Genomic DNA, 72,089 nt, shown 5'->3' with positions numbered 1-72,089 from the left:
TAACTAGCCGCCATCCTGTGCAATAGAGCCTCCCACTGGTAGATATCTTCTGTTCAAACGTAGACTCTGCAAGACGTATCTTAGCCAACAAATTCTTTACTAATAACCCTACATTGTCTTAATTGTTGCTATGTTAACCTTAACTACAATGATCATTTAAATTGTAATTTTCGAATTATATAGGCTTGACGGACAGATGGCCGGTGAGGCAGAAAAGTCCTCGAATGGCAACCACGTACCGGAAGACGCAGTGTTGGTAGGCCCCAATAAGATGGACCAACGATCTGTTCAAGATTGCTGGAGTACGTTGGATGATGGCAGCGCAGCACCCATCGTCGGGGAGGTCTTTGGGGGAGGCTTTTCTCCAGCAGTGGATGTCTTCCGTCTGATGATGATATGCTTACGTTTTCAGTTTCATTTTTCTACTCTAGCACTAATTGTGGAAACTAAATTATAAACTAAGGTAATTATCTTAAGTATCATTCAAGTTTTTAAGGCTGTTGGTTTGTCTAATAAATAAAATAAAATATCATAATCTATTTTGGCATAAATTTGCCGTTTCGATAACATATTTTTATGGAAGTTGGTTTTATTATTCTGGTGAAACACCAATAAAAATGGAGTTTTTATATAGATCAAGATTTTTTTTTGCCCATAACATAATAACTTAGCTAACCTAACGTAGTTTTTTCTTGTAATCGAGTACCTATATTGAAACATGATTAATTCATCACCATCAGACGGAAGACGTCCACTGCTTCACAAAGGCCTCCCCCAAAGATTTCCAAGACGATTTTTATGATTTAAATATTCTTTTTATGTTGTATTATGCTTTGAGCTGAACTGGTCTTGTTACCATAGATCTAAACAAATAAAACTAAACTTAATTGACTTATTTAAAATTTGATTTAATTCAAATGTTCAGTTTATTTATTTTATTACTTACAAATTAGTTTATTATTGATGTTTCTAAATAGACTAATTAGTTATAAATACGATGCGGTATTCGAACGCGTGCCTTTCGGTTAACGTCCCAGCGCTTTTTCCAACTAAGCCAACCGTCCGCATTTTGCATGATTCGTTAATCTTGGTATGTTTATGTTAGAGTAAGTTATCTAAAGTAAGATTGTGTAATAATTTATTTATTATTTAAAATAAATTGATTAGTTAAATACATTTATAATGGACATTTTCTTAATGTACCTACTCATATAAAAAAGAAGCATTTGTACTGTAGTTTTTTTTTAAAGAAAATGTGACGTCACTAGCAAGACATTCAATTAAAAGTAAGTTATACGCCCAAACTATTACAATGTCTCGCCTCTTCTAATTCTTGATTGAACCCAATCTTCTAAGCGGTATCTCAATTGCGCTTGTTACTTTTAGTTAAAAGAAGTCTGATTAACACAGAAATTTCACTATATACAGCGCCCTAACCAAAACACAATTACGCTTGCACATTTCGGCTTCACGGCAGAAGAACGCGCCGCTGTTGTGCCAACGATGTTGACATGCTGTGCTAAGAAGCCTCCCAGTGACAACTAATGAAAAAAAAAATAAAAAAAGAACCGACTTCAAAAAAACTACTCCCGAACAAATATGCATTAAAAAGTAAAGAAAAAAATTGCGTATTCTTCTACAACTTAATAATCAATTTAGTATTTCTACTAATCAATATGTAGGTACGGTCTTCCGACTTCAAATCATCTCAATGTATAACTATGAATAACAGATAGTGATCAAAATATTTTTAGAGTTCTCCTAAGTAAAATGAATAAATATTAGACTATGTAAAAGACAGTCAAATTATAACGATAATATAATGTATTTTCTCCAAATAAAATAAGAAAACAAATACTCTAAGCTTAGATCTTTTATAAGTCTAGATAGACTATGACAGATGTGAAAACGTCGATAAAAACAGACTTTACAATTACCCTCTATTTTGAGCTATTCACGTATGCTAACACAGTGTCATACAAATAGCGCGAGTGTAAGACGTAGTTTATCACGCACACTAAACTAATATTCCTGGCCTGTTATTATCGGTTGTCTAACAGCAAAAGACTCTATCCAGACGTATAAATTATCTAAGACTCTATGTTTGGTGGCGTACTTTAACGTTGAACTCTAACTTTAACGGAGGAAGAAAAGAATATGAAAAAAGATATAAAGAAATTTCTCTTTTTTGAACTCGGCCAAAAATTTGAAAATGCAAACGAAAATACTTTAAAATGCACTTGGGCTTCAAAAATCATACAATTCCAAATCTATCCCTATTTCATAAAATATCCATAACTCATGCGTCCCTAAATTCCAGAAATACTTCCCAACACCTGCGCCCTATTAACACTAATGTCAAAATAGAATACCAAAACGAAAATATTTGAACCAAATTAGCCAAAAGATATATCCAAGAACAAAAATATTATATTTATTGACGTTAGCAAATGAACCTTAATGGCTTAAAATATGGTTTAATATAACTTAACGAGCTGTAAATGTTATTTTCGACAAACGGTTTTATCTAATTGGTAGGTTACTTGAGTATAACTTTGTGTAGGCCCCGTTGTGGATCATAAGCGGTGTGATGCAGAGATTAACCCCCTTATTCATAATAGTCTGCTATCTTAAAGCATTGCTAATTCTCACTCTTCTTCTATTGACCTAAGTCAGAATGAGAACTCACAAACACTCCTTTGCGGCTGTTGTAAGTTAGCGGACCATTATGAATATGGGGGTAAATATATATAGTTTCACTGGTAAGTGGTAATTGAAAACATAATTGAATGTGCTGATTGAGCCCAGCGTAGATATGATTATCGTGCATTGATGCGCACAGAAATATCACTCAGAGCTCCACAATATAAAGTATAGAATAGAATATAACATACCAAATTGCTTAGATTTGCAAGAGTGACATCTCAAGTCAATTTCCTAATATGTTTTAATGTTGGGGTTGAGCAGGTTATCAACTGTAAAGTAGATCCTGTAGGTGAAGCTAGAACCTGAGAGTTGAACAAAGCATACTAGATTTTACGACGATACCTACGTCACTCAAATTAATTGCTCAGTTGGAAGAGCACTCGCACGGAACGCGAGAGGTCGTGGGTTCGAGTCCCGGATTGATCATAAAATTGTTTTTTCAAATTTATTTGTGCATCAATCCCAGAAGTGAGAGTTATCACTTTAAAAATATAACAAATTGTTTAGAATAATATTTATTTATCATTGAAATCGTACTTTATACCACACAAATAACGCATATCACAGCACTCCAACACCCTTGCCTGGACAATAATGAAAAACCAGCGCGTCGGCTGAAGAAAAACATTCCTCAAGATTTGATCACCGATTGAAGAGGATATGACACAGGTTACATACCGTGCATGTCAATAGAATCAATTGATTATCAAACATACTGATGAATGTCCCAAACTAGGAGACAGATTGCAGTAGAAATATATATTAAAATATACCGTAGGGAGTGTTATTCAAATTCAAATTCAAAAACACTTTATTCATGTAGGTCACAGAAATGACACTTATGAATGTCAAAAAAAAAAATTGTTTCTTATTGAATTTACCGCTACTTCGGAAAGGGTTGAGCTAATGAGAAGAAGTAGCAAGTAACTCATTGCCACTCTTTTAAGTCAAGACTTACATTTAAGTTGTTTTACAAATCATTTCAATTACAATATATGCAAAGTGACGCAACAAAAATACTCAAATGTCAAAAAACTGAAAGGCTTACATGAGTAAGTCAAAAAATGAAAAAAAAGTAAATTAATACTTATAAACACAACAGTTATTGAGTATAGTAGATACATCAATCGACACATACCGTAAATAAATAGAGGCATTATGTGAGCATTTCATACAATAAAATATACAATAACTTTAACTTTAAAGGAAATAATAATAATAAAAAAACACATCAAGCAGACCTCCCGGTAACAAGATCATCCAGCCCCCACGAGTAGCACCCGTTCACGAGAATGACGCATGGACCAGCCATCGCCTCCCTCGACCATATTTTAGGGAAGGGAACGACCCGCCCCACGTCGCCGTTAGTAATATAACATATTGCAACAACAATAGGTGAACATCATGAAGCGATATCAGTTCCTAAACGGGCTTTGATATGGGGAGAAGAACTGATAAGAAACATCATCAGCCAACCCATCTTTTAAATCTTATTCCTCCCGCCGCGGCCCCGCTCGCGCCTCCAACTTCCATTGAAGTATATCCTTTTTCCATAAAAAAATTATCGATCGGTTTGCGCGATATTGAGTTACTAAAGACTCTTATGGTTTTCTCATGGTTGCCATTGTCAGATCTGGACCACACGGGAAGCACCAGCTTTCAAATAAAAAAATAATTATAAAAATCAGTTCACCCAGTCCAAAGTTTTGAAGTAACAAACATAAAAAAACATACCGACGTATTGAGAACCTCCTCCTTTTTTGAAGTCGGTTAAAAATATTAAGAAAAGGTGTGTTGCTACTATAAGTGACAGATTGATTATTTTGTTTTACAATTTGAACGTCAAAATAAATAAATGTGTGTACTTAAGTAATTACTTAACTAGTTGTACTTTCTTGACACGGCAACTTAAGGAGCAATTTACGGAGTACCTACTGGATCAAATCAACTCCAGATCAAGCCAAAAAGTTCTATTCGCTTCAGCAATCCAAAAATATGGCAATTGTAATTTGATAAGCAAAAACTAAACGATGTGCCATAGACAATTTGTATCCTACGATGACTCGTGTTACAAGAAACGTCATAAATCATATTTGTTTTTTTTTCTCTAGAGAAAAAATGGCCCCGACAAAAATGAATGCTAATTGACATCTTCCTCAAGTGGCTTCTGTTAATTATAACTTTATGGTAAGTAAGTGATTCATGACTTATGTTTGGAATTGTTTTTGGAATTCTTTGTGATAATTGTTTAGTGCGGCCGTATTTCCGGAAGTCATGGTTCAGTTCAAATACTTTTTAACATGTTGTTTTATACAATTACCACCGTTATTTCAAAATTACCAAAAAAATTTATATATCAGATACTATTTTATTAACTTCCCGCTAAGAAAATTGAAAGTTTTCGAAAATTCGGGAAGTTGCGGCCGCTACTAACTCCTTGTGCTCGAAGAGCTCAAAATCGTCATAAGTACAATTTGAAGCGTTTAGGTATGAAATTAGTGGGAAGTTGCAAGGGTTGCGTTTTGGGTCAACCGATTTCCTTATTTTTTTAGATATTTGCACATAAAGCTCCGACAATGGTTACTTCTTTATTATGTCTGGACTGCACTAAACGTGGACTTTAAAGACGCCTGCAGGCCTTCGATATGCGTCGCTTCCAACAAATATTGTGCGGTTGTTGGCCATAAAAGGTCAGGACACAACTGTGCTTCCATGCGTTCATATGCTCCGAAAAAAAAAACCGTATATTTATATTTAAAGAAGTGCATGATAGAATATCAAGGCCATTTGTTAAGAGACGATAGATAAAACTGCTGCCATTCTGGCTACAGATTGTCCGGGAGTAGATGGAGTCTCCGGTGATAGGAATGATTCCAAAAACTGACTTTCAACCTCCATTACTGAAGAGACTCTAGAAGAAGAGGAGAGACTAATAGTTAAATTTTGTTTTTTAGTATTTCTATTCTTTAGTATGTTCAAAATACTTTTTATTTCTTCTATATCGTAGCTTACGTTAATAATACGTTTATTTAATTTCTAACGGCCGTTCCCAATATTCAGTCTATCTCTTACTTGAAATAAAATCGTAAAAATCGTTGACTTTTCTGTCCCAATAAACTTATCGACGGTAACTCACCTTATCCGTACACGCTGTCTTTCAATGGACAACGTACAGCTTACGAGCGATAGAAGTTTGTATGGAAATTGCAATTCACGCGTCCCAATATAAGGCGCTAAGAATGACTTATCGGGTATATTGGGACAGTTTCAGATTATTTACAGCTAATTATTGAGAGAAGAAGGTAGTAATTTATCTCTATCTGTAGATAGTATGTTGGGAACGGCCGTAAGTCAAATAAACTTTATTCAATTAGGCTGAAAGTAAGCCCTTTTGAATTTTCAATATAAATATTGTTTTTAAATTAATGAATCTACCATATGTTCGGAAAAAGTAGAGCTCTTGAGAAGAGCATACAAGAAACTCAACGGCAATTCTCTAAAATCAAATATTATTTTACAATGGCTGTAATAAACACTAAAAAACTATTTTTTTTAAGTAGCTGCATCCATTATATGACTCGTGTTTAAGTACTTAATATTAATTATTTCATAAAAAGTAGAAGTAATTTATCATCGTTTATTGGATGCAACGAACTTTATAACTTTTAATTCATTGCTTGTGTAAGGATGCTTCGTGAACATTATGGTCGTGATAACTGTCATATTAGTAACCACATGCAACAAATACAATAAAAACAATAAATTTATCACATATTCTTGACTTTAAAAATTCATACTAAAATCATGTAATAAATAACCATGCTTTAGTTACTGTCAACAAAATGGGCGAGCTGATAGCTTTATGTAACCGCTTATTTTAAAAGTCGTTTAAATTTAGCTTCATGTCACATTAGTATTAAAGAATTTTTGTAGTCTTTAATCGCTTCCAAGTTAAGCCTAAGTTTTTTATTCAACATATTATCATCATCAGCCGGAAGACGTCTACTGCTGGTAACAGGCCTACTCCAAAGATTTCCACGACGATCGGTCCTGCGCTGTCCTCATCCAACGTATTCCAGCGATCTTGACCAGATCATCGGTCCATCTTGTGGGGGGCCTACCAACACTGGGTCTTCCGGTACAACAACATAATATTATAATCTATATATATAAAAATGAATTGCTGTTCGTTAGTCTCGCTAAAACTCGAGAATGGCTGGACCGATTTGACTAATTTTGATCTTAAATTAATTGTGGATGTTCAGAGAAGGTTTAAAAGGTTTAATAAATATGAAAATGCTCGGAATTAAATAAAAACAACGATTTTGATTTTCCTTTGATGTGCCCCCGTCGTTCAGATATCAAATTGAAAGTATAGTTAAAAATGAATAACTAATCTTTGTTTCTCAGGAGGTAAAAAACGAACTTTATTCTAGCTACCTATACTTAGTGGATTAACTACAGCTGTTAACTATGATGGCAATACAACGTTTGCTGGGTCAGCTAGTAGGATATAAGACAGAAAACTCCTAGATTGATCATATTGATGACAAAATAATAAAAGAAGTACTGTAAGATTACAGAAAACACTATGGATTTGTGTAGCATTTTGTTTTCTACTAGAAATAATTCATTAGGTAGGTAAGGGAAGTTTACTAGCTGTTTGGCATTTAGTGGACAAGAAAATATCTCCCAGTTATTCTTGAATTATTAATCTAAACTATTTTGGCAAGGGAAATATGATTACAATTCACTGTCTATCTTTTAGCATAAAATCCTATTTTTAATTTAAATCAATCCTAAATATTTTTAAGAAATGACCAGTATGTCTCTTACTTCTTATGTCGTTACTGTCAACAATTAATTTGGCTTAAACCTTAACTATAACAGTTACTATGATGGAACCCAGCCTATATAATACAGAATCAAGTTCATAGTTAATAATTAGGTTAAGCAGGAGTTACCAACACTATTAGCAAATATGTATTTTTTGTGACCCCAACACACGTGTACAAAATATTTTTCACTAATGTCATGGTGCAGCTTCTTGGTCTAAATATCTTTGCAGAACGGTCACAGAAATATGAGAGGAATTTGTACAAATGATTTACAAACCGGGACAAGAATTTTGTGATTTAAGTTTTTTTTTTGTCAAGATTTATGCAATGACGGGACTAATTGCAGCGAATACAATATTGAAAACCTTTTTTCTTTTCAATACCTTTTTTATAATAATAGTTATAAAACAAGTAAATATCTGATTTGATAGATTAATGACCATTCCAAAAATTCAGTCTATCTCCGGTTGTGGCCTACTTGAGATAAAAATCGTAACTATCGTTGACTTTTCTGTCCCAATTAACTTATCAACGGTAACTCACCTTATCCGTACACGCTGTCTGTCAATGGGAAGACGTATAGCTTACCAGCGATAGAAGTTTGTATGGATATTGCAATTCACGCGTGCCAATATAAGGTGATAAGAATGACTGGTATATTGGAATAGCTACGGATTATTGACAGTTAATTACTCGTAGAAGGTAGTAATTAATCTGTATCTGTAGATAGTATATTGGGAACAGCCGTAAGATAACAATATTTGGCAAACAATAATGACGCAATTTTTAATAGCACGATCTTCGGATAGTATGACTAACGAGGGATTTTTCCAGCCCTCATGAAAGACTTGAGTTTTAAGTGGATTAAAAGTTCTTGAAAACAGTATTCGTCGTGGACGATTTATAAATTTCTATGATCAAATTAAATTGTATTTTTAATGAGATGAGTCTGAATAAACAGTTTTTGAAGTACTAAGTAACAGGATGGTAGAAGAAATTAGTTTGCATAGAAACTTATAAAGTAATCCATACGAATATAGGTACTATTGTTTAAAAATAATTCTTTTAGTTAATATCCAAGTGTATGACAATTTTGGCTATCCTCGTTAACGTGATACGAAATACTAACTCATTCGGGGTAGATAAAGGAGATGTCCCTAACGGAGAGATCGACCATGGAAGTACTCGTAATTCATGGGACCATGGCATACGGACGGACGCAAAGGCTAGTACTAGTAAAAAGAAGTCAAGTAAATAATATAAATTTTATAGAGATTTTATGTTCAAACTAGCTGACCCGGCAACGTTGATTTGCCATATAAAGTATAATTCACGCGATAGTTTTATTAGTAATAAAATATTGCCTGTACATCATTTTGTTCTATTGTGAATAGTTTTTGCAGCGCACGCAAAAATTGGTCTTCGATTTTACACCTTGTGTTACAAAATAGCAATTTTATTACGGATCCCTAATTTTGAAAAAAAAAAACATAGCTTATAGCCTTCCTCGATAAATGGACTACCCAACACTAAAATAATCATTCAAATCGGACCAGTAGTACCAGAGATTAGCGCGTTCAAACAAACAAACAAACAAACACTGCAGCTTTACAATATTAGTATAGATTTTAGTAATATTAGCTACTTAAAAATGATGTTTCTTTTTTGTTTTAACCTAAAAACTTAATGGACTTCTATTTTTACTTATATTCCTTGGTCTTGACACTACAATAACAGTCTTCTCCGCTTTTCTGCCGGGAGAGATCCCTCCCGGCAGCGGAGATGGCAGTTTTGGATTGGCTATCTGAAGACTGTTATTGTAGTGACGAAGACCCATAATAATATTACGGACTCAGCGTAAGAAAAATAATTTAATAAAAAGCACAACTGTTCATTGAAAGAAGGCTGTAAAATATGGATAATATGACCAAAAATATATAAGTACTAGCTGACCCGACAGACGTTGTTCTGTGTATAATAAATAAAATAATGTTTTTTTATGAATTTGTCAATAATATATCATAACATCAAGAATTACTTCGTGAAATGTGCACCGTCTGCAGAACTGTCACACCGTGCGTCAATAAATTCTCTCATAGAAATAATGTATGCCCACATCAAAGGAAAAACAAATTTGTTGTTTTTATTTAATTCCAAGCATTTTTGTATTTATTCTCCTTTTAAACCTTCTCTGGACTTCCACAAATAATTCGAGACCAAAATTTACCAAATTGGTCCAGCCGTTAGCATCCGGTAGCAGACTAACGAACAGCAATTCATTTTTATATATTATAGATTATGCATAAATTGTAATTAATTTGCAGATAGCCAGGCTTTCCTAGTTTCCTGGATATCCCCCCAGCATATTGTAATTAGATGTCTGCAAGATAAAGTTACTAATAAATGAATGTAGAGATTTTGGCCTGTGCTATCTTGGGGCATTAAAAGAATAGGGAAATCCCAGGCCCAAGGGTGTCGTAAGAGGCAACTAAGGGCATTTACCAGTGGGAGGCTTCTTTGCACAGGATGCCGGCTAGATTATGGATATCACAACGAAACCTTTTGCTGCCATGAAGCGGTAATGTGTAAGCATTATCGTGTTTCGGTCTGAAGGGCGCCGTACCTAGTGAAATTACTGGGCAAATGAGACTTAATATCTTGTCTCAAGATGAGGAGCGCAATTGCACTGCCGCTCATTCATGAATAGCTGCTTTTCTATACAAGACAAATTTCATAAATCGCGAGTAAATCCACGGGGCATAAGTAGTTTTTGAAAAAATGTATAGTTGTAAGAATCATTCTATACAGAGTTAATATTTATTTGACAGACAGAGCCATATCAAACAAACTAACAGCAATATGGAATCATAAGCCCTCATCATTTATCTCAAAGTCAGTCAATCTCAATAACACAAACTCTTTTATAAAACACAACAAACAATTCTAACACTTAACACAATATAAATAAGGCATAATATTTTGTCCCAATAAATTTGTCGACGTACTCAATTTTTCTTCGCACCCCACGTAATTAACTGTTTTCCCTTCCGAATACAAAATACCTATTTAGTTCAATCTACTTGTGAAAGAGATGGCAAGGGTGTTTAATGAATGTCAGAGGGAGACAGGAATATGCCCTAAGTTACACGGTTAGAATGATAGGGAGGGTAGTTTCAATCGTTTAAAGAAGCCCCTCGGAAAGATATTTATGGAATAAACCAAGCGTTAAGTGATATATACACCCTGGTGTTATTAATAATACATTTATGATATATTACTTACTATTAATACAGATTTTAATTTGTAACAAAGTCAAGAATTCAAACCCGTACCACATTACAGTAATAGAACTGAACTTTAACATCATACTAGAACGCCTGAATCAATGCACGCACACATACGTACGACTTACACGGTCGCTAAGCAATCTTGGGAAGACAAAACTATTGGTGCCACGCCGTACGCCGCCGAGACTGGTCGCTGTCCGAGTTAAATTAGCTGCGGTGCGCCGTCCGCGTCGTCAATATTTTTGTATGTGCCAACCCTAGCACTCAACCCAGACGTAGGTATAAATTTCAAGGAGACCGCTGGGTTACACTACTACAGCTTGTCGATAGCAAATAGCCAGGTATTCCCAGTTTCCTCAATTTTCTCCCACAAACCTTATGTATTATTTTTTTTAAGCATAATAAAGTTTTATCCCTCAACACGTAGATAGGGTTGTAGAAATAAGTTTTCTGATACCTACATATATAAGGCTTAATTGTAAATTGCTTTAATAAGTAGATTATAAGTAATTTTGTATATATCTTATTTACAAATATAGAAATTTGAAATTTGATTTTTTTTTGAGTTACACTACTGTTCTATTATCTGTATTGTGCCCGCACGTACAAAAGTATCGCATACAAATATCATTTAAAAGAGTGGCAATGAAATGGTAAAAAATAACATGTGTTTTACCATTTACCAGAGTACACAGGATTACAGGATAGAAGTGAAACTTCTTTATAATATATAATTTTTTTCTGTTATACCTATACAACTTCACAGAAATTGGGTACATAAGGCTTAAGAAAAAAAAATCTGTATTAAAATGTACTTATTATTATGACTGGATATTACGTTTTCCACGTTGCCCTAGAGTCGCGCGCCTCTTTCCAAGCGGGGGAAAATCAAACGACTTGATAGATAGATAATCAAAACTTTTGATGGTAGTAGTACCATACTAGTGTAATAACATAAAACAGTCATAGCGCGTTTTAATAACTTACAGTATATGTACAGTACCACCTAGTTTAGTTTAGGGTAATGTAACTACAACAATGACTATAATATAAAAATTAAGAAAATCACGCTCGCGTGTTTAGCAAACGAATTATATATTCACTCGAATCACTTGAATAAGGCTTTTTATTTTATCACTTTCAAACTAATATATTATGTCAATAATTTCAACAATATAAATATTGATATTTGAAGAATAACGGCAGCAAAGAGAGCTATGGCACAATATCGCTTTGAATAGTCTCAATCGCATTAAAAAAACATCCTTAAAATGTTCCTCTTAGATAGTTTATGTTTTCATTAGTGAGTGTCTTTTTCTGTTTGACATGACCAGTGGGTAATTATGGGTACCACAACGGCGCCTATTTCTGCCGTGAAGTAGTAGGAAACATAATAACTGGGCAAATGATACTTATCATCTTGTCTCAAGGTGACGAGCGCATCTGTAGTGCCGCTCTATATATTTGGGTATTTCAAGAATCCTGAGTGGCACTGAATTGTAATGGGCAAGGCGCATCAGTTACCATCAACTGAACTACTGCTCGCCTCGTCCCTTATTTTTTATAAAAAAAAACCTGACCTCCAAATAATCTAACACCTGTTTATATTATAATACTTAATTGTGAAGATATATTATTAGCCTCTATTGTTATTATGTGATTATATATTTTGTAAGCAGCGATGTAAATCTCTCTCATGATAAAAAATAAAAAAAAAGTTATTCTTTACGTCACTATAGTGATAGTGATAGTGTTTAACTTTGGTAAAAAAAAAAACAACATGGGGCGTAACCGAAAATCGTGACCACATTGCTATAAAATTTCTTAAATACGTCAATAAAGAAGTTTCACTTGAAAAGCTTGTGACATTCATAAGTGTCATTTCCTTGAGCTATATGTAGTGATTTTGATTTGATTTAAATATTTCGATGTAGCAATCGAATTGTACTATACGTCGTAGCATATTGATATCGTATGCAAGATGTTTTTAAGGAGACTGTAACTTTGACCTTCGAACTCTTTCAAAGCTTCGGCTTAAATTATTAAAAAAAAGAACTTTTACGCAAAAAGAAAATTCAGTTATATTGAAACTTAAGCAAGAGTGTTTTATTTAGTTCGATTCGTAACTATTTAACAACGATATGTTAATAATCTCCTCCTTTTTGAAGTCGGTTAAAAAGCACCTGTTCTTTTGAGCATGGGGCATTTCGAACGGTTGGTACGTTTTGAAATTCAATTATTGATTTAAAATATAAATAATATATGAAAATTATGATACTCAAATGTTCAATGTCAAAATATCTACAAGTTTTTAATATACTTCTGTAAGTTTTACTATTCACGCTTATATCTGAGAGATCAGAAATGGTGTAAATAAATAAAGTGTCTAATGGACCACAACAAAAACATCTGGGAGTATTTCTTGCACCGCTTCTTCTTCTCAGAACATATCTTGTTTCCGATGCGGTGATAGGGCTTTATTTGAAATCGAAAAGAATTGTAATGGAATTTATTAAAAATAAATTAATTAGAGGTATAATAGGTAAATTTAAGTTTGAACTCTGCAAAATATCTGTTTAAATAATAAATTCTTTAAAATTATCTTGAGGTACATTTTAATTCGCATGAATGGTAGATATTAAATAATTTATTAAGTAAAGCAACTAATGATAAACGTAATGTAGAGTAAATTATTACCTAAGTAGGATATTAGTTAATCTAATGTAGAATATCAAATCAAATCAAAATAACTTTACTCATGTAAAAAAATTTTTTTCTTCTTGAATCTACTATAAATACCTACGTATCTATGTTCAATATTTTTTCATTAAATTTTCTACAATAATAATTCATTTAAGTGAAGAAGCTTAGAGTACGGATCACTTTTTTATCATCAATAAATACATAATGAAATTTTAAACTAAGCTGAAGGGACTATTTAAATATTTAGGGCTAAGGGTTTTATAGAGGGTTATTGTTCTGTATCTGTATGTAACTTTATCATAGATTATCAGTTTCAAAGTACTTTCTTAATTTATTAAGTAATTAATAGTTAAAAAGAAATAAAAAGTCAAAATAGATTCAGTTTTGGAAGTCAAACTCTAACATCAAACCTATGAGTTCTATTTTACTAAATATGAAATACATAAAAAGTAATCTAATTCAACTCAAACATTAGCATAAAACGTTTAAACGAACAACTAAATGACAAATCAAATAAATCACAACACGAAACGTTTCATTGTCCTCACAGGAGCTGTAAATCAAGGCGCTAATTTGAAACGGTGCTGTAAACAGAACGCCGAAATTTAGCAAAATACCCTGACACTAATCTCACAAAGGGAAACCGAAGTACCACTCAAAGGATTCTAACAAGCGGCATTCACTGCTCATTATATTTTTATACTTTATACCTCTGGACATAAAGTGCGATCAGGACGTACCCCTACAAAAGGTAATTATGTTTTGATTTCCACAAAAAATCGAGTATCACAAAGGAGACTAACGAGATAAGAGCGTGCTAAATCGTTTCCCCACCGCCTGCGTGGATCAATTCGCTCACGAGCGGTCGATTGGCTGAGGGAGATGGCTTTATTTCTCGGGAGGAGTTAGTCCGAGACACGCCCTGTTACACGCGACTGTGTCTACCGAAGCTCGGCCGCCAGTCAACCTCCGAATGCGCCCGCATGCGTACACGATCCCCCGATCGCGTTGTGTAACTGTGCTAAATGGGAACTGGCAATCAATGTTAAAGAAACAAAGTTTTGAGGACAAAGAAGTGAACATGGCGATCCAGAGTGTTTCTAGATATCCTAGCAGTCCGGCTGAAGCGACGGAACCGCCTAAAGCATCAAGAATTAGCTTCAGTGTTGCATCAATTCTAGCAGACACAAAAGCGAACCAAGTCGATGAGACGGCTGAAATGATCAGGCACCATAGAACGATACCTGAATCGCCATTACGGCAGTCACCTGAAGCACAACCGGAACTTCCCGGCGGTAAATCTCCACGACCGACATCTCATACTCCACCTCTAAACTTAAACGTTGCTGCACCAGTTACGTCGTCTGATGAAGAATACGAAGATTCGGTTAACCAAGAAGATTCAATAGTAGATGTAGAAGATTTACAGAATGGTATGCAGAGTGATGAAGATGATAGAGCATCTGATAAGGAGAGATTAGGACCTATTAGACCGACACCTTTTAGTGCTTTGGCTGCGGCAGCGGCTGCGTATCATGGCTTAGGATGGGGAGGACCTGCTTCAGTAGTTCCTTCATTTGGACCTCTCTTTCAATCACATTTCCCCGTTGGACATATAACAGGTAATAATTCTTTTTGTTTACAAATTTTAATACATTTCTCTTTCTTTAACACTTTTGAGTATTTTTTTGCTCTTATTTTTCTAATTTACAAAAGAGGACAATAAAATATTGTAACAATAGGTTTCAGTACAATTATTTCGATCCACAATATACATATATTAGTCAAGAATGATAAATTGACGTAAAACATTTTCTTATTATTTTAATTCATAGTGTAGGCTAGATGTTTTTTATATTTTTTATGATTCCGTGAATAATTTCACAGGTCGTTTCAAAAGATGTCATCTTACAATTCCTTTAGTAACTTCATTCATGTTTCTGTACCATGACAAGACAGTTTTGATTTATTGTTAGTCCTTTTGAAGCTGTCCTTTTATTTCATCAATGATTTTTTCCACTTTTAGCTAAAGAGTGCTGCTTTTTGCCTCTTAAGAGATATGTGCAAATTGGTCTTCATGTATATTAGCTTTAAAATAAACAGTCGTTATAACATATCATTGTTTTTAATTAATAACAGTTTTTTTTAACTACATAACCAGTTAATTAACATTTTAATTATTGTTGTTTGTACAAAACTTGGCTCAACGTGTGTTTAATTGAGCTTGTTTATATAATTACAAGACAATTAATTTAATTACGCATACCTACACATAAATGTTATACTGTTCATAAAACTATTAGAAATACTAATTGCATTCAAATTGCTATTTATTGCCAAAACAATTATAATAATTTTTTGCACTATGATTCTAGTTTGGTAATTAATTATTATTTTAATATTTAATTAATCTGCATTGTAATCGTTATTAGTTTGCCCTCTTTACTATGTATCCCACCTTACACCTTAGTGAGATGGGGATGGCTGAAAACCAGCGCTGGATGAAAATATTATTTCAAGCAGCATACCTTACTCCCTTTTGTCTTAATGTATGTTTGTAATAAGCTGATATTGTATACTTAAATTAAGTTCAAGGCAAATAATTTTATTATTATTAATTATTCTACAACGAACGGCTTGTAAAACAATGGTCTAATTTTAAGAATATTAGTTTATATCGATGCTATAATAATATAATATTCATTGTACATACATCTCTATACGGGAAGGAGGGGAAATCTAGGGTGGGTAAGGTAAATCAGAAAACTACATCATTATGATCAGAATTTCCTTATTTATGTACAGATATATGTAATTTATATATTATCAATTTCAAATTCTCATAATCTTTTGCAGATAGAAGTATAACATCTACTAAAAAGTAACAAACTACATCTTGTCCCGTAGGAAGGAAGATATCTAATTTAAAAAAAATAGCCCATAGGTCATATTCAATCGGTCATTACTCTTCGGCGTTGAGTATAGGTGTGAAGGCTCGTTGCATCTTTAAATAAGTCCGCTACCTGATATCATGTCAAAATGCAAAATTTCATGAAAATTGCGTTGATGTTTGTAATTCCAAAACTGCGCGTTTAACAAGAAAGTTTTTTTATGCCAATAAGGGACGAGACGAGCAGGACGTTCAAGTGATAGTAATTGCCCTGCCCATTAAAATGCAGTGCCGCTCAGGATTCGTGAAAAACCCAAAAACTCTGAGTGGCACTACAATTACGCTCGTCGCCTTGAGACAAGATGTTAAGTCTCATTTGCCCAGTAATTTTACTAGCTACGGTGCCCTTTAGAGCGAAACACAGTTATGGGTACACATTTCTGCTTCACGGCAGAAAGTTTTGCCTCACACAGCTATTCTGTGCAATAATCTGCCGGCTGATTGTACTACAAAACGACTTAGGGATCTTCAAGATAAGAGTATTATAATCTCTGCTTAAAGGCCGGACATGCATCTTTGTGCTCTGGTATTGCTGATCTCTATAGGAAGCTGATTTCTATCTTCCAACACGTGGCCTGTTAACCGCCGTTGATATTAGAAACAATAAGAGATCTTACTTCCGACCGCATTTCTTTTCTTTTGCTATTCATCACGCTTTATGAAGAGGGGTAATCCTGGGGTTATTTAATGTCTGCGCTGAAACACTGGATGAATATTACGGATTTTACTCACTCAGTAGGTATATGAAATGAATTCCGTTGGGGCATCGGAAAGTCGATGAATTATGGATTTCATACTTGGTCTTGTCATGGTTAACTTACAATAAGTTTTGTTAAGTAGTCATATACTAGTTATTTAATAGTAATTCCAAAAAAAAACAACCGTTATCAAAGACGTTATAATTACAAACATAATAAAGTCAACAAGGCAACAGTCAGTTTTACCACTGCACAGTGAGTCTTACCACTTCGATAAAATTCTGATTCAAAATAAATAACTATTAAAATTTAAGAATTCCATACCCAAATTGTTACTGTTAATAGAAGTAAACTTAATTCATTAATTGTAAATATATTAATTCAAACAAAACCAGTCTTATAACTATATTTACAATAGTATGATTACATTTAATTAAAACTATCGTTACTGGGAAGTGTACCAAGGATACTGACAGCATTTCCGCGTTGGATAGCTAAGCTGATCCGTTGGCAGTAATAGCTGCCAGCGCTTGGGTTTCCAGTAGCCCTATTGAAGTGCGAAGATAGTATATTCTTCGTGCCTCCTGTATCTCGACACCAAACAGCATGAAGATGTATGCCAATAAATATATATATGCTAGAGGTGGACAAAATGACCGTGCGTGTCACCTGACGTTAGGTGATCACCGCTGCCCATATTTTGTTGCAACACCAGAACAATTACAGGAATGTTGCCGGCGGAAAATAGCACAAATACCTAATCATTATAATATGTGATATAGTAAATTAAATTATAATAAATAAACTTTACCTATTCATTCACGGTTATACCTAATACTAATGTTAGCATGTTAATGACGCGATCCGTTGTCGGTAACGCGGCCGGTTACCAAAAGAAACGCTTAGAAAATAAATAACATCGGTGGCATATCTTTATATGAAATAACAAGCGATAATTAAGTCTCCCTTAGTCAACTAACACTGACTTCACCCGATCAAGCGTTAAATAGCCGAAGCATAACGGCTCGGTCTCATTCAACACCAACCAAACAATATTTTCGTGAAACTTCAATACAAAGGTTTCTTTTTTTTTTTAAATAAAAACATACGGAACGCTTGCGTGTGCAATTTGGACTTGTAATTGACCGGATCTTCTAATTAATTTAATTTAATTAGGTAGGGAACTACAAATTATGGATTTTTCCTTTCACTTAAAATTTTTATCTTTTGTTTTGTTTATTATAAGATTATATGTGCTTATAATAATAGGGGCTAGAGTATGTAATTGCTACTTCTATTCTATTGGTACTTCGAATTGACATAGAACCTTCATGGTTTGACATTTTTGAGTAAAACTTTTTTCATATGGTACCTATGTAGTTCTTCTATGTTCTTCTGCAACATTCGATTATCGTCGAATTTCAGTTGTTTTTTTATTCAACTTAGACAAGAAAGATGAATACGAGATATTTGAATACGAGTTCCGACGCGGAACTAACGCGCCAGAAACAGTTCGCAATATCAAAGTTACCTTTGGAGAGGGGACTGCTAATAAAAGCACAGTACTAATTTGGTTTAAACGCTTTCATGATGGAAACTTTGATTTGAAGAACACTCGCACACAGGTGAATGAATAAAAATGATTTGAAAGAGATGGCGGAAGCGATCCGAGCCAAACCACCCAGGAATTAGCTGCATGGTTTAACGTTACCTGCCCAACTATATTGACTTATTTGCAACAAATCAATAAAATAAAAAAAAAATATGAAAAATGGATGCCTAATGATTTGACTGATCTGCAGAAAAAATCTGCAACTAAAAAAAATACTCAAACATTAAATACTAAATGCCTTACACGAGTATGTCATAAATATTTTTTTTAAAGAAGCAAATTTGTATGTAGGTACCTGTATATAATCTGAATCTCGGAAACGGCTCCAACGATTTTCTTAAAATTTTGTATACAGGGGATTTCGGGAGAGATAAGTCAATCTAGCTAGGTTTCAATTAAAAAAAATGTACTTTTATTCGTGTTTTAATGAGAAATAGCTACAATAACATTAGAATACAAAGGTAAATTTCGCCACTATATACAAGACTGTAACTGCTCAGGTGGGACATTGGGTGTTTCGGAAAGCAGAAGACCCCGTTTCGAATCCAGATGTCCTATTAGTTTTTTTATGTTAAAGTTTTGTACATTCTTAAAAACCCGAGCAAGGCTCGGTTTATCAGATATTGTAAATTAATAAGATAAAATAAAATAGTTATTGAGAACAGTAGATGCATCAATCCACACATACCGTAAATGAATAAATCTATTATGCGAGCCTTTTATTAGCTATTATATAAAAAAATAACTAAAACGTATTTTGGCATGACCCATCTTTTGTCTGTGGTTAGTTGTTTATATGTAGATACATATGTTCAGTAAACATTGAAATTCAGCGATATCGAAACGCGAAAACAAAGCTAAGCGCTTCGCCAAAACCCTCGAAGGAACCGGTTGTAAAACCAACAAATAAGTGTCGTTATACCGAGATACCCAACATAAATAAAGGATCTGTCGAAAGGCGAAAACAATTCCGAGGAAATACGGCGCGGATTTAGCAAACATGGCCGAACGTTTGCATAACACTCCGCTTTTGTGTCAATTCGATTTAGGTTTTAGAAGATAAGTGTTAGAGGGAGATCCAATGTTGTGATATTTACGTTCATATTATACCTTTGTATATATACACATATTTTCCCCGAAATTTAATAGAATTCATATTTAGAAACTAAAGAAAATACAGAAAGTTTAGATAATTTATAGTTTATACGTGTAGATCGTGGGTTCTCAAAGTGGACGATAACGCCCCCTTGTGGGCGTTTGAGACTTTCAGGGGGGCAGTAGAAGACGCAGAGAAAATTAGGGGGCATTGAGATGGCGCAGATAGGGCGTGGGTAGATTAGAAAATATAGTCTAAAAAGGCAAAAAAATACACGAAAATACTCTAGAAAAAAACATATTCTCAAAGTGAGGTGATTCTCAGGTGAGCAAAATAAGTTTGAGAAACTATGGTCTAGATTACTATGGGGTAACTCCACAAACAAAAACAAAATATTACTGGCTCAAAAGAGATGTATAAGAGCAGCTGTGGCTGGTATAGGGCCCTTCGATAGCTGCAGACCTCTATTTTTAAATTTAAACATACTCACTGTTACCGAAATTTACGTATTAGAGGCTAGCTTATTTGTTAAGAAAAATTCAAATATCTTCACTCGGCTGGGCGACTGTTCTTTGTTTCCATCGCGTGATCCTACGAGACTTCGAGTACCCCACATTAGAACCACTTTGTACCAAAAAAACTGTCATGCTATGTCTGTAGAAATATTTAATAAATAACCAAAAGAAATATGAGAGGAGAAAGTGTTAAATAGATTTAAATTTAAATTATTAACACTATTAAAAAAATATTGTTTTTACTCAATAAATGAATATAATCAAACGAAGTGGTAACTGGCACCAATACTATTTTTACCAATAATATTATATTTTATTGTGATTATTTTTACTACATTATTTCTTAGCATTTCATTTATTATTGTAAATGTGTATTGTAGAGTCTTTTAGTAGGTTTTACGTTGATAAAATTAAATGTAGCAGTAGTTATTGATTGTGTTAGGTTTATAATATTGTGAAGTGAAACCACAAAAATATTTGCATGTCTGTCAAGACGAAACATGTGTCTGCTCTTAAATTTGTAACAACTTTACTTGTGAATGTTTCTGGCAAATAAAGAACTTTGACTTTGATAGAGTCTCTTGCAGTTAGACAACCGATAAAAACAGGTCAGGTTTATTGCTTTAGTAGGCATGAAAAGCTAAGTTCCAAGCGATTTGTATGTCAGTTTGGGTTAGTGTGCGTGCATTGCTCAAAGTAGAGGTCAACTGTCATAGTCTATTAATCTAGACGTATTAATGTACACACTTACTAGGCATTTAATGGAAGTTATATTAAGAGGCAAAACAAAAAAGCAAATTCGTTTCATATAGATGAGGGCGGGGCATTGAGCGCAGTTATATGATGAATTTTGTAGGTTTTTTTTTTCCATGATCTTCTCATGATCCTGGTAAGTATATGAAACCAAAAATAATGAAATTAACGTCATCGTTCCTTGAATCGTGCGCAAATCAAGCTAATTCGACTTATTGTGGTGGTAGTTTTAATTACGTTGAAAAATTCCGTTACGTAGACACAGGTCAGGCTAATATATAGCGTATAAAAACGCGCAGGTATCACTTAACAACAGGTAAGTTCATTGAATGAATTATTAATCAAATGTAACCGAATAGAACAGTATAAACGTAATAAACGACATTGATCATAACGCATACCTTGCATTGTAATTGAATAAGCATGTACGCTACGGTTCATGGGATCTAAACACGCAATGTATTGCGTCTACCAGCAAACATCGCTAAATTAAATTAATAATTATTTATCTACTTAATTACACGTCTATGAAAAGAATTACAACAATTTCAATGCATATTACGCGAATGTGAGAAATGTTGAACGCTTATATTGTTAAATGTCTTTCGTCGGTTTAAATTACGAAGAAATTATATTTACCCAATTAATTATGTGGCTCTGTATCACAAACCTGCCTTCCATGTTGGTATTTTAATCTCGATGAAAGAACAAGTCACATAGTATTAATAATTACTCCTAGGAGCCTTTTCATTTCTATATCCATTCGTTTGACATTATGTGTCAGTTTTTTTTTTATATTAGAGGAGGCAAACGGGAAGTTGGACATCTTCAACGGCAGGGGTCAAGATTTATATTGTAATTTATTAAAACTGTAGCGTGACTTTATATCTTAAAACTATATTTACAATACTATGATTACATTAAATTAAAACTATAATTGAACTAAGTGTATCAAGAATACTGGCAGCATTTCTGCATTGGATACCTAGGCTGATCCGTTGACTGAAATAGCTGCTAATGCTTTGGTTTTCAGTAGCCTTATTACATTCTCCGCGCCTCTGGGCCCCACACCGGCCAAGTGTCTCGACACCAAACGGCACAAAGATGTAAGACTCACTGATACTGACATATTTGCTACGTTTGCTGTCTTCGGCAGTTGGAGCTGCAGCCCCAGCACCAACTGACGTAACTTGGACATAAGAAGGAGCCAGAGTTTCGACGCAAGTCGCATCCCACACCAGCGCCTTTCTCCGTGTCCAAGTAACCAGGATCAAGCGTCCTGATAGTATTGTCAGAACGCCGGTAGATATCTGCGATATACATATAAGAGCGGCAAATGCCCTGCAGATGACTTCATTAATTCAATTAAAAGTTGTGGTGGATATGAAACCCTGCTTGGGTGAGCCTTCTCACATATTATATTTTCTTACAGAGTCATTCAGTACTGCTAACTACCCACAATATCGCCAGCCTGTCTGTTTATCAAATGTAACGTAATACTAATTAGGTTGCCATAATAGAAATCATTGAAGGCCACTTCCACCATGCGCCAATCACGACTTAATCGAATTCCACCGAGCGTGGTGCATTAGCAATTTAACATTTATAATAGTCTATTATCCCGGACCGTAAACAAATAGGAAAATACAGGTAATAGTCGCATTAACGCGTATTATACTTCGTAAATGCATAATGGAGGCTATTGCACTGCGATAAAGAAACGGGTTTGTGTTTTATTTTCAGTGGTTGCTCGCAAGATTTGTCCGTGATACGACTTAATTTGATCACAGCCCTACGGGTATATAGACATGCGAATGTTATTTTTTTCATCTGCTTTTCACAGAAGAACATTAGCTTTAATGATATGCGATCAATTTGTTATTAAACACGATTACTTCTGTAAAACTGGCATGTAATAGTAGTTCTAAGCGAAGCCAACACATTAACTATTCAATCAAAGAATTACTTAATTAAAAAAAATTCTATGAGACATTTTGTTATAAAATACGTTTTAATTTTAATTTTTAAAAGATTTTCTTTAATTTTGCAACTTCTGAGTAGCAAGTTTTCTAAGTCTCCAAGCACAATCGCAGGGTCACTCTAAACCCTGAGCGCCCCTGTATTTACATGGGCAGAGACAATGAACATGTTGATTGTTACATGACTTACCTTAAAAAAAATCTTGATGAATCTTCAGAATACATAATTGGTATCACTTATTTATCTGACAAAGAACTTTAACTTTAACAAGATAGAAATATTATTAATACATTTCAATTTAATTGATAAGAAAACTTAAGTCGGAGCTAACTAACGGTTAAGAGGTTCTAATCACGGTCAAAGGGGCCCCAAAGCCCTAATCTCTCCTAATATTTCTCTGTATATACTTGCTAATTCAATCTATTTTCAACCTTATGAAATCTAAACATCTTAGTCAACTCAACTCAAAAACAACTTTAATGTAACATTTAGTTAGTACATCAATCGCCCACGTTTACCTTTAAAAGCATTATCACTGTTTAAACTTAATAAAAAATTAGAGTTAATTAATGAAAAATGCAAATAAACCATGTCAAAACGGTTCGTGTTATGTCGCCATTACACAGTGTTGCATGCTCCCATACAATTTTGTTTTGCAATTTTTATCAATTAAACCTTTAAACGCGCAATGTGCTACTGGGCGTTTTGACATCGCATTATGATTGAACACAGCCAAGTAAAGATATTTGTAATGGTTTCAGGTTTATTTCTTTTGTGTGCATGACAGCTACGTCTTACATGCGCGATGCATCAGTCACTTTGCGTGCGTTGCTGAAAATAGAGGCTAACTTGTTCACCGCTATTTTTTTAGACATTTCATATTCGCAGCTGTACAGTCTATCTACACGTATAATTAATCTAAGGATTATACAAACTGGACCAAATCAAATACGAGTTGTATTTATAAGAATTTCTTTTACCTCGATTATTATTACATTTTATCAAACCGCGGCCGGGAAATACTAAAATACTTCAAATTACCAAAAATATAGTTAAATGAGGAAATTACATTTCCTTATGCATTGTATCATTCATGTAGGTACAAATACCCAATAGGTTGTAATAATAATATTGGTTGACCATAATTACCAGATATTATTATTGCACTAATTAAATATAGGTAGTCAATTGTGGTAAGAGTATTGGATATATTTATTGTTTAAAACAGTTACATATTTGTTATTTTTAAGTGGTATCCCTAAATTCTGGGAATAAGTATACAAATTTGATTTCCACCAAAATTAATGGACGATGGTGGTTTTGAACTAAGCCAAATGTCTGTTTGACGAATGATTTTTGCTATAGAGCTGTTACTAAAATGGCAACATTAAATGAACACACGGGTACAGTTAAGCAAACCTTAATCGTAAAAAAAAACCGTAAATAATTGAAATTTTCAAACAAACAATTTATTAATTTAGGAAATAAAATTTTAATCACCCTTTATTTTGGTCGCAGAAGACTGCGCGAAGTAGGTATCAGTGCCTACGCTAGTCCGCGGCTACTAGATCCTACAGGATGTTCCGAAATGATATTATGGAATATTTATTTATTTAGCTGAGTTATTTGTTTTATATATTTTTGAATATTTTTTTTATGATAACATTTAATTAGTACTACCCGTGTGTATACGTCATTGTCACCATGTAATGTACCATACGTGTAATGTCGCCATTGAGTGCCACGTGGTAAGTACATACAATATTTAATATTTTTCGAAATTGCGTTCACCTACGTTTTTGCTTGCGTAGATTTCGCTTCATGAATTAAAAAGGCAAAATGCCCGCGACTGTTTCTAGCCTATTAAATGCATTATATTAAAAAAAATGTGTCAAATTTATTATAGTGCTCCTTAGGCCAATGGACACCAGGTGAGTAGCTCCCCTTCCAACCAATTTGGTGGCGTGACCAGCTCGGACGCGCAATGACTCTGGTGTCTGTATGGAGTCTAGTTTGGTACCTGACACCACGTTTAATTACAGCCCTAATCTTATTAAATTGACCAGTGGGAGGCTCCTTTACACAGGATGCCGCCTAGTTTATGGGTACCACAACGGCGCCTATTTCTGCCGTGAGGTGGTAGTAGCTAGTCAAATTACTGGGCAAATGAGACTTAACATCTTATGTCTCAAGGTGACGAGCGCAATTGTAGTGCCGCTCAGAATTTTTGGGTTTTTCAGGAATCCTGAGCGGCACTGCATTGTAATGGGCAGGGCGAATCAGATACCATCAGTCGAACGTCCTGCTCGTCTCGTCCCTTATTTTCATAAAAAAATCCATTAAAGAACAAAAAAACTATGAAATACACAAAAGGCATGTCAGAAACAGATTCTTTATTCGGCCCCATCCTGTCATGAAACATTCGAATCAACATAACTCTGAGATTCAATAATAATTGCAAACACTACATCGTCACTACTGAATGCAACAACTAATTAGGAAAGTCTTTTGATATCGCTAATTAGTGCAATATAATGTCGTTACAAGAATTTGCCAATGTAAACTTAAAGATAAGAGCTTCCATATTTGTTTATCCGAATAACTGTACGCTTATCGAGTTAAAGCATTCGTTAGTAACCTAAAACCTTATTACGTGATCCTTTAACACTCAATTTTACACCATAACACAAGGCAATATGTCTTAAATTTGTGAAACGCCGGTTTTAAGGGGTTTTTTCGCTCGATACTCGCACGATTGCCTTTCCTAATTGGTTCGCCATCTGTTTTAATTCATTTCGCGATAGTTTACAATTTTATAGACCCGTGGCTCCGCCTGGCGGATGGTTGATGTAACAAAGCGATTAATCGATTCGATTGCGCGCGAATCGCTCGATTGAATGTCAGGTATTTAAATAGATTGTTCGATTTTTAAGGCGTTCAAGGTTTGGGTATGGCGGTTAATGCATATTATTATTTTTTTTGCTAGTGTTGTACACATGATTTTTACTATTATAATTTTTATTATGTTAGCTAGTGCTAGAACTTTTAGTGATAAGATAATGTCGCTATATTTTAATTCTCTCACAAAATATTTTATTTTGTTATATTATATTATTAATAACATCAAAAATAGGTGAAAAATAAATTGATTATTACATTAGATAAATTAAAATCTTTTTTACAGTAAGAAAGAAATAAAACTATTAATAAGTTTAATAATATCTCATTAGTTGCAACCATAAAATATGCAATTAAAAATTACAACACGGGAGGTCCTTCAGCGATTTGTAAAGTCACAGAAATTACGCCTTTACATCATTAGATATACAATCTAAAATTGAGTGTCTATTTTAAAGATAAGCATGTTGTTCTAAGTGACGCGTAGTACCATCTTTCGGACGATGACAACCAATAATAAATCTTAAGATAACATCAGAGAACGATATTATACGGCAGTGGGTACCATCACGCCATCCATACTTCCTCCATCAGCAAATTACTTCGCGAACTTGCTAATTGGTTACAGTTAATTCCTTATCGCTAACAACTTAAAGCTCAAAATCGATTAGTGGTTGTTCGTTATATATTTAGCCGTTCGCAGAATAGTGGATATAGTTTAAGTGGCTAGTTAAAGTATAATTGTCATGAAAACGCAATGGTTTTGGTATTGCTAACTGAGGCGGAAAACCTACTGAACTGTTTTGAATTTTAGTATTACTTACATGCACGAAAATGTCCGGAAGGGACACAAATAATTTAAGAATTTTTTTTTAATGGAAAGGAGAACAAACGAGCGTACCTGGTGTTAAGTGATCACCGCCGCCCATGTTCTCTTGCAACACAAGAAGACCTTTAAAATAGGTAAACGCGCTTTTTTTGAAGGTAACCATGTCGTATCGTCCCCGTCCCGTAAGGGAGCTCATTCTACAGCTTTGTAGTACGTGGAACACATTGAAACAGTGAAACAAATAATATACAGATTGTACTTTGTGTAATCAAATTCCTAGAAGGATTTGATTCCTTTTTTTTGTAGTGAGTTCAGTTTGAAATTTTCGCGGACTTTTTAACGTAAACATTCTTAGTTGCACATAAGTAACTACATTATAATGGGCCGGGTGTGTCAATTACCATCAGCTGAACGTCCTGCTTGTCTCGTCCCTTATTGTCATAAAAAAAAGTCAAACTATAAGAATAGAGTGACCACACAAATCCTGGTCTTATTGCGACAATATGGCTGCAGTATAAGAAGTTAAAACTATTTGGAATACCTCTGACTTCTTGGTTACCATAGTTACCTGTTTTTATGAATTGCTAAATAAAAATCTTTAATTATTATGATACCTCTTCACATTCTACTAAAGGGAGAAAGGTATATTCACTAGTTATTTAACACCTTGATGTTTTACATTATGGATCTGTGCGTGCGCATCGTAAAAATTTGGTCTCTTATTTTTTTTTCTCATATCATTTTCATAAGTATTACGAAATAGATATTAATTAGAATTAGTTTAAGAAAAATAATTGAATTTTTCATTTAGTAGGTAATAATAGAACCGGACGACCAATCACAAATAAATCATGAAAGTATATAGTATACTGATTTTTTATAGATGGCCATAACATGTTAAAAAAAGAAAACACGGTGAACTAAAAAAACTTTGTTATCATATCAGGTAGGTAAGAGTGGTAAGGTAGGTCATGAAAATGTCGATAAATCAGAAAAAACAACAGACTTCACAGTAAATACACTAAGAGTTCACTTGTTATGAACACAACTTCAATGAAAATAATTCATTCAAATGTAAATTAAATCAATACAAATCTGCAATTTATGAGTGTATCTCATTCACGTGTAAAAATACCCAAAGCGTTTGATATGCATAAAATATCTTTCAATCAAGCCTTTCAAAACATTTGTATGTAAATAGTTTTTATGGGACCGGTTCAATAAAATACTATTTTGTTTCAAAACTTTTATCGCGGCTACCGTTTTAATTTACTAATTTAAATCTTGCACTTTGAATAATATTGCTGGAAAAATTTCCATAATATTGAATTATTAATTATCTATTTAGTTTAATATAAAGTATCAAGCATCTAAAAATAATAATTTAAATATATTTTAGTTTCTACTACAATCAATAATACGAAAGTCACTTCAACATGTATCGATGTATTATCGATTTTAAAAATCGATTAATTCGACTTTGAGAAAAAAACGATTCTAATCCTATTTGATATATGACATCACTAATTTCTGAATACAAATTAATTCAATAGCTGTCAATAAATTATTTTCCGGATCCAAATGGCGCGCTTTTTATTTTTTTAATATTGAAATGACCACGGACTAATTAAAATAAGCCAGCGTAGAGAATCGTTCAATTTGTCATCGGTTTTGTATTGTTGCCACATAAATTATATCGGACCTTCTTGGAAGCTATAGATTTGAATATTTGAAATTTGAAGAACGAATTTAGCTAATGGTCGTAAAACATTCTTTAATTTGGATGTTTTTGTGCAAGAATTATTTTAAAATATCTGATTGTAATCTTTTTAATTATAATACTAATAATTAAATATCAATGATTCTATTTCACTAATTTTGCATTGACAAGTAAGTCGCTTAGATTGTGTTTCGGTCAGAAGGGCGCCGTAGCTAGTGAAATTACTGGGCAAATAATAATTAACATCTTATGTCTCAAGGTGACGACCATGATAATTGTAGTGCCGCTTAGAATTTATGGGTTTTTCAAGAATCCAGAGCGTCACTGCATTGTAATGGGCAGGACGTATCAATTACCATCAGCTGAACGTTCTGTTCGTCTCGTCCCTTATTGTCATAAAAAAAGTCTTTATGGAGGCAGATCATCCGCTCCAGATTCAACCCTGATGCTGACCACGATTCTCAGATGTACATCGATTCCAGAGAGAGAGAGAGAGAGTAAGGCTGTTTAATTTTTATTTAAAGAAGAATCCTGTTGAACTTTCATATTTGATTAAAAAATCCTGTTTTGAGGAAAAAGATTGGATTAATGCTAGGTTATAATTGTATGTCACTAATATTGAGTTGAATAGGTAAAACCTTAGATCATTTATAGGTTTAGATAGACTGCGACAGCTGTGAAAACGTCGAAAAAATGGGGTTGACAGTTAACCTCTATTTTTCACAAACAAATCGTCGATTGTAAGATGTAGCTTACGGTCACTAAAGTAGTAAACCTGGCCTGTTTTCATCGGTTGTCGGGTAAAACTAGTAAACTTCGATTGATTTCTTTACAGCTATAATTTCATATAGTTTTAATTGTATATAATTTTATAACAGGCTTGTCAGATGAGAATTTTTGTAGGTTCAGATACTTACTGTTCTTACAAAACTGTGATTCACAGAAGCCAACTTAAAAGTTAGTTATGATTTAAATATTCATAATAATACTCCCAATAAAAGATACCTTTATATATCAGCTTTGCAAGCAAAGATGAAAATAAATGCGTTTTTTCTACAATAGATATTGTAATTTATGTAAGTTCCCTAAAATATTGAAAGCGAATAAAAAAGCCATGTTTTATAGACCTCCCGAATAATATGTGATAGGTGGGCGTCTGAGTGGGAGTCCCGGGACGCCCTGCTGAGGTGCGCAGGCGCATTAACTTGTCCATTTATTAATACTCGACATAATATTATATTAAGAAATATAAAAATATGTCATAGAGCAGGTTAAATTAATAGAAGAACCATGATATCAGATGGCAAGAATGTTAGAGTCGTCTGAAATACCTATATGAAAAAGTATTTTTGTTTTATGTCATTTTAAGCTGCATTATTATGGTAACAAACCGGTAATAAAAACAATGAAATGCGATTGAATAATTTTTCCTATAAAAATAATGGAAACAAAATCTTTGATAGCCTATGTAAACTACACTTTATAGTAGGTAGGTTTTACGGAATTTTTTCTGCAAACTCTACAACATTGCTTATTTTGAGTAAAAACGCCCTGTGTTTATGCCCTTTTAGCCCAGTGTATGTTGGTAAATTTTACACACAGCTCTTGAATATTTTTGCAGGTTTTTGTAGCTTTCCTCGCGATGTTTTCTTTACCGAATTAGCGTCAAATTAACGTACTTATATAAGAACTCGAAAAATCTAAAACAAATAAGGGCATGGCTTTCAGAGTTTTGCCTTTGCCTTTATCGTCCAATTTTTAAACTATATAACATAATCTCAAAAGTGTTTTTGATAAAACCAATTGCGCTCTATTCTAAACGTTAAAAAACTATGCCTTTTACTAAAAACTCGTATTTAAAAATGTAAGTAGATAAGTCTCTTCTTCTTGGTCACATTCTTCAATTCTGAAGGTCGTGTCCATACTTCAAAGTTTCACGTTGGTCACTAAAGCCTTCCACTCCTTTCAGTCGACGGCTTTCCTTATTGCGATCGTAGCGGTAGGTAGTATGAGTGTCTTGATCTGGTCCGACCAGCGGCTGGGTGATCGTCCGTGGTCTTTTGCCCTCCACCTTGCCTATGACTATCAGTTTGTCTTAATTATTGGGAAGGCATCGGGCAATGTGGCTAAAATACCCCAAGATCTTTTGATAGCAGGCCACTCTTAGCCGTCCACGGTATGCGAAGCATCCTTCATCAATACCATATCCCAAAAACGTCAATATTTTTCGTCTCTGCCGCTCAGATCGTCCACGCATCAGATCCATAGAGAAATAATTGAGAAGACTAAGGTATTCACGAGTTTCTCTTTGGTTGTATTAGATATCTTCCTGCTTTGCCAAATTCTGATCAGTTTACTTGTCCCGCCTTTGGCTATTTGGATTCGTCTTCTGATCTCGAGTTTACTCCCTCCCTTGTCCGAAACTAGCAAGTTTGTGTACCTCGGAAGTAGTTAAGTATTCCTGTTATATTAAGATATAATATACTTATTTTCATATCATTTTTTTCATATCAATTTAGTCGACACATGTTTTGAATTTTGATTATTCTATTAAGAACAACTTAATATATCAGATTTCCCAAATGTATTCAGATTAACAAAAATATATCAAACCAATTAGAAGTAATTATTTAAGAACAAGTTTCACGAATATAAATTAATCCAATTTAATTAATTATTCACATTTAATGTCATAATTTTATGCTCTGTGATATACAACAATAGTTATAAATTACACTTTTGCTTGCGACTTCGTCCGCGCGCCTAAGTTAGGTACTTTGGGGACCATTTTTTATTTTTTAATTCAATTTGCAAATAATACACATAGAAACTGCTGTAGTTATTACATTTTTATAAACTACTTATTATAGAACTTTCATCCCCCGTTTTCATCCTCAGACATGTCTAAATTATAAAAAAGCTAGAACAAATATGTATTTATTTCTTATCAAGTGCCTAAATACACAGTTTCATGGTGTTATCTTCGCTAATGACGAACTTTCATACCAATATCCACCCCTATTTCAACCCCACCAAGCTTTTAATTCGCAATAAAAGGTAGCCTATGTCCATTTACAAGTTCTCGTCTATCTCTCTACTAAATTTCATCAAAATCGAATCAGTGGTTTAGGCGTGTAAGTGTAACAGAGAAACTTACATTCACATTTATAATATTAGTAAGGATGTCAACGATGTCTCTGTGAGTCTAAGATCTTGTAACTATTTAACTGCAAGCACAAGCTTGGTACTGTCTGTTTGTAATAATCTTTGACACATTGTGGACTTCCCGCGTAGCTCGTAAAGTCAGTTATTTAACTAACACGGCTTTTACTAGCGCGTAGAAGATTATATTGTTATTTGTGTTTGTGACCTACTCGTCAAAAGATGGACTGTATTAATTGTTCTTTTATTAACTAATGTGAATCGATCATAGAAGAATATTATATAGGGACACACACATTCGAAGCTCTGTAAAGAAGTTTCCTCAAGAAGATAAATCTATTGTTACACTGATGATTATAACTGCCAGTTTATCATGATAAGGAATATAACATTATAAGTATTTTTGTATTATTAAGACTTTCTTAATGAAAATAACTGATGAGTTGATGGTAATTTATACGCCATGCCCATTACAACGCAGTGCCGCTCAGGATTCTTGAAAAAATTCGTTGTTTTATTTTTGATACCCTCTGAAAGTCTCAATTTCTTCCAGAAAAATAAAATATATATATAGATACGAACTAAACTGTTGCTTTTTATTATTTTAAACTGTGTTGCCATACTTATAGTCTGAGCCACACCTAAGCAAATTTAAATAAAAGCCAAGTTCACGGATCGAAGGTCATTCCTACTAATATTTTATGAGTTCAATTCTAGCATATAAGTTAAATAGGATTTTTAAATTACAATTATAATAAACAACTTTACGACTAAGCATTAACCGGTTAATTGTTGTTGCTAATGAACTCATTAATAATTAAAACACATTAATAGTTTGATAACTTAATTCATACAAACTTGCATGATGGATTTGACGTATATTTATCAAAAATAAATCGGAATTGCTAATAGTTTAAAAGTGGGAGGCTCCTTTGCATAAGACGCCGGCTAGATTATGGGTACCACAACGGCGCCTATTTCTGCCGTGAAACAGTAATGTGTAAACTATACTATGTTTCGGTCTGAAGGGCGCCATAGCTAATGAAATTACTGGGCAAATGAGACTTAACATCTTATGTATCAAGGTGATGTGCGCAATTGTAATGCCGCTCAGAATTTGGGCTTTTCAAGAATACTGTGCGGCACTGCATTGTAATGGACAAGGCGTATCAATTGCCATCGGCTAAACGTGTTGCTCGTCTCGTCCCGTATTTTCATAAAAAATAATATTTTCATAAAAAAAAACATTAATATTAAAACAACAAACCACAGACTATTCAGTATCTAGCAGTACGAGCGATTATCTAGAACCACAAACGATAGAGTATACAGACACATGTAGCGTCAGCAAAGAGAGTCACGCAACTAATTATAGAAGCATTCCCAATCAATTACCGCGTAACAAGACTAGCATGACTTTATTGTGTACAGACAGCATATACACGGGAAATAATCTAACATATTTAGCTTGGAGGTCGTGTGCTATTACTGCGTTTTCCTGGATGGTAGGAATGTTTTATTGCAGAACTTAAGCATTAGAAATAAAAAGTACATTTCTACAAAAAAGTGAGTCCTACGTTCATTCGTTGATAGTTTGATGTGAAAAAAGAATTGGAATGTGCTTGCGACCACAGAAGTGAAAAATTCCACTACGTCAGGCTTATAGTGTACTATTCATTCTATGTGCATTCATATTAAGGTAATAACATTTACCAGACAAAGAGTCTTAATGTGATCCAAAGAAATATGGGAAGAAACTTAAAAGACATAAAAAGGCATAAAAGGCATTTATTTTCTCAAAATTGATTCCTTTAGAAATCTGTTTGATGTCATTTCTAATATACTAGACACTACTAACGCTTCGGAAACACAAGCTCTGAGAGAGACGAAGCGGTGCAAGAAACTGTCCCAGCATTTTTTTTTTCTTATTAAGTATTAGACTAAAACACAAAATAATGATGAATGAAATACGGAAGAAGACTTAACTAAAAGATGTAGGTAATGAGAATTGCAAAAACAATAAAATAGAATCAAGAAGACCACATAATTATCCAGGGCAAATAACGAAAGATGGAGCAGTATAATTACAAGCTGGTGCCTATTAGACGCCAAAAGAAGAAGAAGACCTGATGTAAAGACGAGATACTTACTTATTAAGGCGATGGCCCCGCACAGCAAATAAAAAGAACGAATGGAAGAAAAAGGGACAGATCACGCTCTTCCTTAGTTGACTCGGTAATTGATATGCCCTGTCCATTACAATAATGTGCCGCTCAGGATTCCTGAAAAACCCAAAAAAAATCGGCACCATAAATTGCGCTCGTCACCTTGAGACATAAGATGTTAAGTCTTATTTGCCCAGTAATTTCACTAGCTGCGGCGCCCTTCAGACCGAAACACAATAATGTTTACACTGAACGGTAGAAATAGGCGCCGTTGTTGTACCAATAATCTAGCCGGCATTCTGTGCAAACGAGCCTCCCACTGGTAAATTTTCACTAAATTAAGATGAAAATAAAAGCGCGCTCGGAACGTAACGCCTTATGTCTGGCACTCGGCCAAAACTGTAATGTCCCATTGAATAGCCATTTGTAAACTGAATCCGGACCTGTCACTTAACTACTCTTAATAGTCTTGTACAGCAATGGAATTATATGTTAACAATGTTATTTTTGTGAGTGTATTAGGTCACTGAAAGAAATGATTTAGATATTAATATTTACGCTGAAATCTTGATCCGTATCTATGTATTTAACGGAATGTGTGAACGTAATTTTAACAACATTTCTAGATGTCCGGACAGCAAGGACCGGTTACTAAGAAATCAAGTAATTATTAGTAAAAACCTAACAGCAAGAGGCTCTATTTAGACGTATAATTTATCTAAGCTTTGAACTATTAACACTTCTCTATGAAGACTTGACCTTATTTATTAAACACTTTTTCAGTAATAATAATCAAACCAATCAATCAAAATTGTTAGCAAATCACTTTAATTAAAAATGTAGCTGTCAAATGAGTATAAAAGCCGATTTACAATAGAACTTCTAGGAATGATAAAGATCTGTTTTAAATTAAATCATTCTTTATTCGAATTGAGAACGTTTGAATATTCGAACGGGGTTAAACTTCCGAGTGTATGGCCGTTGAGGAACGAGTGAGTTGATGAATGAGCGCTCCAACAGTTCGTTTGATCTGATAAATGTCGCGGGCGTATTCATGGATCCGGGAAGACTTGTTAATAGTTCTAATCGTTCTTTGTGTTATACTATGCATATTGTCTATGTTTGATTATAGATAATAGCTCTTTGTACTTATAGTCAAACTATTATACTTACTTTGTTGGTCATGGTTGGTTTTCCATGTTAATATTAGAGTAAAAAATCACTTCTACAATAAATAATACCTTATTTTATAACTAGTTTTAGTCCGTAAAAAAGTTACTCGAAGGAAATTAGCAAAATCCGAGGTTTATCATAACGCAAATTTTAAACTATTACTGTTACTATATTAAATTATTGTATTGTAAATATATAAATTACTGATGTTGAAAAATACATTTTATGAAAATGAACAAAATCTTAAAACTACTTCAATTACCGATTCCTTAGCTCAATATTTTTTATTAGGTAATTCCTGTTATTAAAATGATCAATATTAAATATCCCATATCAATCCTACGACGTTTACATAAAGATATATTCATCCATCACGCGTTCAAACAAGTAAATTATTACACGGAATAAATTCACCGCAGCTAAAATAATGTGCATTTCTCAGTGGAACGAGACGTCAAGTAAACGTGCGTTTAAAATATTGGAATGAATGACATACCACGCTTAGCACGATAAATGGTGCAGCTCACACAAAAAGCAAACAAGCTCATTAATATATCAACTGTCTTTATATCTTTTTAGTTCATTTGATTAGGTACGGTCGGCAGCTGAACATTCGCACGTGAATATTTAGTTCATTCATTGGTTTTTGACGTTAATATATACTTAATTATACAATTACAATTAGATTTAGATAAATACTACGTAATGAGAGGTGGGACTGCCTAAGTAAAAATTGAAATTGAGTTTAGTATGAAACATGCAGTGATTTAACATTAGTTTGATATAACAGTCTCTCAAAGAAAAATTTAAAGAAATAAATATTATGACTGTTCATTGTCAGTACATTTATGAAAATTTAATATACGTTCACAAAAATCGTCACCTTTTTGCTCTTAATAGTGATTTTCATTATTATAACAATAGAAATAAGGGAATGCTTGTAACTAATTCTAGTAGGCTTCATAAGATACATAATAGCTTTAAGGGTAAATGTATACACTTCTATAATAAAGTCCCAGCCACTGTTCAGGCATTATCTATAAATAAATTTAAATGTTTTATAAAAAAGTGGCTCTTAAATCCTATTTATTACTATCGGACAGCCTGGAACTAGATTGTGATTGTACAATATTGTATATTTTCATTGAAAGGAGCGCAAAAAAAGAATGCTGGGAGAATTACTTGCGCCGCTTCTTCTCTCTCAGAGCGCCATTTGTTTCCGAAGCGGTAATAGTTTCTAGTAGTTATTAGAAATGACATCAAAAAGAAATCGAAGTGAATCAATTTTGAGAAAATAAATGCCTTTTATGCCTTTAATAGTAATTACAGTATGGCGATTGGCGATGAAGTATAATCGGGCTAAGTTTGAAAGCGAACATTTGCTTAAAACGTAGCGGATTTCAGCTATCTCCGTTTTTTACTAGATTACATCCGTCATCTGTCAATCTATCAATGACTGCACGTTTCATACAATCGAGTGTATCGCTTTTTTTTAAGAGTTTCGCTAGGCGTATAGATTGACTATAAACAATTGAATGCATTCTTAATACAAAGACTACTACACGATTAGATCTTTTCTTTTTGACATTTAATTATCATTTTCCCACAGACTAACACGGCGCCGTAAGATAGTCACTGTTAACGTATTTGGCATGGCCAGTAAAATAAACTGAATAAAGTACCTAGGAAAGTATGTAAGAAATATTTAAGTCCATATCTTGTAAACAACTAAATCTATTATTTAATCCGATTTCAATTTCGATTCATTTATTTCAAAATGGTGTTCATAGTTAGATACCTACTCTTTTGGCGACAGGGCCAGATAAGTGACCCGTTTAAGCAAATCCATGACTAATCAACATCATATAACAGAGGGCTTGCAAGAAAAACAGATATAACATAAACAGTTGCTTTGCAAGCACATGATCACAGCACACAAACCTCAAAATACTCGAATCATGTAAAAAAAACTCCGTTAGTAATAACTAATTATTACAAATAAAAAGAATTTATTGATTTGAAATTGGAATTCCACATTCAAATAAATATCTTAATAACAAAAGCCAATGACAAGCCATAATTTGATAGCGCTGTCGTTAATGCCAGTTCATTGGCGCGATCGCTTAACGTTAACCGTCACTAAACCTTTCATCGCAGCACGCTGTGAATGTCACAACACGTTTATAATTCTGTAACTAAACATCTGCATTCGATATCTTTAGACAATTAACAAGACACATACAACCGTTCAAGTATTTTTAAAGTAATTTAGCGCTTAAGGCTTTCTAAAAACGAGCGACATTGCATTATAATTCTTATTATTTTATCAACTTAAACTCTACGGTACTGTAAATCATAATTTAATTAAATGTTGATTCTCATGCAGAATATTTTCAACTTTAAACAAAGCAAGATTATTTTCAGCCATTTTAGCTAAGATATTGTATAATATACCCTAAATACCATTAAAATGGCTAAATAGAGTATGATCTTTGCTTTTGTTTATTGTCTTAGCATGAAATGGAAACTGATTGATTACATCAAATTATCTTATTCAGTATCTTAATAAACATTTAACTAATGACAAGGGCAACCTTAAATATTTATCAGAATATTATTATAGGTTATAATAAAATGCTTCCATCCGTCCGCAACTATTTCAGTCGCTCCTGTGTTCTGAGCCTTATTTTTATTTCAGTAACGCGCCGGCATCTTTGACGTCCTAAACACGACATTAATACACTTTCGATTTTTTCCCGCCTGTCACATTACTTAGTGTTTTTTTTTCGTTTGCGGCACATTAGCTATTAAGCGAACTGTGTTTGACAACAGAATTAATATGCTGAAATTGTTAAGTCCATGACAGATGTAATATATTTCATGAAAATCTGAAACGGTTTTACGAATATCTGTAATCATTTATTACGAATAAGGTTGAAAACCGCTTAAATTATTATCCTAATGATAATTATGTTTAATGTTGAGATTTCTGATCTGAATAGGATAGTCCCGTTGCTGAACACTTCTCATAGACAGGGATATTATTATGAATCAGATTAATTTATGAAGTATTGAATTTACTTTCTTTGGAATTCAAATTATTTTCATAGTAATATTATACGACTATATGAATAATGCAATATATATCTTCATGTTACTGATAATACAAATGGTAAATATAATATTAGAGTTTTTTTGTTTGAATGTTTGTTACGACAGAAGGTCTAAAGGGTTATCAATGAAATAGGGCACAAATCTCTGTAATTGATTATAGTAAAACATAGGCTACTGTTGATACCGGAAAAACGTATGATTTAACTTAACACGTTAAAACTTTTACTTTTTGTTCGGGCTGATTCCAGCGGCCGAATTCCACCAACGGACACTACGTGAAAAATACCACCCGCATCACGTTGACGTCTTGCATTCCATAACCGTGTGTTTTGCAAGAAGTAGCTTGCCTCGCACAGATACTTTGTGGAATCAATAATTACCCGTTGCAGTATTCCCGAACCGATACGGCTTAGGGACCTTCAAGAAAAGAGCATACCTTAAAGGCCGCCACCGCATCTCTGGACACCTGTTGTTGCGGAATCCATGGGCGGTTGCCATCCCGTGAGCCTCTCGCCCGTTTGCCCCCTCTTACATAAAAAAAAACTAAACACATCGGGATCGTACCATTTGATATTTTTTTTAATTCATCCAGTGATTAAAATATAGTTCTACATTACAAGATATTAAAAGGCATTATCTTTTCAGACGCAAATGGCGAACCACCGAAACTGAAATGCAACCTGAGAAAACACAAACCGAACCGAAAGCCTCGAACACCCTTCACTGCTCAACAGCTGAGAGCGTTGGAAAGCAAGTTTGTGGACAAACAGTACTTGAGCATTGCGGAGAGAGCCGAGTTCTCATCATCATTAGGTCTTTCTGAAACACAGGTAATTCATTACTTATTATTTACCAGTAAGAGGCTCTTTTGCACAGGATGCTACCTAGATTATGGGAAACACAATGGCGCCTATTTCTGCCGTGAAGCAGTAAAGTGTAAACAACTGTTTTTCGGTCTGAAGGGCGCCGTAGCTGGTGAAATTACTGAGCAAATGAGACTTAACATCTTATGTCTCAAGGTGACGAGCGCAATTGTAGTGCCGCTCAGAATTTTTGGGGTATTTCAAGAATCCTGTGCGGCATTGCAATGTAATGGGCTGGGGGTATCAATTACCATCAACTGAACGATCTGCCCGTCTAACATTCATGAAAAAATATAATGTGACGTCGAAAAGAGGCTGACAGCTAGCCTCTTTTTTAGAAATACACGCACACTTACACAAAGTAACATACAAATCGCGAGTGTAAGACGTAGCTTGTCACGCGCACTATAGTAATAAGTCTGTCTTGTCTCTTACTAGTCATTAAAAAAATATTAAACTATCAGCACTTAAATATTTTGAAGTAAAAGCCACTTTAGGCAACCTGAACACCTTTTTTGTGTTTCGACCTTAACCTTCTTGGGGAGTGCGATCAATCTAAGCAACCAGAGTAATATTGATTCAAAAAATAATTTAAAATCACTTATTAAACGTCTAAAACTATCACCTGTTCAATATGTATTCCTCAGACTGAGAAGAACTGGCGCAAGAAACTCAGCGGGCTTTTTGTTTCAGTTTCGTTACAATGTAATATTTCGTACTATTAAAGTTATAATTAAATAGCTTGAGGGCATGTCCTCTATTATTTTATGGAATAGGAGGAGAAACGAGCGTACCTGGTATTAAGTGATCACCGCCGCCCACATTCTCTTGCAACACCAGAGGAATCACAAGAGCGTTGCCGGCCTTTAAGGAAGGTGTACGCGCTTTTTTTGAAGGTACCCATGTCGTATCACGTACTCGGTACTCGGTACTCATTCCACAGCTTTGTAGTACGTGGAAGAAAGCTCCTTAAAAACCGCACTGTGAAGGACTGCCGCACATCCAGATGGTGGGGATGGTATCCTAACTTGTGGCGTGTCGTGGCAAGGTGTAAATGAAACATTTGTTTTGTACATTTTCTGGGATCATATTGTAAAACACATCACCCAATAAAATACTTACTAACTGGACTTAACCAAGTAGTAGGCTACTTGGTTAAGTCCAGTTAGTAATAATAAGTTTGTTTGTACCTCGTGCGTTAGCACATTTATGTCGTAGATTCAAGCAAATTTGTTAATGTATTTATGAATGTCAAAAATATTATCAAGATTATATTAAGATGCAACAATTAAAATATTTATTTTTTGAATTTTTTCTATTAATCATTGTTTAGGGCCTAAGTTAAAAATAGTATTAATATCGGCTGCACTGCTATTATAGTTATTATATTTATATAATATGCTAGCGGACCCGACAGATGTTGTCCTTTACACACGTCTAAAATTTGAAAAATCAGTCCAGCCGTTAGGAGGAGCTCACTAACATACATACACATGGGCAGGAGATTTATATATGGACAGAATTGAGAAACTAAACCATTCTCAGATTGACTGGAATTCACAAAAAATCATCAAAAACGATCTAGCCGTTTAGGAGGTAGTTTAATTGCGAATCTAAACTATGCTCGAATTCACTTGAACACACACAAACAAGTTCATTCAAATCGGTCCAGGTGTTTAGGAGGAGTTCACTGCCAACACACGTACAGAAGATTTATATATATAAAGATAAAAAAAAGTTATTATAATTATATTATATGTGTATCTGGCTTTTATAAAGGTTTTACTTCTGTTATGATAAGCACTCACCGGCGTTAGTAATTTGTTTTGTGCACCGAAACTAATATGATCTTAGAAGTGACATCAAAATCAACTTAAGGTGTGCGTACCTAATAATTATCAGTGGGAGTCTCCTTTGCACAGGATGCTGGCTAGATTATGGGTACCACAACGGCGCCAATTTCTGCCGAGAAGCAGTAATGTGTAAGCATTACTCTGTTTCGGTCTGAAGGGCACCATAGCTAATGAAATTACTGGGCAAATGAGACTTAACATCTTATGTCTCAAGGTGACGAGCGCAATTGTGGTGCCGCTCAGATTTTTTGGGTTTTTCCTTAGAATCCTGAAAGGTCGAACGAACGTCCTTCCCGTCTCGTCCCGTATTGCAATAAAAAAAGATTTAAAATATCAAAATATTAATTAGAATAATCTCTTGTTGCAGGTGAAAATCTGGTTCCAAAATCGCCGCGCAAAAGCGAAGAGAGTCCAAGAGGCGGAGATAGAGAAGCTCAAAATGGCGCAATTTTCCCGTCATCCCCACCACATGTACCCGCACCCTCTGCAGCAGTATTTCCCTCACCCTCTTATGGGGAGGGCCCTACCTATGATGCCACACATATCCATGCCTCCAGTTCAAGGGTCGCCCTCACCAAGTACCCAGACAAGCAACCAGCAGTGAAATATTTATTAAATAAAATTATGTTTATATTTACCAAGACACAGACAAGATTGTTTTTGACAGAATTGACAGATGGGTGACACTTCTGTCAAAAGTCACTTTTTGCATGTACATGTCATGTCTGAACATAAACATTAAAAACGAATGAAATGAAATATGGATGCAATAAGTTAGGATTCTTTTTACTTCACCATAATAAGATTTTGTAGTAATGTTCAATATTTCATATTATAAAATAAAGTATTTTCAGTATAAAAATCATTGAATCAAGAATACATGACATTTTTATTCTATGTTTTTTCCAACTGGGAAAGGAATGGAGCAGTAAAGAAATTTCATTTCATTTTTTTTTGGATTTGTACAGTACATATAAAATTAATGGTTTTTCTACAAACTTAATTGTTCTTACACATATAACACATCTGTTAAGTTTATCTTAAGGGTATTCTCTAAATTAAAATTGGAAAAATGTATATTTAAAAACCTTGTCTGAGTTAGAAAACACTACACACACTGAATTAATAAACCTAGAGCATTTTTTTTGTAAATACAGTTAAAGTTTAATTGTAAATATATAGTATTATTGATATTACTTACATTTATAATGCTACAATACCTTAAAAAATCTTTCTTTCGTTACCATTGGTACTTCGTAAAGCTTCTAAAAGCTCGATTCACCATTTGACATTTCCGAGCAATCTTTAAAAAAAATTAGTTAATTTATTATTTAGCCGCAGCTAAATCTGTAAGCGTTTTTTAAAACAAAGGTGCAAACCGTAAGCAAGTTCAAAACTTTTATTGGCAATAATACGTTTTATTATTATTTTTTATTTTTGTATACAAATATTATGGAAATTAAAATTTTTGGAATAACATAGTTCACAATTACTAAATAAGTATTTAAGTTTTCCAGCTTGCCGTAAAGATTATTATTTTGCCGTATTTTCTTCATTTCTCATCAAAATTATATTGAATTGTTGAAGGTGTGAATCTAGCCTAAGTTTCTAAGTTTAATCTTTTGTTTAATAAAGTTTATCAAATACATGTATAATACAGAATATGATTTAGATATCTTTATGTTAATATTCAAGTCAACTATATTTGTAAATAGTAAAATAATGTGTAAATTAAAATTTGTATTTGTGTAAGCGAATAATATAATGATATTGAGTAAAACTTTACGTTTCATTCAGACAAAGGCCTCCCCCAAAGCTCTCCACGACGATCGGTCCTGCGCTGCCCTCATCCAACGTATTCCGGCGTTCTAGACCAACACTGCATCTTCCGGTACTTGGTGGCCATTCGAGGACGTTTCTGCCCCACCGGCCATCTGTCCGTCGAACTATGTGCCCTTCCCACTGCCACTTCAGTTTCGCAATCATTTGGGCTATGTCGGTGACTTAGGTTCTCCTACGGATCTTCTCATTTCTGATTCGGTCTCGCAGGAAAACTCCGAAGCCTCATGATAAATGTATGTAACTGAGTCCTGGATATTTATTCACATACAAACGTACGTTACCCACAGTAACTCTACCTACTTTGAGACTATATTTATGCGTTGGAGGCTTTTCTGCCGCCAAGCAGTAACGTGCAAGAACGGCGCCGGAACCTCACCGGCGCCTATTTCTGTCGTGAAGCAATAATGGGTAAGTATTACTGTGTTTCAGTCTGAAGGGCCCCGTAGCTAGTGAAATTACTGGCCAGATATAACTTAACATCTTAAGTGCCGCTTAGAATTTATGGGTTTTTCAAGAATCCTGTGCGTTACTGCATTGTAATGAGCAGGGCATATCAATTACCATCATCTGAACGTCCTGCTCGTCTCGGCTCTTATTTTGGTAGTCAAATGAATTCAATAAAGAAAATAATGAGATTTAATTTGGTTAAATATAAATCCATGCAAATAAATCAAACATTTCGACTAACTTTATTATTCAAGTTAAATAATGCAAAAAAATCATAAAGCCTTCTTTTTGAAGTCTGTTAAAAGATAACACAGTTCTTATAATTCGCTAAAGATTAACACACTATGATATGTTATAATAGCCTCCACCCAAGGTCACTCTAAAATGTAAACAAAATTTGTATTCAATTACATAACGTTCAAAGTTTCGTTCTATAGACTTAATTTAATTTATCTGAGTTGGACGATGGCTGATAAGCGTGTAGCAGTCACTAATTTTAATATGAGCTATTAAAGTTAATTGTATGATAAAGCAGGGTTAGGTCGCCCTCATACATGTTGATAACTTGCCAAAGATACAGGATGTTGCTAAACGAAACAGCTTTACAAACACGTTAGCGTCACTTCCAGACCTGACGTTTATTATCATACGAGAGCGCCCTGTTACTAAGAGTTGAGACTCCGTTCATTGTCCATGTCTATCAGATGGACATATCTCATAAATTGAAATGGTAAGGCTGCAATTTTTTGCCATAGTGTGTATTTCATTACAGCTACAACTGGAAAATAATATAAATCAAATTAGGTAATCCCAAACTAGCCACTTTTCAAACTAAAATATGATTGCAACTTTCTCTTATTATTGTAGGTAGGTGAAGTTCATTCTTCAGTATCTATGATTGAAACCTGAAAAAAAATTCAGAAACGCTATACGTAATAATAAATAGAAAAATAAAACACTTAATTAGCAATAAAAAGCATACACATAAAACACAAAATATTACAATATTAGTTAAAATCTAAATAAGGTAACAAATTTTATAAAAATTAAAAATAATTAAATAAAAATAACTATGTGCGCGTGAATCTCTGCTAAGAGGATCTGACTCAGTATATTGTTGGTCAGTGCAGAAGACACTGGTTTTCAGCAGCCCCTCGTGACATTTGGAGTATACAGTTTCTTTAGTCTTCCCATTGTAATTAAATAGTTAAGATGATGTTTGTGTGACTTCGGAATTCTTATAGAGCACACCTTAACCTTGCGGGGAAACTGAACAACTTTAGTTTTTAAATTTCCAGCAAGACTTTTATTACTAATATTTTCTTTCTCTACGAGCTAACTACTCATTAAATCCAGTGAGCAGAACTTTAAGAAATTTATTATTAATGCATGGTTCTTTATTGGTTCTGCGCCGGCCACCTAAAGTTGTATACAGAAACTTAAACAATTTTGTTATTGTAGTTTTTAAGGGCTGGAGTATGTTTGTCTATTCTTCTCCAAGTGTCTTAGTTACGCTCCACGTGTCTTAGTTATGTCTCCACATGCCTTAGTTATGTCTCCACATGTCTTAGTTACGTCTCCACATATCTTAGTTACGTCTCCATAGCTTACGAACTGATGAAGCTTCATAAAGTTTACCAAGCGCTGTTGTAATATGACATGTAATTGTCACTCGCTATGGTCAATAAATATATTTCTTTTCTATTCTGTTTTATCTTTTTTTTTGCAATAGCAGGAAAAATACCATCGCATCACCTCACTTCGACAACACTTCCTTCAATGCCTCTCCTAGTATCGGATTCGACGTCGCTTCATTGTGTATCTTCTACCGCATTTACCACGGGATATTTCCAAGACTTTTTTCCTTTTTTTAGATCCTGCCGCTGAATTCTACCTTGGTACACAACGACATAAATTAGGCTGTCATCCCCACCATTTGGGAGGCGTTTCTCAACAGTGCAGTTTTCTAGAAACTAACTTCCACGCACAACCAAACAGTGGAATGAACATCCTTGTGCGGCGTTCCCAGGACAATACCAACCTAGCGAAACTCTCCAAGAAAAAAGCGATTCACTCGATTGTATGAAACATGCAGTCATTGACAGATTGATGTTTTAAAAATGGGAGATAGCCGAAATCCACTACATTTTAAGGAACTGTACGCTTTCAAACTTAGCCGGATTATACTACGTCGCCAATCGTGATACTGTAATTACTACTACTTCAAACTTATGTAAAATGACTGCACGTTTTAAAGGTATTTAACTAAATTTCAATTTTACTTGGGCAGTCCCGTTTCTTATTTCGTAGTATTTACATCCTCTTTCGACTATACGACATGGATACCTTCAAACAAAGCGCATAAACTTTTCTAAAAAGCCGGCAACGCTTCTGTGATTCATCTGGTGTTGCAAGAGTGTGTGGGCGGTGGTGATCACCTAACATCGGGTGACCCGTACGCTTGTTTGTCCTCCTCTTCCATAAAAAAACCGAGGGTACCAATAGTTCACATGATCTTAAGTCACATTACCGCCTCCCTAGCTCTGCCTCTCTGTTCTGCCGACCATTAAGCGCTGTATTTAATTTAACAACACACTGTATAATCATATTCAACTTTGACACGGCCAAAAAAATTATCTAATTTACGATCCGATTTACCTACATCGATGATATTTTGTTTGTCCCACATCTTAATGGCTTTATTTTGACTTTAACAATCAGTTACTAATGATGACACAACAATATTGTTTCAAATTGCGTCACACTTATAATGTCGGTATCTATGTATTAGGTACTTCAAATTTCTCTAATACAACAACTCAAAAAAATTTCCCTCTGTTTCAAGAAGTCAGTTTCAGTGTTCAGCCCGAACATCAAATACATTTTTATGAGAGAAAATGAATAGGGGAGCATGACGTTGACTGGATGATTGACAACTAGATTCACGATTACGTCTATTAGTGTTTCGACCGCGCTTTGAATTTAACGCCACGTAAGAACAAAGTGTTCAGTGAACAACTCTCCAAATAACAGCATATCCAAACTTTAAAAGGATGTAGTGTCATATTTCAGGTAAGTGCCTCGTGAAATTAACAAACTTGTGTAACAACTTGACGTTTTCTATAAAATGGCGAAAAAATTAAATTTTAATTGCTAAAACAAAATGTTCTTGCCTCGTGTTCGCGTCCGAGCTTCTAATGAGTTATACAATAGAATTTGAACATTACTGTGACGAAATAAGGTGATAATTTGATGGAATGCTTTAATTCTATCTATATAAGTTAAGGTATACGCATGAGCAACGCCGCTTGGAGTTTTTTTGATGAACTTTTAATAGCCGATTGAGAGTCTAGTTTCTTATTGTATGTCAATGCTAATACAATCTCTTTTCTAGACTTTGGAAATAAATAGCCGCACTATCGCTTTACCTCCCTCACAAATTTTTGTCTACGTTAACTTTGCATCTGATAAGGAAACATTTAGTTCTGATGATCTCTTGACCTAGTGGTTCGTGTCCCTCAGTACTAAGCCTTATGATAATCATAATTTCAGCCGGAAGATGTAAAAATATACAAAGATCTCCACGATGATCGGTCCTGCACTGCCATGCATTCTATTCCGGTGATCCGGAGCAGATCATCGGTTCATCTTCATCATCCGGCCTGCAAACACTGCGTCTTCCGGTACGTGGTCGCCATTCGAGGACTTTATTGCCCCAAAGGCCATCTGTCCGTCGAGTTGTGTCCCTGCTCACTGCCACTTCAGTTTCGCAATACGAGTCGAGTCTCCTCATTTCTGATTTCGATCTCGCAGGGAAACGCCGAAGCCTCATGGTAAATGTATGTAACTGAGTCCTGGATATTTATTCACACACATATGTATGTATATTTTAGTAAATATATCGTGATCCCCATAGTAACTCTACCCAAATTTAGAATATATTTATATTCTCAAAAAAGCCAAGCAGTAATGGGAAAAAACTATTGGTGATTTAAAGGGCGGCGTAGTTTGTGAAATAAATCTGCTAGTGAGACTTTACATCGAATGTCTCAAAAATGACGAACACATTTGCGATGCCGCTCAAAATTTCGGGTATTGTAGAATATTCTGAGCGATACTGAATTTTAATAGACAGGTCGTAGTAAAAACATCAGCGAATAAAAGAACTTCTACAAGAAATTGAGTCCATAAAAGTAACTCAATCCTACACGCAAATTAATGCCAATTAGGGGGTTCTATTATAGAAGCAGAAACCCAAACACCATACCAATACATCATCCTGAAGTGAAATGGAACAATATATTGCTTGGTTCTGTGTAGCAGAAAGTCCCTAGAAGACCACACTGTTACAAAAACCATTGATAAAGATAATTATAATGGTGAATGAAACATCTAATTCAAACGCAGTTCATTAACTGTAAATATACATTACACCACTTAACAGAATCATCAGCAAATTAATCTCATCATACGCAATTAAGGACTAATTAAAAATAACTTATTAATTTAGTGAGCGGTGGCTGGTCCGTAATTGTTCCTATCAATCATTTAAATGTTGCGTGCTTATTCATTTGCAGAACAGAGAGTCTTGTGATGTGTTTAGTGGTTATGGGTACTTTATTGCTAATTAAATAACATCGGTTTTAATTTATATACAAATTTGTTTGTTGAAGTGAGACTTTCTTTTGGACTGTGTGAATTGGATTTTATGAGACGAAAATTACATGTTAAAGTGCGTTAAGCTTGAGAGGTTAAGATAAAAATAGATATATATTTTTTATGGAATAGGAGGATAACGAGCGTACGGGTCACCTGTTGTTAAGTGATCACCACCGCCCACAATCTCTTGCAACACCAGAGGAATCACAGGAGCTTTGCCGGCCTTTAAGGAAGGTGTACGCGCTTTTTTTGAAGGTACCCATGTCGTATCGTCCCGGAAACACCGCGCAAGGAAGTTCTTTCCACAGCTTTGTAGTACGTGGAAGAAAGCTCCTTGTAAACCGCACTGTGGAGGACCGCCACACATCCAGATGGTGGGGATGATATCCTAACTTGTGGCGTGTCGTGTGAAGGTGGAATTCGGCGGCAGGAATTTAAATAAAATGAAAAAGAGACAGAGAAACATGGAAGTGTAATACATTATTTTTATTGAGTTGTAAGAAATTATATGTATTGTTGAAGTAAAAACATTTTAGGCGCATTTATTGATGACTCAAGAAGATTAAGTTTGTATCTGTCATTGATGAATATAATTATACTTCTTTTTAATATTATATGTAACTAAAGTAATACATAATAATAATAATGAATTAGTTGTGAATTTATTGCAAAGGAAGTATATGCAATTTTGTGTAAAAGGACGTAGACAAACTGATCTAAATATTAATTATAATGGAATAAATATTAAAAAAGTTGACAGTACTACATGTTTAGGTGTTATCTTAGTTAAGGACCTTAATTTCTCTGATTACTTCGATATGGTATCCTCTAGAATTTATAGATTTGTGCCCTTAGAAGACTGAGAAGAATGGCTATGTATAAATCTTGATATATAAGAGTGGCAATGAGTTTCTTGCTACTTATTCTCATAAGCTCAACCCCTTACGAAGTAGCAGTATATTCAATAAGAAAAGGTATTTTTTTGACATTCATAAGTGTCATACCTACATTAATAAAGTGATTTTGATTTTGTGTTGATTTGATTTTTTTATTGATTGGTTTTTATATGGATAGTAGCCTCACCTGGGACGTCCACATTGACGAGCTCTTCTCTAGACTGGGTCGTACCTGCTATAACGCCGGCTCGCCATCATCGAATCTCGCAGCGTTGTACGTGATAGCACGAGATTTTGTGCTATCACGCTACCATCCACAGCAATCTCACCTACGGCGCGTAGCTCCGGGTGCGGGCCACAGACATTGGGCGAGTCTTTGTCATGCAGAAGCGGGCTTCTCGGACGATGTCTCTTGTATAGAGAGCTGTTCAGAGAACTAAAAACATGCCTCTACCTTGCGAGCTGATTTATCAAATAGGGCTGTACACGTTTCGTAATGTAAACATTTTCCGGGGGAAAGGCGTTAATACATCCAGATCTCTAGGCAGCAATAATCCTCGCACACTTACTGGTCACGGCAGACCATAAGCTGCGAAAATCAGAAAGGTCATTTTCTATAACGGGTCCATCTATCTATAACAGGCTGCCAAACTCGATCAAGAAAGTTGCAACTTCCACAACGGTGTTTAAGATAACAATTCGAAAGTGACTTCTCGAACATACATTTACTCAGTGGAGGAGTTTTAAAAGTTGCCAGTTATTTGACTAGGTAATATTTACATAGGTACACTTATTTTACTAACCGTAATTTTTTTATATAACATATCAACAATTACATAATATTCTATCATTGTGAGGTCGGTACTTTCTTACCTATCTAAAATAATAATTAGAATTATTAATTCACTTATTTTTTGAATTGTAACAATGATGTTAGTAATAAATGATTTGATTTGATTTAAAAGGTGCAATATCATCAGGAGGCACAAGTGGGGAATGTCATCTGCGTGGATTTTGAGGGCCTTGAGGCATCCCGTCCTCAATCTGGCAAAGGTTCAGAGTTTAGGTTAGGTTAAGTTTAGGTTTCGGGATTCACTGAGGCCTATTTTATGGCAACATTTATATGTTTCCTTTTGTCAACGACTGAAGATTTTTGCCACTACTGAAAGTGCGTATACCAAGCCCTAATCTTATCGTAATAACAACAGCAAGACACGCTAATTAAAACCCAGTGAATTGTGTTCAAGTGTTGAACACTTTAATGTCACTGATTTGTCACAATGCCAACGTAATCATAGCGAGCGTACACTGTATAATAAGATGCATTTATAATAATCTCGCTTGGCAGAGACTAGTAATTTTAATTATCAAAAGTGTCTTAGTAAGGCTCACATCTAATGTTTTTACTTGTTTTGAGCGAATTCCCGATTCTCGTTTACTAATCGGTATTATTGATAGCCGAGATGAAAGGGTGAATAGAGCTTCTATCTAATAAAAAATTAGTGTTGAATATTCTCGAACGAATATTCTCTCTACTTAGTAATAATATGTTTATGTAAACAACTCTACAAAGCGACTAGGTACGTCAAGTCCAATGTTCAATACCTATCAAGTTGTTTAACTCTCGTATGAGGGATTCGCAGTATCATCAGAATCAGAGCTAATGAATATAAATAAGAAACAGTAATGATCCTAAAATTGATCCCTGTGGGACCCTCATTATTAAAATTCACCCAGAATGATTTTTTGGTGAATTGTAAAAATAGTTCTATTTTTGATGATGATTCTTTTTACATCTACCCTTTGTAATTTAATGTTTAGGTAGGCAACCGTTATTTCCAATGGTGTTAGTTTTAGTAAAATAATTGTTAAAAAACGTTTGTGTGGTGACTGTTACTATACCATAAATGACTTTCTCTGGTGAATCTGATAAATGACATTCCCAATCTATGGTATCATTAAGATACCACAGATTGGGAATGGAGCGACCGCCCTCAGGCTACTAAATAATAAGTTTAATTGTACGATATTACTTTGTAAACATATTTTTTTATGAAAAAAAAAGTCGCTTAGTTTGTAGCGCCCGTTCTTCTCAGGTCAGGTCAGGCATTCTTTTGGGAATGGGTAGTAGTTTTTGTCTTTCAATAAGTGACGTCATATCCTATTTTGAATAAAAATATTTGAATTTAAATTTGAATATATTTGGAATTCCATAATGGTGAAATTTTCTTACCAGTATTGTGTTGCACTCAATTAAAAAAGGCAAACACTTCGCCAAATGGTTCTTTTTGAATTTTAAAAATAATTTGATTAATTTTTTTTAAATACTTTATCAGGAATATCAAACTGTAACACCATAATTATTTATTGTAACTAGTTAGACGGCAGTACGGCCGTGTTTATAAATAAAACATATTTTTTTATGAAAAAAAAGTCGCTTAGTTTGTAGCGCCCGTTCTTCTCAGCTCTGAGGCATTCTTTTGGGAATGGGTAGTAGTTTTTGTCTTTCAATAAGTGACGTCATATCCTATTTTGAATAAAAATATTTGAATTTAAATTTGAATATTTTTGGAATTCCATAATGGTGAAATTTTCTTACCAGTATTGTGTTGCGCTCAATTAAAAAAGGCAAACACTTCACCAAATGGTTCTTTTTGAATTTTAAAAATAATTTGATTAATTTTTTTTAAATACTTTATCAGGAATATCAAACTGTAACACCATAATTATTTATTGTAACTAGTTAGACGGCAGTACGGCCGTGTTTATAAACACGGATGTGAGTGAGAAAAATTAGTAAGCGACGCCGTCAAAGATTATTATACTATTAACTTTGATTATATTATATAATAAGTTAAAAAAGCGAGAAGGTTCGAGTTTCAATGATGGAGGGATTTGAAAATGGCATTTTTTTCCCACCTCAATAAAGAGCTCGCTTTTATTCCCTGGTGCGAGGGAGAAAAGTGGCGGATTCTCTCCCGGCAAGATGACACTCATGCGCATGCGAATATTACTATCCCGGTTACCAAGCAACCATATGTTTATTAAATCTATATGTATATATAAAAGAGAATGTACGTTCGTATGTTCCCTAATAACTCCTAAACTATTCGACCGATCTCAATGAAATCTTTTGTAATAGATTCGTTGAAGCTCAAGGAAGGTTTACATATATAATTTATATGGCAAAACAACGTTTGCCAGTTCATCTAGTAATATAATATAATTATATGATAAGAAGACGACTTATGTCCCTCGTACTAGGGACTAAAATTGAGCTTTTTCATCCAGGTATAATAAAAATCGAATACGCACCACGTTAGATAAGTAGGACATTGCCACCCGTCAATACTCCGCTGTTGAGAATGACCTACTTTTCTCCCTAGGTGCGTATTATACTATTTACCAGTCTAGGACACTGCCATCGGCTAATCGGCTACACTTTGTTTTACTGGTACGTGATTGCTATTATTGCGAAATAAAAAATTATAAAACATAACAATTATTATATCTCAATGTAGTTAAAACAATAATTATTATTGTTCGTTAAGCCATTTAGATAACTTATCTTCGCAACGCATTCAAATGTTTATGTTAACAATTTTTTATTTATTGTAATTATATTTTATGGAAAAGATTAACGATAATGGTTAATGAAAAATATGTTTTGGTTCATCAAGGCTGTTTATAATATACATATTATAATACAATCTAACAAGCTTACTTTGTCTGTGTGTTGTGTGTTTGTTCAAAAAACAATTTGCGAATTTAGTAAATAGGAAAACACTTCTTTTTTTCCATCCAGGGACTACTACAAGTAACTTGCTGTAGAACTAGATTGTTTCAGAGAAACTGTTTTTCTATGTGCATAATATTCTAGAATCACATCCCAGGGATAATAAGGGAGATATCGTGAAATGGGAATTTCTCATCTAAATTGAATATATACCTTAGTAAAAACTGCTTATATTCATTAGACGAAGATTTTCAATTAAAAAATTGTCAATTTTTTTATAATAAATAATACTGCTACTAATAATAAAAATAAAATAATATTATAGTTCAATTTAAGCTAGTTTGATATTATTATAACCGATGATTTAGTAATGTTTTTTGTAAAATTTGCACGTCATAAATGTGGCAAACAAGTACTTTATAAAATTTATGTAACATCAATCTAACATGTTTATGCAAATAAAAACCTTGACTTTGACTTTGATTTTGTAGGGGATTGAATAAATAATTGAAAAAAAAATTATATTTACCACGTGGGAACCGCAGTAGCTTCTTTTTCTGCAGTGAAGCAGTAATGTTCAAACATTATTGTATCTTAATTGAAGAATTTGAGGCTTCAACTAGTTCTTCAAATAATGATTGTCTTCGTGTGGATTGGTACTTCTCGTTTTTAGCCTCAAGGGCAATATGTGCCTGCGGGCATTATCCAACTCAGAAAGTCCACTTATCCACCAGTTTCTGCTCTTTGCTCGTCTTGTCTTTGCTCTTCAATTTTAGTCGATACATATATAATTTTTAGTAATTCTTTTTCGTTCTCTTCTTTTTCTTTGATTTTTGTTATTTTAGCTCGTCTGTATTTCGGTCTTAAGGGGGACGTAGCTACAGAAATTACTTTTTTTCTATGAAAATAAGGGACGAGATGAGCAAGACGTTCAGCTGATGGTAATTGATACGCCATGCCCATTACAATGCAGAGCCGCTCAGGATTCTTGAAAAATCCAAAAATTCTGAGCGGCACTACAATTGCGCTCATCATTTTGAGACATAAGGTGTTAAGTCTCATTTTCCCAGTAATTTCAATAGCTACGAACGAGCTAGCTTCAAACCGAAACAAATTTTAGAAACTGAATGGGTAGTAAATCTTATTTGTAGGACTTTTACGCTTATTGTTGCCAGATTTGTAGGCATCTATTTGTAAACTATTTGACTAAGTTGCTTAAAGCACTGCTTGAAGTTATCTAGCACTTACGAAAACAGAAATACCAAAAAAGCAAAAGGGACAGAAACAGATAATGATGCTGCTGATCTTATAACAGCTGAAAACATTAATTCTAGTATGGAAAAATACAGCTAATGAAAGTATTTTCACAAATAGTATGCAGGTAAATATGATGACTATTCAATAGAGAAAAATTTATGCCTTATCAATAAGTAAAGAAGAAAATTTCATTCATAATATTATACCTAAGAAATAAGATTTTGCAGTCAAACTCGTAGACTCAAAACTTTTACACCTCACAATCGTAAAGTCAACTAATTAGGCACATTGTATCGGTAAAGTTTTATAGCGCTTTTTACGACTTTTAAATAAAATTATAATTAATTTAAACCTATAAAATGTGACCGGACGACAGATAAGATAGATATTTGTTGAATAATTTAGTAGATACTCTCATATTTGTTTATAAGCATCAGAACGGATTATTATAAACGTGCCAAACTGTAGACTGTGATTTAAGTTTTGAATCTTCTGTTTTAACAATAACAACTTAGATAATATATCCAATGTTTTGAGTTTTCTTTACTGTTAATTCCGCCAATATTTTTCTTTAAACAATTCTACACGTGTTTCGCCTCTTTAAGAGGCTTCCTCAGATGCTGACTCGCTCTTTGGCACGAGACTCAAAAGAATCTTGTGCCATAGTTGAAACACGAGTCAAAATGTTTAAAGACAAATTTTGGTGAAAGTAACACTAAAGAAAATTCAAAACATTTGGATAATTATGGATTTCCGCAAAGTAACGCTTAATAAATTTTTCTTACTTACATCACTACTATATCATAGATACCTACTTCAATAAATTTTCTTATATAATATAGTTATATATATGTTGTGTATCTTCTACCGCCGTTTATCCTGATTGCTGCCGCCGAATTCCACTCTCACACAACACAAATTAAAATAATATAATCCCCACTAACTGTATGTGTTGCGCTGGTCCATAGTGCGGTTTTGATGGAACTTTCTTCCTTGTGCGGTTTTTCTTTTTTGACCTTCTAAAACAGCGCGTATACCCTTCTAAAAGGCATGCAACGCTGTAGGCAACGGTGATCACATAATGTCAGGCCCCCGTACGCTCATTTGTCCTCCTCTTCCAGAAAAAGAATAAACTAACGAATAGACGACCTGACAGCCCGATAATACAATTTTACGTGTAAACTCGCAGGCAGTACTTTCGTGTCTGTCTGTCTCGTCTCCGTGAGGCTTTCTGATTTAATAATGCCACCATAACAAAAAGGCCTAAAAGAAAATCTTTTATTACTTTAGTGTGCATGTTGCTGAAAATAGAGGCTCACAATTCGCCGCTATTTTTTTTGACGTGTTCATAGCAGTCACTGACAGTCTATGTAAACATATATATTATCTAAGGTTTAATGTAAGTTAAGTGCGACGTTGCCAACTTAAACGTTATACGATACATTGTTACACACTTGGGCGTAAGAGTGGCAACTGCGCACAGCAAGTTTTGACTCCGTTCCAAGTATTATGTGGTCCTAGGTTTTAGATAATTTGTGTGGCATCTCTCAGACTTCGTAACAATAAAAGTTGACACATTGATACGATGAGTGCTTTATGACTTCCTCAGATAAGGCTTGCATGAATGAACGGCTGCTGAATGATCTGTTTCGTTCAATTATGCTCTAATCATTATTATAATTAGAATAATGCGATAGCGTCGTCTGCAACTAGTGCCAAGTATTTATTGGTTTTGATAAGTGTCAATTGGTGTGGTTAATGTTAATATATTGTAATGTTTAGATTTAGAAGTAATTGTTTCAGACGCGATAACATTACACGTTATCACATTACCTACATTATTTAGGAAAAATGTGGTGTCTTTCAAGATTGTCGCTTATAACACTGCACTGAAGAATACAACTCGAGAGTTGAACAATTATTACAAGATTTACGGACCGTAAAATCTTCTTATCTCAAAATACCACATCGTCTGAAGTCAATGTCTTATGGTACGCAGACGTGGTCGTCGCTAACTATTAACGTCCTGAGAAAGCTCATGGTCGCTCAGAAGGCAATGGAGAGGGCTACACTAGGAGTTTCCCTTTGAGATTTAATCAGAAATGAGGAGATCCGCAGGAGAACCAAAGTCACTGGCATAGCCCAAATGAATGCAAGACTGAAGTGGCCGGTGCTATATATTGGGAGCTGTTCTCACCTCAGCTGATAGTACTCACAGTTCGATACCACCCGCAACGTACCAAAGAGTTTTTGGTTTTCTAAACTTATACATCTTAAGTGGTAATCCACTTGAAGATAGGAACATCATCTCCAAATGGTCACTAGAAGACAACCCAATGTCACAGCATTACAACTAGTGCAATTACTATGGAGGGACCACTGCTGTTATGCAACCAAACTGTACCCAGGAAGTGTATGTTTTTGATGGTTTTTTAGGTGTGTTTGCCATAGGCTTCCACAGGGGATAAAAATAATAGGGAAGTCCCAGGCCCAAGGGTGTTGTAAGAGGCGACTAAGGGCATTTACCTTTATCTCATGTGTAAGCATTATTGTGTTTCGGTCTTCAGACCGAAATCAGTAATTCATTACTGGGCAGATGAGACGGGCAGATGAGACTTAACATCTTATATCTCAAGGTGACGACCGTAATTGTAGTGCTGCACAGAATTTATGGAACTTTTCAAGAATCCTGAGCGGCACACCATAGTAAAGGGCGTATCAATTACCATCAATGTCCTGCTCGTCTCATCCCTGACTTTTCATAAAAAAGAGGTTGCATGAAGTTGGTCTTCACGCTCGAAGACCACTACGAGTTCCAGGGGTGCAACGTGGTATTCGTGATCGTGAGTTCGCAGTCATATTCACGCCTATTTAACCTATAGTTTGAAGACCCTATAGCATAGACTGAGCTAGAGGTCGCGGCTTCTAATCCCGGTAGGTGCAATTATTTATATTATGATGAATATGGATGTTTTTTTCCGAGTCGGGGATGTTTTTTTGTATTGATGTATGTTTATTAAGTATATCGTTGTCTTGTACCCATAGTACAAGCTTTGCCTAGTTTGGGGCAAAATAATTAGTGTAAGAGTTGGTCAATATTATTTTTATTATTATATTTTATTGTGGAGTGGACATTTTCGTCGCGTAGAGTTCATAGGTATGACCATGACTCTCACTTTGGATTTCATCCGTACTCACATGAAAACAGTGGTGTATAGCATCCTCAAGAGGTCCACTTACAACAATCATTGTGTGGACACGAATTTGTTTCGGTGGACGAACCACGTTTGATGCAAGAAACAAGAGAAAGAAGGCAATATGACTGGACAAAAATACTACAAGGAGCTAGAGTAACCTGTTATTATCCTGCACAAAATGGACCAGGAATTTCTATTCATGCACGATAGTTCACTTTCCCATATGTTTTTCAATTGAATTCAGCTGTGCTTGCACTCCTATTTTGGCCAATACCACTTATAACACACATTTTCATTTGCATTCAAAATATAAGTAAAAATAAAATGTATCCAACTTATATTTTCAATAAGATATACTACTAGAATACTTACCTTTCTGTATCTATTCCGGCAAAAGGCTGCATCTAAATTGACGAGATTTTTCCCTCAGATTCCTATTGTCATAATACTGAGACAATTTTTAAATCAGTGAAGGAATCTGGAATCCCCGTAAAAAATATTATTTCGTATTCTACCTCTGTCAATCACAATATCTGGGTAAATAAAGGATGTTAATATTTAGTAAAAATTTAGTTAATAATGAATTAATTAATTTTATTTTTTTTCCCACTCGCCACAAAAAAACACTAAGCCATTGCGATATAACATATTAAAAAAATAAAAAACTTAATTAATTATAATAAAATTCAAATATAACGGAATCGCCGCAAACACCTTAAATATATATCAGAATAAATAAATATAGAAAAGCACAAGAACTTTATGTTTCACAATAAAAACCTTTACACACCCTAACGTGTATTTATAATTATGTGTTCGGCGTCTTTGTGCTACCCGGCATTATAAAGACGTTGTACACTACAACGTATCAGCGATAACATAGATAATATATCTATAAATATAAAGAGTTGCTCGGGTTTATACCAGAAATTCCACCCGCATGATGTTGACGTCTGGTATTTTAGAACCGTGCGATTTGAGAGAAATATTTTGCTTGGCTTCAAGACAGAAGGCAACGCATCTTATGACCTGTAAGTCTTAATATGGATATACTGTGGATATAGATGGTTGCCATTTCCATAACATGAACCTCTTGCCTGTTTACCCCATTCTTTATAAAAAATTCAAATTAAATCTGTTAATCCACCATCTGTAAAAAACGAATCCTAGATCAGGTGACATTCCGGAGTAAACCAGGTAGTCTACATGATCTACTAGTGAGAATAATCGAGGGCCAGGATAATGAATCCACAGGATTGAGGGTCGTTGACCAGCTAGTCCTACCGAATAGAGACCATAATGGAAATCAAAATACCGAATGCCCTGCGACAGACTGATGGTAGAGTGACGCGATGGCAGTGTGTAGACAAATCTGCGAAAGCTTTTCAGAGCAAACATGACCTTTATTTACGATGTACACCTTGCATAATATAATTATTTAATTTAAGTTTTAATGGTATCTTTACTATAATAAATGACAATGTTAAATTAGTTTCTCCAACACTCAACATCTATCGAGTTTATCAAATTAATTTGACACAAATGCCAAGATACGTTATATAGTATTAGCATATCTTTGAATGGAATAAAGGTCTAAGGATTCAATTTTGAAGCCATCCAACCGACTACGAAAGGGTCAAACCGATATTGGACCTCAAACAAACATAAAAACGGATAGTAAAATTTTATTAACCGATTTAGTTTGTGACTGTGAACTATGAGAATTTTAAGTATTAACATGGTCGCACAGTGGAATCCTCGAATAATTTAAAGATATCAGTTTTTCAGTACCTATTGAAGGAATGAAAATTTGTTTAGTTGTATTTCTTACTAATATTACTAATGCATGAGGTTTTTTTTATTTTATAAGTGCGGACAATCTCCACATAAACTTATTTATATTACATTTCAGGGGAAATTCATAAATTAACAGTATTGCTCGCGACTTCTTTTACATGAACTGTAGATTTGGGCTAGAATAACTAAAATATTGAGTAAGCAAATATTGAGAGTATCTAAGTATAACTTGCGCGGTAAGTCCAGTACGACCTTCAAAAAAAAATCACATACACTTTCCTAAAAGGCCCGCCTCTTGTGATGAGCACTTAACATTAGGTCACCCGTAGCTCATTTATCCTCATCATAAAAAAATCTGCTTACTAACATTTTCCACGTTGGAATCTGTCAATCAATATGCTTATAATAGAAGGTATCGCCTTTAATCATTATTTAGAATTCCTCTCAGTATATAGTATTGAAAATATGTTAGTAAACAGAAAGTATCTTACTCTAATAAAATTACTTACCGGATCTATATTGTTATTGATTCCCATAAGCTGTTAATATTCCAGCTTTAGAGTCAACCTACATTAAATTAGTATCGTTATGAACCGTGAAAGATTTGAAGAAATATAAAAAATAATACTGCTTAGTGTTTGCATGTAATCTAATATCATAATATATTTAACCATCAAATATTATCACATATACTATTAATTATAACCAGTGGGAGGCTCCTTTGTACAGGAAGCCGGTTAGATTATGAGTACCACAACGGTGCCTATTTCTGCTGTGAAACAATAATGTGTAAACATTATTGTGTTTCGGTCTGAAGGGCGGCGTAGCTAGTGAAATTACTGGGCAAATGAGACCTAACATCTTATGTCTCAAGGTGACGAGCGCAATTGTAATGCCACTCAGAATTCTTGGGTTTTCCAAGAATCCTGAGCGGCACTGCATTGTAATGGGTGGAGCGTATCAATTACCATCAGCTGAACGTCCTGCTCGTTGTCATTTATAAATTTGTTCGGTGTGCGGCGCTCCTTAGGTTGAAGTTTATCTACTTCGTAGTTTTTACGTAATTATGTAACTTGTAAAAGTTTATTACTTTTAGATCTTTTAAGATTTAGTGGGTCATTATGCTACTACTTATAGAGTCATAAAATGACAATTATCATTACTACCGATAACGATTTTTTTCTGACAACAAGTGATAAAAGAAAGTCTGACATTTTAAACTATTAAAACAGACTTCTTATTAGGTTCCGATGGACTGTTTTTACCAGTACGAAGCTTGTTTGCCAGCTTTCCATCTAGCCGGAATCTTTTCTTACGAGAAGTAATAATGTGTCTACAGATCAAATCAATCAAAATGACTTTATTGTGGTAGGTCAACGCACACTTATGAATGTCAAGTTCTCTTTTTTTACATTTACCACCATTTCGGAAAAGGTTGAGCTTTAATGAGAAGAAGTGACAAGAAACTCATTGCTACTCTTCTAAATCAACATTTATAGCGTCCTTATTTTACAAATCTTTTCAATTACAATGTATTATGAAAGGTGGTAAAACAAAAATATTCACACCTTAAATACTAAATGCTTTACACGAATAAGTAAAAAAAAAGTAAATATAGTTATTGAGTACAGGAATACACACACACCGTCAATAAATGCACTATGCTAGCATTTTATTAGAACTAGTAATAACTATATTTTAAAAACATAAAAATTTTTGTACTTTTGTAGTTTTCTTAAGGTATGTTCACGTAACATTAATTGAAATAGTATCATGAAAAACGGTTTCGTAGACAGCACAAATCTTATAAGAGTAAACGCTTTGAGTCATATTAATATCTGCTGGAATGTAAAACATACTTTACTACTTGAATCGAGTATCAACGATACGTCATTGGAACGGTTGGCACAGTGGAAGAACGCTCGCACAGAACGCTAGAGGTCGCGGGTTCGAGTCGCGCATCGTTCATAAATTTTGTATTCAAATTTAATTTGTGAAAATATAATATTTATTTATATTTTTATATCACTTTAGTCTGTTTTTAGTGTAGTTCTACCTTAGGATTGATTTAAACCACATTCCAAAAATTGGTATAAAATTTATGATTATCGTCCTTCTGTGTGTTTTTGAGAGTTCTGACAGCTGTTTGCTAAAAAAAAATTATATATTGTTGACTTCGGACAAAATTTCAATAGGAAACTTGTTTTATACGATCTCACCACAAAACCCACGACGAAACTTACGATCTGTCAAGTTTTAAACACCAACAAATCTATAAAAAATTAAATTATTCAAAATAACTCTAAATCCCATTTCTTAGCTACCAGCGTGGCTGATAAAATCAATATAAAATACCCAAACTTCAACGAACAAACTTGGTTAATTAGAATGTCTTCATGAAGTTGAGATGTTAATAGTAATGATATAATTCGTAAATGCCCACCCAAATAATATAGTTTCCTAGTAGCCAACTCGTTATACCAATTAACTTGGGAATATTTCCTAAAACCCTTATCAGTTTGTGATTTAAGGGGAAGCCGGTCGTTACTAGCTTGTGTGTTATAAAGTCAAAGTCAAATAAACTTTATTCAATTAATCTTTAACTATGTGCTTTTGAATCTTCACTACGAATATTTCTTTTAAATTACTTATTGGAACGAAGTTCCTTGGAGGGAATAGGGATTTTGCTGCGCGACCGAACTGAAAAAAATGTGACAGTAAACCCGTAAGAAAAAATCCGTGGAAAAAAGTGCGTGGAAAAGTGCGTGGAATAAAACCGTTAAATGAGACGTGCGCAGGCGCGACAGTCGCACACACAAGCGAGTAGTGTATAATACCTAATTGAGGAGGATTTTTTTTGCAATTTGTGTCGATTCTACATTAGCCGAAGGAACTTCGTTCCTACGTGGTGTCCCACGACACCACATCATTAATTTACCATATTATGTTCGTAAAAAGTTGAGTTCGTGAGACGAACATACAATAAAGTCAACGTCCACTCTTTTCAATGAGTATATATAGTAGAGTATCTTATAATGGCTGTAATATACATAAGAAATTAGTTTGTGATTAGCATTCAATATATGAATCGTGTTTAAATAATATAAACTATTTCATAAAAAGTAATAAATAATGTAATAATAATATCTTTTATTTGATAACTAAACCTAACCTAGAACAAATTTTAAAAGATTAAATAAACCAAAGATTAATTAAATAACTTTCCCAAGATATTATATAGCAGCTGTGTGGCAGTGCGAAAAGGGATCCTAAACAAGTTACCTGTGACAACTGGCAAATTTTAAACCAATAGAGGAAAGAAAACTTATTTCAAAAAAATGGAAACATATATATTTTTAAGTCATATAAAATGTTTAAAGAAAACTTATTATACTTAACAGCTATAATCACTAGCGTAAGTGTAGAGAAGCTATTCAAAGCAAAGATATTCTTTGTTTTGCTAAAGATTTATTGGTTCAGTATTCTCGCGAACAAAGTTTGATTTTAAATGGCGTAGCATTTTAATGAACAATACTAATTTCTATTGTTTTTTTTTACGATATTGTTACCTATATATTCAATTAAAAGTAGTGAATTAAACAATCACTTCTAATATAATTACACAAATAAAATTTGAAAAACAAAATTTTATCCCGCATCGTTCATAAAATTATGTTTTTCAAATTTTATTTGTGTTTTAATCCTAGAAGCGAGGGATATCACTTTAAAAACATAACATATTGTTTAGATTTACAAGAGCGACATCTCAAGTCAATTTTCTAATATACAAATATTTGGGTTGAACAGGTTATCAACTAGTAAATCCTGTAGATGAAGCCACAACCTGAGAGTTGAACAAAGCAAACAGAATTTTATAACGAGGCGGTACTCGAACGGTTAGCTCAGTTGGTTAGAGCACCGGCACGGAACGCCGGAGGTCGTGGGTTCGTATCCCGCATTGCATTTATAATTATTTCGATTTATTAAATTGACTGACGTGATTTTAATTTAAAAATAAAATGTTATAATAGTAGAATATTAATATTATTTAAGAAAAAATGAAAAACAATTTCAAAAGAAAGATAAAAACAAATAATGGATAAGCCTCATAATGTTATAGTAATAGTTATAATAATAAAACATACATAAAACAAAACTTATTATTTGGAGAAATTTAATAATTTAAATAAGCATACAGCTTCCCCTTAAGTCGGCACCAAAGAAAGTCTCTTTATTCCATATAAACTTTTATCGACCAATCTACATATTTATTTATTTTTATGTCTCTATTTGACGTTTTTCCGGTAGCCGTTAATAGTTTCGGTGCCATTAAAGTTAATTATGAAAAAACACGGTCTATCGCCTTAGTTTTATGATCTATACTTTGGGTCAATTTGTTCGAAATTTGAACATATTCTACATTATTTATGGTTATTTTTGTATAATTTTGAACCGAACCCGTTAAAATGAATCTGATTCTTTTTGATTTTTATAGTTTTACAGAGGTTTTTGTTCTAAGCTATTATAATATTAATTAATGACGATTTATAGTAAAGTTAAAGTCATATATTATATAAATATACCTCGTTTTCTTACGTAATGTAAATAAAAATATGTAATAATCTGCAAGACAAAATTCGAAGCATAGATAACGAAAATGAATTTGTCAAAATACTAAAAAACTTTTTATTAGAAAAGTGTTACAATGCCATTAATGATTTTCTAAACGACTCAAACGAAAATAAATAAAATGTGGGTCTCCCTACTACGATCAGCTGTTCAGACCAAATTGCGACTTCCAAACTCGGTATCCATATTACTACTAACAATCACCTACTCCAAATGAATTTATGAAAGGTATTTATAAAATTGCAATAAATTGAAATTGAAATATGAAATACAAAAAGTTATATACTTACATGCTACACCTACGAAGGGGTATGAAACTTGAAAAATTTAAAGTATAAATTTATAAGGAGATTAAGAGGCCTGATAGAATACAAGGAAACCAGTCGACAGCCACACATACACGAGTTGAAATACATAGAAACGTTTTTTATTTAAATATCACCGAAAAAAAAAACAAATACCAAAATAGGAAAAACTAAACAAACAAATGAGTTGTTTGAGAAAGAAATATTGATTTGGCAAGAAAACGAAACTCGCCTTAAAGGTGACAAATACTAGATAAGTATAAATAGATAAAATGATGATTATTTTGAGTCCAACCCAAATTGTTTCCACTAAATATCTGACTGCAGATTGTCTTGCGGATTTTTTTTATGAAAATAAGGGGCGAGACGTTTAGGACGTTCAGATGGTGGTAATTAATATGCCCTGCCCATTACAATGCAGTGTCGCTCAGGATTTGTGAAAAACCAAAAAATTCTGAGTCGCACTACAGTTGCGCTCGTCACCTTGAGACGATAGATGTTAAGTCTCATTTGCCCAGTAATTTCACTAGATACGGCGCCCTTCAGACCGAAACACAGTAATGCTAACATATTACTGTTTCACGGCGGAAATAGGTGCCGTTGTGGTAATCATAATCTAGCCGGCATCATGTGCAAAAGAACCTTCCACTGGAGGATGTAGGTAATTTAAACTTCAGCACAGTAAGGGCCCAAGTTCCTTGATAGGTAGTCCTTCTCTCATTCTTATTCAATATAGGGAGCAAACCATAAAAACATACTACAGTGACGCCTTTTTCGCCCGTAAAGGAGAAATATGTCAGCCTTAGATTAAGGATTTGTCTCCGCTGTGGTACCCATAATCTAGCCGGCATCCTGTGCAAAGGAGCCTCCCACTGGTGGCTGAATGTAGAATGTGGCGTATGCTTGGTATCAGGCATAAAAGCTAACAGCTTTTAAAGTTTTACAGAAATATAACTAATTATAATACAAAAGGTTTTATAAATACAACTCAGACTTAATAAGTACATGAATGAATAATTAATAACCAATTAATGAGCTATATTCCGCTCACGATTAATACCAGTAATGTAATAAATAAACGTTGTTTTATTCAGTTTCATTATGAATAATATATTAATGTTTAATTAGGTAATGGCTGGTTTTAAGCTTACAAAAGCAAATATTAAAAATGATCGTAGAATACTTAATATTACCGTTAAATACACCTCGTGTTTTAGGATTTAGTCAAAATAATAAAATAAAAAAATTAAAACTTCTAATGTTAATTGGCTTTACGCAATGTTTATCAAATATATGAAAAAGGAGTAGGTAGATAAAATATTAGAAGCGAATGGCTACGCGCTACACATTCAAATTCAAATTCAAAAACACTTTATTCATGTAGGTCACGGAAATGACACTTATGAATGTCAAAAAAAAAATTTGTTTCTTATTGAATTTACCGCTACTTCGTAAAGGGTTGAGCTAATGAGAAGAAGTAGCAAGAAACTCATTGCCATTCTTTTAAGTCAAGATTTACATTTTAATTAAAAAGGCAAAAAAAGGCATTTATTTTCTCAAAATTCATTTCTTTAGAATTATTTTTGATGTCATTTCTAATAACTAGTAGATACTACTACCGCTTCGGAAACAAATGGCGCTCTGAGAGAGAAGAAGCGGCACAGGAAACTCTCCCAGCATTCTTTTTTTGGGCTCTTTTCAATAAAAATATACAATATTGTACAATCATTTCTATCGCTATAAAATAATCACAATCGAGTCCCAAGCTGCCCGAACATTGAGATTTTCAGCAGTGGAGTAATAGGATTTACGACAGAGCCATTTTTTTATAAAACATTTAAATTTATTTATAGATAATGCCTGAACAGTGGCTGGGACTTTATTATAGAAGTGTCTACATTTACTCTTAAAGCTATTATGTATCTTATGAAGCCTACTAGAATTAGTTACAAGCAATTCCTTATTTCTAGTGTTATAATAATGAAAATCAGTATTAAGAGCAAAAAGGTGACGATTTTTGTGAACGTATATTAAATTTTCATAAATGTACTGAGAATGAACAGTCACAATATTTATTTCTTTGAATTTTTCTTTGAGAGACTGTCTAGAACCAAGCTGATATATAGCACGAACAGCTCTCTTTTGCAGAGCAAACACTATATCAATGTCAGCAGCATGACCCCATAGTAAAATACCGTACGTCATGATGCTGTGAAAATAACTGAAGTACACTAATCTAGCGCTCGCAACATTCGTGTACTCTCTAATCTTTCTTACTGCTAACTAATTGTTTTACAAATCATTTCAATTACAATATATGCAAAGTGACGCAACAAAAATACTAAAATGTCAAAAACTGAAAGGCTTACATGAGTAAGTCAAAAAAAGTAAATTAATACTAATTATAAACACAAGAGTTATTGAGTATAGTAGATGCATCAATCCACACATACCGTAAATAAATAGAGGCATTATGTGAGCATTTCATAAAAAAAAAATATAAACTTTAACTTTAAAGGAAATAATAATAACAAAAAAACACATCAAGCAGACCTCCCGGTAACAAGATCATCCAACCACCATTTTGACAGAAAGTGACGTGTGCTTACACTGCCGCCTAAATTAGCACACCTGTCAAAGTCAGAGTTGCAGTTTTGTTTCGTCACTATTAAATATTTCGTTTAGATTACTGAACCTACCATAATATATTCGAAAAAGGTATATATAGCTCATGAGATGAACATACAAGAAAGTTGGATAATTATTATAAGTCATTTATTCATTTGTCATTTTTATTTCGTAAAGAGCTTTCACTAATGTCATTATTTTATAATTGGACGTAGTTAGGTAGAAAGGACTCAAACCACACTTTGGTCAACGTAGAGTTAAATATGCCTGTTAAATACTCCTGAAGGTCGAAACTGTCTTGTAGTGAAAACCCTATTTTTAAACTATACACGGAAACTGATATTTTTTTGAATTTATTATAGAATATTCATATGGATTATATAGAGGTGAAACATGAAATACCTATTACTCAAAAGCGCCCTTCTGTGGTTTGAGTCCTTTCTGCTTAACTACGTCCAATTGTAGTTCTCCATAACCCGCGAAAATTGGCTAATCGTGATTATTTTTATTCTTTTATAAGTTTGAGTAAAAAAAAGTATTAACTTGATTGTGTTTTTTATATATAAGAGGGGAAAAACGGGCAAGAAGGGTCACGGGATGGAGGGAGGTGAGGCAATCGCTCATGGATAGCTGTAACAACAGTTGTCAAGAGATGTGTTATCGGCTTTTAAGGGGGGGTACTCCGTTCTTTTCTTGTAGATCCCTAAGACGTATCGGTTCGGGAAAACAGCAGCCGGTAGTTGATTCCATAATGTGGCTGTGCGAAGCAAGAAATTTCTTGCAAAATGCGCGGTTGTGGAAAGGATTTTAACGAAATGTCCGGTGGTGGAATTTGGCCGCTGGAATCAACCCGAACAGCTCCTCTGAGCACTCCCCTTAATAAATGCGGTCGAAAATGCAGAGAGATCCCACTTCTCTACGCAACGCCAAAGCATCAAGCTGATCTCAGATGACTTGATCGTCGATGATCCGAGCCGCTCTTCGTTGTATGTGGTCAAAGAGAAGAAGCTGGTACTGGGGAGTTGATTGTGTATTTGGATTAACGCCATCTAGTTGTAACTGTATGTTATTGTGCAACGCGGTAGGTAAGAGAGTAAGATATCTTCAGCAACGTACCCTTTCAAAAAGTATGCTTCAGACCTGAGAAGAACGGGCGCATGGAACTCAGGGGGTAGGTGTTTTTTTTAAATATGGCTATAGAGTCATATCGTACAATAAAACTTATTTTACAAAAATATTTATTTTATAGCCTGATTAAGAAAGTTATTTATGTTAGTAATCTTTACTACACAACTTTTTTGAACAAGTCTTTTGAATTTTGTAATAAATTTGTTTTGAACATTTTCTGGGATCTTGTTTTAAAAGCATTTAAGTACATCGCCCCACAAAAGACTTAGTAACTCGCCGAGTAGTAGGCATTATAAGTTTAAGTCTGTTCCTGGTGTTAACATTATGATTATGACAGTTTTTAGCAAATTCACTTAAGTGCCTATGTACATACCTACATAAAATTATCAAGAATATATGGAGAAGCAACTGTTAAGATGTTTATATCTTTAAATTTTGCTCTCAATGATTCTTTAGGACATATATTATAAATAGCGCGAATAGCGCTCTTTTGCGGCACAAATATTGTATTAATATCGGTAGAGTTTTTAAATTTTGCAGGATCTGAGCTTTGGAAATAAAATGACTCTACATATATGGACAACAATTTTTTTATAAGGTACAAAACCCGAAGTAATACGGCCTAGAGTGATTATGCTATCTTCGAGAAACACCGACCCATTAAATTACCAAAAGGACCCGCCACTAATAATTTGTCGTTAATAACTTAATTCTGAGTGGTCAAAGTAAGGTAGCGGGCAATTAGTGTCATATCAAACACTAATAAATAACACAGCTATCAAAATTGCCGCAACCGATACTGTTATCAGACGGGCATTCCTCGAAAACAGAGTTGATTAACATGTGGGAAGGGCTTTATTTAAACTTGAAAGAAGTAACGACCTGTTGATGAATATGGGTACGTTTAATGAGTTACTTTTTGTACTAATCTCATGGTTTTTTTTAAAACGTTGATAGATAGATATAAGTCAATAAATAAGCAGTTGAACTACAACCGTTATTCAATGCATTATACATAAATAATATTTAAAATTATGTTTTTTTAAAGAAGGCATAAAAGGCTCTGAGCGGCACTACAATTGCGCTCGTCGCCTGAGACATAAGATGTTTAATCTCATTTGTCGTTCTCTTTTCACTAGCTAGGGAGTTTCAGATCGACACACAGTAATCCTGAGCGGCACTGCATTGTAATGGGCAGGTCGTATCAATTACCATCAGCTGATCGTCCTGCTCGTCTAGTCCCTTATTTTCATAAAAATAGTAATGCTTACACATTACTGCGTCACGGCAGAAAAAGGCTTCGTTGTGGGACCTAGGTAACACTGAAAATATTGAGAAAATTAAAAAGGGCTTAATGTAGAAAGTTGCCAATACTTATATTGTTTTTCGAAGTAATCTCCGTTCCTCTCTACACATCGTCGCATTCGATGGAACCACTGAGAAAAGCAGTGGGCCCATTCTTCCTCAAGGGTTTCTTCTATGGCATTTTCGTACGCTTTCACCGCATCTTCAGGGCTCGTAAAGCGAATACCTCGAATTTTATCTTAAGTTCTTGGGAATAAATAAAAGTCACAGGGCGCCAGGTCAGGACTGCATGGCGGATGACTCATTATCTCGACACCTGCCATATTCAAATATTTAACAGTCAAACAGCGATTGACATACCAATCTGCAGTAACTGTCCTTACATCTTCTAGCACAACTGTCGCGAAATGACCTTTCCGATCAAAGAATGAGGCAATCCTTGACTTCTTCCTTTCTTTACCTTAGTTAGCCGATCTTCGAAAGGAAACACCCACGGTTTCGGGTTCGTAGCACTATATCCAGCTTTCATCGCCTATGACGATGTCAAATACAGCATTTGAGTTACCGCCGTTGAACTTATCTAACATTTGGCGACACCAGTCCATGCGAAGGTGTTTCTGGTTGTCGGTTAAAGTATGGGGATCCATCTGGCACAAAGCTTCCTGACGCCTAAATGTATGTATAATATTTTTTGAACTTGACTCATACCAATGCGTAGGCTTTCCCGTATCTGCTGATAGATCAATCTCTTATCTTCCTCTATCATGCATCGCACAGCACTGATGTTATCTTCAGTAGTCGCTGTTAAAGGATGTCCCTCACGCGAATCATCATTAAGATTGCTATGTCCACGCTTAAACTCGTTAAACTAATTGTGAATAGAGGCACGAGATGGGGCTTCATAAGGAAATGCTACCCGCAGCCTATCATAGCTTTGTTGTTGAGTAAGCCCACAACGAAGGTCATAATAAAACATTGGCCGAAAAAATTTTCGCGTTAGGTTCATTTTCACGTGTAACAAGAGTTTTAGATTTGCCGCCAATTCACAAAAACAAATGACAAATGAATGCAAGTTACCAAAGAGTTCTAAAATAGAAATTCAAAAAGTATTCATTTGCTCTCTAACTGGTCAGTTCTAAACATTTTCAGTGTTACCCACGTATACAATAATAATCCTTAATCTAAAGCAAACTCCTAAGTCAATGAGAACGTCATTGTCCCAAATATATATTATGATAGAAATTGTATACGTCACTTACAGTCTAACTCTACATGCATAATGAACTGAAAAATAATACAGTACATTTTTTAAACTTATGAATAATATGAACTATTAAATATATCAATCTGAAAATAAAAATAAAATAAAACAAGAAAAAAAAGCAACTCATGAATACAATATAAAAACTAAAAGAGGCAGAGTTCTAGATGGTCAAATTTTTTGAAGTGAACACTTCTTTAGCATCGTTATGATTTGAAAGTCGTGGAAACGAAAAAGCGCGACAATAAAAAGAAACAGACACATAAATTCATAAAATTGAATGTGAGAGAGAATGAGATAGAAAACATTATGCAGTGTTTTGGTACCAGGCGATCATAGTTGAAGAAGAGATTGTCTTATGTATGACGCGAGTATACCTTAACATATTCTGATGTCATGCGCATGACGTATTACTACATAAGACACCAGAAGAACACAAATATGGTAGCGGTGACAGTAATTTTTTTTTTATGGAATAGGAGGACAAACGAGCGTACGGGTCACCTGGTGTTAAGTGATCACTGCCGCCCACATTCTCTTGCAACACCAGAGGAATCACAAGAGCGTTGCCGGCCTTTAAGGAAGGTGTTTTTTTTGAAGGTACCCATGTCGTAGCGTCCTGGAAACACCGCACAAGGAAGCTCATTCCACAGCTTTGTAGTACGTTGAAGAAAGCTCCTTGAAAACCGCACTGTGGAGGACCGCCACACATACAGGTGGTGGGGATGATATCCTATCTTGTGGCGTGCCGTGCGAAGGTGGAATTCGGCGGCAGGAATCAGGTTAAACAGCTCTTCGGAACACTCCCCGTGATAAATACGGTAGAAGACACACAATAAAGTGACGTCTTCACGCAAAGCCAAGTGATCTAACCATTCACAGAGCACTGGGTCCCCGATAATTCGAGCTGCTCTGCGTTGCATGCGGTCAAATGGATCGAGCTGATACTGGGGTGCGCCAGACCAGAGAGAGGCGTTGCCCTCCAGATGGCCACGGAATTGGCAATCGCAATAATTCCTTTCATAGCGGTTGAAATCATGTCATCCTAGCAACATGTACCAGGACTTCATATGCAATTTAGAGGTGCATGCAGATTTCACTTCTTACACGTGTTCTTTGTACGCACGCAATTTTTCTTTAAATTGTCGTTTGACAATTCAGTAAAATAGAATAGTCTTCACTATATAATATTATTTTTTAATTTAATAATTAAACATAATATATGTATGATCGCCAATTAGCACATCCTCGAGTGTCCAACCACCAGTCATGCTGTCAATACATGACTAATTCAAAAAAATTCGTATCTGTCATACACAATTTGCTACTAACGGAATTAGAACGCAGCCTATTCATCACACGGCAAAATCGACGGTGTTTTGCACATTGTCGATTGAAAAGGAGCAAAGTAGTGTACAAATTCCAAAGCACCGCTTTTGGAGACGAAGCGTCACCAACAACATAAATACGATCTCTTACATCTTCACCCCTTTAATATGATAGAGAATTAATGTCAAAGCCATAATTTTGAGCCACAGAAAAAGGAAAGAAACGGCGCACGTCAATCGTCGATCGCCGCCGGAGAGTATTCATCGAGTGCAGCAAAGAGTATGTAAATACTACCAAATAAGAGGCGGCCTGAGTAAAAATTGAAATTTAGTTTAGTTTGAATCTTGCTGTGAATTTTGATATAAGTTTGAAATAGTAATTACAATTGGGCGACAAAGTATAATCCGGCTAGGTTTGAAAACATACAGTTGCTTTAAACGTAGTGGATTACGGCTATCTCCATTTTTGCAAGATTATAGCCGTCATCTGGCAATCTGTCAATGACTGCACGTTTCATACAATCGAATTAATCGCTTTTTTCTTAGAGTTTCGCTAGGCTGGCGTCAATTTAATAAAAATCTTATCAATTTGATTTCAAAATTACTTTCATCAATAATAACAACAAATCTCACGTGTCTATCATTATCATTATTATTAAAATAATCCAAAAGCGACACTATATCGTGTTGGTAACGAAAAAAAAAAATTTTTAATGTTTAAATTTAAAATATCCATGATGGCTTTCTGCTAGCTAGCTA

The 72,089-nt window shown here is 34.3% G+C and overlaps 1 protein-coding gene across 1 annotated transcript; it reads left to right on the top strand.

Annotated features, from left to right (window-relative positions):
- The first annotated feature begins 14,511 nt into the window (after positions 1-14,511).
- Positions 14,512-42,666, top strand: LOC126979560 (muscle segmentation homeobox-like). Its single transcript, XM_050828922.1, has 3 exons — positions 14,512-15,156; positions 38,845-39,029; positions 41,283-42,666. Exons 1-3 carry the CDS (start codon positions 14,577-14,579, stop codon positions 41,517-41,519), a joined length of 1,002 nt encoding a protein of 333 aa, XP_050684879.1. The 5' UTR covers positions 14,512-14,576; the 3' UTR covers positions 41,520-42,666.
- Positions 42,667-72,089: the final 29,423 nt, after the last annotated feature.

The sequence above is a fragment of the Leptidea sinapis genome, chromosome 3, assembly GCF_905404315.1.
Source record: "Leptidea sinapis chromosome 3, ilLepSina1.1, whole genome shotgun sequence".
Lineage (NCBI taxonomy): Eukaryota > Metazoa > Arthropoda > Insecta > Lepidoptera > Pieridae > Leptidea > Leptidea sinapis.
This window is presented reverse-complemented; position numbering and strand designations above follow the sequence as displayed.

Coding starts and splice junctions, on each gene's coding strand:
- LOC126979560 (XM_050828922.1), top strand. CDS start 14,577: ATGTTAAAGAAACAAAGTTTTGAGGACAAAGAAGTGAACATGGCGATC. Junction 15,157..38,844: donor CCCCGTTGGACATATAACAG/GTAATAATTCTT, acceptor TTATCTTTTCAG/ACGCAAATGGCGAACCACCG. Junction 39,030..41,282: donor TAGGTCTTTCTGAAACACAG/GTAATTCATTAC, acceptor CTCTTGTTGCAG/GTGAAAATCTGGTTCCAAAA.